General features: G+C 34.6%; 3 protein-coding genes across 3 annotated transcripts; all 3 read right to left on the reverse strand.

Annotated features, from left to right (window-relative positions):
* Positions 1 to 13,144: 13,144 nt before the first annotated feature.
* Positions 13,145 to 13,893, reverse strand: LOC150034479 (agamous-like MADS-box protein AGL62). Its single transcript, XM_090316154.1, has one exon. It carries the CDS (start codon positions 13,798 to 13,800, stop codon positions 13,234 to 13,236), a length of 567 nt encoding a protein of 188 aa, XP_090172280.1. The 5' UTR covers positions 13,801 to 13,893; the 3' UTR covers positions 13,145 to 13,233.
* Positions 13,894 to 15,597: 1,704 nt separating this feature from the next.
* On the reverse strand, positions 15,598 to 16,910 carry LOC120083857 (uncharacterized). Its single transcript, XM_039039757.2, has 3 exons — positions 16,684 to 16,910; positions 16,241 to 16,399; positions 15,598 to 16,154 (listed from the first exon to the last, which is right to left on the reverse strand). The coding sequence occupies exons 1-3, from the start codon at positions 16,693 to 16,695 to the stop codon at positions 15,891 to 15,893; spliced, it is 435 nt and encodes a 144-aa protein (XP_038895685.1). The 5' UTR covers positions 16,696 to 16,910; the 3' UTR covers positions 15,598 to 15,890.
* A 7,307-nt stretch (positions 16,911 to 24,217) lies between these two features.
* LOC120083245 (ER membrane protein complex subunit-like protein (Protein of unknown function DUF106, transmembrane)) lies at positions 24,218 to 32,874 on the reverse strand. Its single transcript, XM_039038918.2, has 9 exons — positions 32,535 to 32,874; positions 32,357 to 32,450; positions 31,457 to 31,576; positions 31,307 to 31,355; positions 30,901 to 31,000; positions 30,672 to 30,733; positions 30,478 to 30,536; positions 25,443 to 25,565; positions 24,218 to 24,653 (listed from the first exon to the last, which is right to left on the reverse strand). Exons 1-8 carry the CDS (start codon positions 32,684 to 32,686, stop codon positions 25,461 to 25,463), a joined length of 741 nt encoding a protein of 246 aa, XP_038894846.1. The 5' UTR covers positions 32,687 to 32,874; the 3' UTR covers positions 24,218 to 24,653; positions 25,443 to 25,460.
* Between the last annotated feature and the right edge of the window lie 39,215 nt (positions 32,875 to 72,089).

The following is a 72,089-nucleotide window of genomic DNA, read 5'->3' on the forward strand; positions in this document are numbered from 1 at the left end:
CTCTTTGCTCTATCGCTTACCAGCGCTCCCAGAGCTAAATGATCATTTAGCATTTACTATACGATCGTTTAGAAAAATCCAAACAATCGTTTAGCTATTACTATACGATCGTGTACCTTTACTAAGCGATGAAGCTTGAAGTACAGGATCGCTTAGCACACTCTACACAATGCCCGCCTTCCGCGATCGTCTAAACGACTATGATGCTGCGAAGCACCATCGCCTAAGCGATCGCTTAGCTAGCGTCTCTGTATCGCATACGCACGATCACATAGGTAGTAATTAAGCGATGAAGCTTGCTAAATACACGATCGTCTAGTGCGCGCCTTTTACTAAACAACGAGCATCACATGTTCCCACTACGATCATCTACCTCCAGCACCTACACGATCAGGCAACCAACACTACGCAATATGGTAAACGATTTACCCCATCGCTTAGAATTAGCTAAACGATCGTTTAGAAAATACCACACAATCGTCTAGAAAAATCTAAACAATCGCTTATTGAAATCCCAACGATCGTTTACCTGAGGCTACACGATCCGACCAACGTTTGGTCTTCTTCTTCGTTGAGAACCGCATCTTCATGCGGCGAAGCTTCATCATGTACAACTCGACGAAATCAAATTTTTTTAATTATAGACTCAATTACGATGTTAATTTCGCCCAAAACATAGGGGCCCTTACAATTAACACTTTGTAATACCAAAAGCTTTAACAAAAAAGCACTTTAAACCCGAAACATTCATCAATGCAACCACAGATATAGAAAACAGTTAACCACAAATGCACAAACCCACCACAACTAAAAAATGCATTCAATTCAGATCTGTAATTTGGAATATCAGAGAACCTGTCTCTGATACCAATTAAAGGAAGTCGGATTCGAGATTTCCATGAGCAGCAGAAAAAGATTATTCCAAATCACAATCATGAATGAACAATTACATTTACAATCGACTTCAAACAAGTGATTATACAATTCATACAGAAATTACGACATGAATAACTACAAATGTACAAAGGGAATACTCTACGAACATTTGAAGAAGCGTCTCCATGCTTCGTTGTGTATGACCGCTCGAACAACAGCAACCTCGAACACTCGATCTACACAACCACAACACACCACGAAGACTTCACGCTCATCCTCAATGATCGCCTCGGTCACAAACTCCTCAACAACAGCACGAACGACCTCCAGAAAACCTCAACGGTGTCGAGTTGAGTAAGACACCCCCAACAAGGCTACCTTAGTATTCTCGGTGTGAGAATCTAGAGGGTGGGCTCTATTCGGACTTGGATTGAAGCGAACGAAGGAGGAAACATCGATCGTGTACACGACTGGGCAAGTGGGAGATGGTGGAGACCTATCATATAGATCGATGCCCAATCGTTTAGATAAAGCTATGCGATAGTTTAGCTCATCGTTTAGCTCAGTTTGTCACCTACAGACACTACACGATCGTTTACTTAGGGCAAGCGATCGTCTAGCAAATCTATGTGATCATTTGGTAAATATTGTGTGATCGTTTAGCACGCCACTGCACGATCGTTTAGCTCACCCTAGCCATCGTTTAGTAAATCTGTATTTACTTGATGACTTCGTGAGATTTTTTTGCACAAGAGAGAAAACTCAAAAAACTTTTTACGAAAACTTTTCAGCATTTGTAAATCATAGTAAAATTAGGAAAACCATTTTTCTTTTAAACTCACAGTTACCATGAATCCAATAACCACCCACTCAATTGGTTATTACAGAAAAAGAATTAATTATCCAATAATCAATATTATTATAAATATAAATGATAACTAACTTATCATACTATATTTATAACTTATAGTTTTAATATTTCACCTCATGAAACATATAAACCATAGTTCTTTTTCTATTCCATGGTACTTAATGTAAATCTCATTTACATCAATCCTCCACTAAATGTATTTCATACATCAAACTGATTATATCATATATAATCAAAATACCTCTTGTCAGTTTGAACATTTCAAATCAATACCAAGAACTGATCCTCAACTGAATCCATTGAGCTATCAAGAGGACCTCATGGACCTTAGCTCGAAGCTCCAACGGTACGTGAATAACTGACTAAACTCTTTAGTCACGGGATCCACCATCCGTTAACTGTCAGACACTCCACTAAAGACCGACAGTTGAACTTTTCTTACCACAAATATATTATGTGTCCATCTTAACCAATCGACAGTGCGACAACCCTTCACAGATCGCTCGTAAGTACAGCTGAGCCAATAACCGCTATGCCCTTGTAGTTACATCTGCTTCTTAAATACCACTGATCCCTCTAATGAACATAAGTCATAGTTTTACTATGACTAAGTCTTCTCTTCCAAAGAGAAGTTGTGGCCACTATGTTCAAGCCTCGGAATCAGCCCTTATGGGAGAAATCTCTCTACTTATCCCTGCTTCGAGAAAGGAGTGAATTCCTTCTTGTGGATTGAGTTCCCAGCTCTCAAATCAGACAAGTCCCCAAAAAGGTAGGCATGTTGAGTTGACAATCTGGTCGCTCTCACCCATACTAATCAAAGGACCGCCCTCAAAGGTAAGAGTTCCCAAAACACTCAAGATTAAGGTCATGTCACCTATGGTCATTTAGGTGAGATGCAAGTCTCTAGTATCAACGGCGTTATATACATAGTCTAGTCATCTCGTGGTCTAGGTCTTATACAAACTCTTTGTATAGGACACCCCCGCTCGCACTCCATATGAATGGTCAGGATCTACCATCTATAGTAGTTTACAACACTTGCAAATCTCTACAAATCAGGTCGTATCCGTAGTGTCACCAGGATCAGGTATCCTACCTTAATCCTTATACTACAAACCTATTTGGATTATCAGTTAAGGCATGATCTACTTGTATATCACATATACATCTTAAGTTCACATAAGATAACCAAGAAGCTTTGTTTATTGGATATGAGTAAATGATAGAATTAAATAACACTTATTTTATTCATTAAACAATGTGTATCTTTACAAAACAATGAGACTCCGGGAGAATTAGGACATCAATCCCAACAAAACGATCGTGTACCTGTAGAAGCTAAACGATGCGTTCAATTTGTTATACGATAGCACTAAGCGATCGTTTAGCTTTTCCGTGGGAACTAAACGATATGTTGGATTTGCTAAACGATGGCACTACACGATCGTGTAGCTGCAGCACGCGCTAAGCGATGCGATGAAGTGCTACGCGATAGCATTGAACGGTCATTTAAATACGGAGCTAAGCGATCGTGTAGACGAAGTGCTCAACAACGCGGTGATATTCTATACGATAGAACTAAGTGATCGTTTAACTACGACGGATACTAAACGATGACATGAAGCGCTAGCTAGGGGTCGTGTAGTTCTATACGATAGAGCTAAGCGATAGCTAGGCGATGGTGTTAAGTGATCGTGTAGTTCTATATGATAGAGCTAAGTGATTGTTTAGCTACGGGTGACACTAAGCGATCGTGTACTTCTTCTCAACACTAGGCGATGGAGCTAGACGATTTCCTTCAACGCTACACGATCGACCTTAGCAAAACTTTGAGGTTAGACTGAGAGCAGTCGGTTCGACTGGTTTTCTCAAGGTCCAATCCAGTTCAGCCTCAAAGTGTTTTTGTCTGGTTCGATTCAGACTCATCCAGTCCGGTTCAAGATGCTTGGGTTCGGTTTTGAGCGGTTCGAGTAGTTCAAAGACGGTTTTGAAGTTGATTGTAATAGTTAGACTTTTGTTTGCTTGTTTATGCCAAAACTAAAACCATATCAATCTGTGTTTAATTATTTATAGATTTGATATATGTTAAAATTAAATAAATCTTGGATGTGCATACACTATGCCATTTAGATTTAAAATCCCACCAATGGAAGCATGTTACATGCATTGAAAATATGTTATAATCTATTATAAATATAGTATGCATGTTAGGGCTTTTTGTATTTAATATAAGTGTTATATTAAATATTGAATGCCTTTATATATGTTATGGATGTTTAGCACATCTAAAGTTTTATAAGTTGTATAAAATTGGGTTAGACATTTAAAATCCATAAACAACAGTTGTATGCTCATGTAGGTTGACCACCTGTTTTAATAGTTAAAACTTATAAAACTCGAGTTACAAACTCAACCGGTATATAATCCTGTCTAAGGTTGGGGGTACTAAGTTGACGGTTTACGGAACACCTCCTATCTGGGGATTATGGCCGAATTATTAAGCATTGGTAACCGGTTTTATGAGTATACGTGAGTGATGTGAAGTAATAAAATAGTTTATCACCTAGACATCGTAGGTTAAAATCCAATTATAATTATACTTGGATAAATCACATAGACTTAAGGTTGTTTTATTAGCCGAAAAGAACCTAAGTATAAATCTACCCAATAGAACACTTCAATAGTAGTTTAATAATTTCTATATGATAGAGTTATTAGAAAACTTCAGTGGGAGATTAATAACATATACGATACGTTATTTTTAGTTCTCACGTCTCTAAAAGTTCACAATCCAGATTTAAGCGGTACTTCATGTCACCCTGGGAGTGACCTCCCTACGAAAAGTATTTTTTAGCTTAAATCTAGATTTCAGTGAATAAGAGAAAGTTGTTCAAACATAAATCAATTATTCAATATATAGATTTCAACTACCACGTCTCCACATAGTTTACACCGTGAGATTCATATGACGCTTCGTATCACCCTAGAAGTGACCTCCCTACGGAAAGTGTTTTGTATGAGTCAATATCAAGGTAAACAGAGGAAGTAGTTCATAGTAAGTGGGTGAAGGATATGTGTCAATATATCCTATAGTCTCCTCCATTAGTTTGAACCGTGAGATTCCTATGTTGTGCCTGCTGATTAGCTTTAAGCGGCCCTTTGCTAGTCGTTTAGCGACAGCTATCCCTACGGAAGGTTGTAACATAGGATTTGGAACAATCCAAGGCTTCAGTAAAATGAATAGGATTTTATAGTTCCATCTTGGATATTTTCTTCTATTTCGAAGGCAAGTTCATACCGTTCTATTAGATCTAAAAATGGCGGGTCATAGTTACATGAATTACTAAGTTGTTAGTAAAGATCTTGACCAAAAACGATAACTAAACGACTCTAGGAATAAGAGTTATTCCAGAGACAATAGGAATAAGAGTTATTCCAGAGATAGTGTTTGGTCAAAATTGTTTGTTTTAGTGAAGGAGTATCTGACTGCCCCACGGTAGCACATATTCGGACTCACTAAAGTATTGTTGCAAATAAATAATAGTTATGGGTACATTATTACTTTTTGCTAAAACTTGATTTTGGATTTAGTTACAATTTCCTCATTAGAATTTGTTTTTATCAGCATGTCGAATTCTTCTAGAATACTCACTTCCGATTCAAATAATAGTAAAATCAAATCAACAAACAGATTACTAGCAGTTGATTACACCAAAAGAGTTTTAACAGAGGATGTCCTCTATCTCCCAACTCATCTGAAATTATGAATTATGTAGATGAGAGTGCAGAATTCGAACAACAAGATAAATATGATTTACTTGTTATTGAAGCATATTTAGTGGAAAAAGATAAAATCTGGATAATTGATTCAGGTGCTGCTAATCATGTTTGTACTATCTCACAGGAAATAAGTTCCTGGAGACAGTTGACAGAAAGTGAAACAATCTTTAAGGTAATGACCGGGGAAATTGTTTCAGCCAAAGCAATGAGAGATATGAAGTTATTTATAGGAGATAAGTACATTTATTTGAAAAATGAATATTATATTCCTTCTATGAAAAGGAATCTAATATCTGTTTCTTGTTTGCTAAAACAAAATTATAAAGTTTATTTCAAAAATGATGAAGTGTTCATCAATATAGGAAATAAACAGATTTCCTCTGCAAAATTAGAAAATAACTTATATATGTTAAAACCAACTGAGGTCAAAGCCGTATTGAACATAGAGATGTTTAAAACTGCTGGGACTTATAAGAAAAGGAAGATTTCTCCAAATGCCTATCTTTGGCACTTGAGATTGGGTTATATAAATCTCAAAAGGATTGAGAGATTGGTTAAGAATGGTCATCTAAATAAATTGAAAAACAGTTCATTACTACCATGTGAGTCTTGTCTCGAGGGTAAAATGACAAAAAGATCTTTTTTTAGAAAAGGTCTTAAAGCCAAAGAAACCCTAGAACTGATTCACTCAGACCTTTGTAGGCCTCTAAATGTTAAAGCAAGAGAAGGGTATGAATATTTCATCAGTTTTATAGATGATTATTCCAGGTATGGGCATGTTTACCTAATGCACCAAAAGTCTGAAACTTTTGAAAAGTTCAAAGAGTATAAGGTTGAGGTTAAAAACAAATTAGGTAAAAATATTAAAACGCTTCGGTCGGATCAAGGTGGTGAGTATATGAACTTGTAATTCCATAACTATTTGATAAAACATGGAATTCAGTCTCAACTCACAGCCCTTGGCACACCACAGCAAAACGGTGTGGCAGAAAGGAGAAACAGAACCTTGTTGGACATGGTTTGTTCCATGATGAGTTACGTTCAATTACCAAATTCTTTTTGGGGACACATAATTTAGACTACGATGTATATTTTGAACATAATTCCCTCGAAAAGTGTTTCTGAAATGCCTTACGAGCTCTGGATAGGATGCAAAGGAAATTTACGTCATTTCAGGATTTGGGGTTGTCCAGCACATGTGTTGGTGCAAAATCCTAAAGAGTTGGAACACCGTTCAAAAGTATGCCTATTTGTAGGCTACCCAAAAGAAACAAAATGTGGTTTCTTTTATGATCCTCAGGAAGATAAGATTTTGAAGAAACCTTCTCTCCAGTTATCATGATAAAGTCTATTAGAATACTCTTGTTCATAGCCACATTTTATGATTATGAAATATGGCAAATGGATGTCAAGATAGCTTTTCTGAATGGTTATCTTGAAAAGAGTATCTATATGTCTCAACCAGAAGGGTTTATACAGCAGGGTCAAGAGCAAAAGGTTTGCAAGCTTAATCGATCCATTTATGGATTAAAACAGGCTTCTAGATCCTAGAATATGAGATTTGACGCTGCGATCAAATCTTATGGCTTTGAACAAAATGTTGACGAACTCTATGTATACAAGAAAATCGTTAACAAAACAGTCGCTTTTCTGGTGTTGTATGTTGATGATATTCTACTCATTGGGAATGAGGTAGAATATCTAGCTGACGTTAAGAGATGGTTGGCTTCACAATTCCAAATGAAAGATTTGGGAGAAGCACAGTATGTTGCTTAGGTATAACAGAACATTAGCAAGAACAGAACATTAGCATTATCTCAGGCATCTTATATAGACAAGATATTGCTTAGGTATAAAATGCAAAATTCTAAGAAAGGATTTTTACATTTCAGACATGGAATTCACCTGTCTAAGGAACAGAGTCCTAAGACACCTCAAGAGGTTGAGGATAGGAATCGAATTCCATATGCATCAGCAGTAGGGAGTTTAATGTTTGCAATGTTGTGTACTCGTCCTGATATATGCTATGCCGTAGGAATTGTCAGCAGATTTCAATCCAATCCTGGACATGATCATTAGACTGCTGTTAAAAATATTCTCAAGTATCTTCGGAGAACGAGAGATTATATGCTCGTGTATGGTGCTAAGGATCTGATCCTTACTAGATACACTGATTCTGACTTTCAGACCAATATTGATTCGAGGAAATCAACTTCGGGGTCAGTATTCACTCTAAACGGAGGAGCAATTGTGTGGAGAAGCATCAAGCAGAGTTGTATTGCTCCACAATGGAAGCTGAGTATATAACTGCAAGTGAAGCAGAAAAAGAAGTATGGCTCAGAAAGTTCCTGACAGATCTGGAAGTAGTACCAAATATGCACCTGCCTGTCACTCTCCATTGTGACAACAGTGGAGCAGTTGCAAATTCAAAGAAACCACGAAGCCATAAAATAGGGAAACATATCGAATGGAAATACCATCTCATCAGGGAGATTGTACACCAAGGAGACTTTATCGTCACCCAGATTGCTTCGCAAGACAACTTAGCTGATCCATTTACAAAGGCCCTCTCGACTAAAGTGTTCGAAGGTCACCTAGTAGGACTAGGTCTACGAGTTTTGTATCACTAGGGCAAGTGGGAGAATTTATGGGTATTGTAATGCCCTAGTTTATTGTATTTGTACATTTTATTCTCTCCATGTAAACTCAACATTGTATATATTTGTATATATTGATCAACTGAAGTTTTTGTCCAAGTGGGAGTATTGTTGGGTTTTATGTCCTAAAGCTCGCAGTTTGTAAAATGATAAACATTTTCTATAATCAATATCCTTATTATTGACTTTATAAATTGTATGAAAGTCTAAATCCAATAAACTAAGACTCATAACTATTGTATGAGTACTTGAACTTCATATGGAGAAATAAGAGTGGATCAGGTTCAAGTAAATAATCAAAATGATCTATGGTACATGAATAAGGTTGGGTACCTTTTTCTAGTAACACCATTAAATACGGCCTACTCTGTAGTTGTTACAAAGAGTTGTAAAGTGCTACATACGATGTGATCCTAATTCGTACATGTTATGATATGAGGAATGGGGCGTCCTATGCAATGAGTTTGCATAAGATCGGACAAAGAAGTAAGTCACTCTTACTTTATAATGTTGTTTACTATATAAGACTGACTATTTTACCTAGATGACCTAGGTAACTCGATATTAATCCTGAGCTAACTACAAACTCCTATTTATTCAGGATTGCCCTTAGATTTGCATAGGTAAGGGTTGGCTCAACAATGTCGGTTCATTAAGACTCTCATTTCAGGGGTAAGGCCGAATAGATAGCTGAGGACATAGGGTGCAAAACAGAGTTCACACCTACCCATTTAAGGATAAGAGAAAGGTTGTTCTCTCAAGTATTTAATCCAGTTCTTAAACAAGGGCCCCACCTTCTCACTGGGCTGAGAGAGTTTGGTTTAGTGATTGGATCACAAACCAGTTGTTCATTAGAAGATCAGTAGGAACTTGAGGAATAAGATGTAATCTCGGGGGTAAAACAGATATTTGGCCCCACCGTTATTACGAACAACCTGTGAAGGGTCAACTTGCTGATTATCGTTAAATCATGTGGACATAATATATCTACAGTCAGGTGAGTGCAACTATGGGTTTTAGTGGAGTGATCCATTAGTTGACGAATGAGGATTAATCTGGTCTAATGAGTTTAGCCAATTAATCTCGAATCGTTGGAGCCAATGATCTGTAGGTCTGCGAAGTCCCCCTACTAGCTCTAGAATGGCGTGATAAGTTAATTTGAAACGTCCAAATTAGAATTAAGAGAATTAGTAATTATATGAGATATAATTACGTGTTTAATTTGAGATTTAAATGGAATAGGAGAATTTATATTTAAATATGATTTAAATATATAAAGATAGATGTGTGTAAAAATTAATTTAATATTTGATATTAAATTAGTTAAGTTTTATTTAAAAAATAATTTATGAAATTAATTTTATTTTTTTAATTTTTAAAATCAAAATGGATTTTGGAAATATCAAAGTTTTGATTTTGAATAAAATTGGAAAATTGAAAAAACGAAAACACAAATGAAAAATCATGTTTTCCATTATCCAGCTTTTTACTTGCTCACACAAAAGCCATCATCTTTGCCTTGTCTTACTCCAAGCATGAGTCGCAACTCATGCAACTCTCTCCCTTGCATGTTGATCTGCAATATATTGAAGAGTTTGGAGTGAAATTCAGGAATGCAATCAAGGGAGAATTTTAGAGAAAATTAAGGTTGAAGAAAAGGTTCTTCAACAAGATTGCTGTTGTGAGCTATTCTCCTTCATCCTTTGATTCAAGCTTGTTTTGAGTCCCACATCTCAATTTAGAGCACCAAGAGAATAGTAGGGAAGATCTTGAGGTGGTCTACTACAAGATTTGGGGAAGATTGCAGCTGGAGAACAAGCTTTGAAGAAGTTCTACAAGTGGTATGTCTTGAAACTCACTTGTTTTCTACAAGAGCATGCTTTATTTTTGCCAAAATTAGTGAATTGGAGTGCTTAAATGATCATTGTGCTTCCGCTGTTGCTGATACATTCCTACAATTTCATATATTGGTTTATATTATGACTTATGTCAAACATTGAATCAATCTTTAATTTATAAACTGTAATATATTTCATATATTGATTAGAATATTTTCAAATACCTAACAAAATGTTCTAAGGTATATTTAAAATAATCATGAATCCGTCAAAATGTTCTAAGGTATATTTAAAATAACCATTAATCCATAAAAAAAACCCAATAAATTGATATGTGAAAACCAAAGTAAATAGAAAATAAAATTTCATTAAATGCATTTTTTTCCAAATTGAAAAATAGAAAAAAAAATTAAAATAAATGCATTTTCTCTCTTTATAATAAATGTATTTTCTCCCTTCATCATTAAAGTAGCTTCAAAAATATAATATACAAATAAATATAAAAATGGTAAAACTATCCAAAAATAACACTAAAAGACCTTTTCAAAAAAAAAATCAAATTTAAAGACATTTATGAAAATATATAGCCAAAGATAGGCTTCTTATGTAAAAATCCCTTTAAAAATTGGTCATTTATTCAATTGAAAATTTTCTTTTGGTCATTTTATACAAATGTCAGCGTAAAGTTAGCTCCAAATAGGGGTGCACATGGGTTGGGTTTAGAAAAACTTTTTAGACCAACCTGAAAATTCGGGTTGGTCAGGTTGGTTACCTAAATGACCCGAATAGGGTCTTCACCCAACCTAACCCAGCTCTTCAAATTTGGGTTGAGCTAGGTGGGTTGTCGGGTTATTTATTTTTCTTTTCTTTTCTTTATTGCATTTTTATTAATTTAAAAATATTTAAATTTGTGTACAACACATACTAATAATTAAAAATTCATAAACTTAAATGTTAAATAAAAATCCAAGATATTTATTTCAAACTTCATACAAACATCATAAACATATATATGAGTTATAATATTTATAAGTTATAATGTATATATATATATATATATTAGAAATTTAGTTTGCATTGGGTCAACCCAAATTTTTAAAAGTGTAACCCAGACTCAACACAATCCGAAAAAAACATAAAAAAAAAAAAATCAAGTTGTTAGGGTTGTTGGGTCATTTGAACACTCCTAGCTCCAAACAACAATTTAGAGCTAAATTACTTAGTTTAAATACAAAAAGGAGTATTTTGAAATAGTGGCGGAGCCAGAAATTTTATATAGGGACACTCTATAATTAAAAAATTGTAAAGAAGATGTAAAAAGAAAATATTCATAACTTCATAAATTAATTAATTTAATATATATTACAAGTTTCCTTTTTCATGTTTTGAAATCGATCCAAATTTCTTGAGTTGAAAAATATGATTATGAGGCTGATAAGGACATTGTTGTGAATATGCTCTACAAACTTAATCTTAAATATTATCATTATATTTAGAAATTTTAGTTCTTTGACCAAAATTTGCAGGTAGTTCTCCTAAATTGATTTCTATATCAGATATATCAGGATCGGAGGTATGTTTTCTTTTTTAAGATGATGACTATGTGGTTTTTATTGTTATTTTTTTTTTAAAATTATCTCTTCATATTGATATAGACCCTACAAAAGTGTTATCAATAAAAGTATTATGATTTATTACATAGATTTAAAAGTATGAAAATTAAAAATATTGAAAAAAAATTGAAACTTATTTGTGAATGGTATAATACGTATATCCTGATGACAAACGAGAAAATTATCTTGTAGTTTGACCTGAAATTAATTATGACCCTAAAATTAATTCAAATAAATATATACTCAGTAATACAAATTAAAAATTAAGTAAAAAAAAGTTAACAACACATTGTCAATAGAATGTTGTCAATATTTTAGAGGGAAAATTTAGGTTGAAAAAAATATTTATGATTAAAAAAAATTGCTACTGATTTTTTTTCTTTTAAATTTTCGTTGAGACGATAACCGGAGAATTTAAGTTAAGGGTTGATTTTTTAGAAAACCTAAATTCCTTTTTCATTATTGTCCTTTTTTTTAGAAAAAAAAAACAAGTTTTTTTAATACTAAACTTCTTTTTTAGGCAAATGCGGTAACAACATTATCAAAATTTGATTTTAAAATAAATTATAAATAAAAATTACATAAAAATGATACAAACCCATACCTTGACCATATATGCTCCCTTACCACTATACCACACTCAATTTTCTAAAAAAAATGTTTTTTTAATATATATATATGATTAGATATTACTTAAATTTTATATTAAAAATGTAAAATACAATAAGTCAAGAGAGCACGTGCCTTCTGACCCCTACGTGGCTCCGCCTGTATTTTGAAATATCTATTTGAATGAGTTTTAGTATAATAATGATGATTTTTAGATTTTTTTAGTTAATGAGTTATCTCATTAAAAGTGTAATTAATTAATGCCAACTGTTTATTTTAAATACAAAGAGATTTAGTATAATATTTTTGATATAAGAATATTGAATTATTGGATTGAAATTTCTAAATATGGAAGAAGAAAAATAAATACTAGTATGATCCTAGCTTTCAAGCATTTTACTCATAATTTTGAGCATTTCAAGAATATTTTTTAGTTTTGAGTTTAATTTTTATTTGATTCCTAAGTTTAAAAATTTTATAATTTTACTATTGTGTTTTGAATTTTTTTTTCTTTAAGATTTTAATATTTGACACTTCTAATTCTAAATTTTTGCTATTTGTTAATGTTTGATCACTTTATCAACGATAATTTTCAATTAATTAATTTAAAGTAATTATGATTATGATGTGAAAATATTTAATTAAGATGGATAGTGATCGAAAAGTGAAAACTAATTTAATTATTACATATTAATTCTTTTACGTGAATTAATAAACATTAATAAACTGAACATGGATAAAAAAAAATCAAGAATAAAAAGGTAAATCTTGAATTTATGAATTAAAATAAAACAAAAGTAAAGGTAAGAAAAAAAACGTGACATTTTTTTAATCCTATAAAAAAATGAAGAAATATTAGCAAAATGGTTAAAAGTTGGAGTCAGATTCAAAGAATGAAGCTCTAAATGATTCACAATCACACTTCACATTTACTCTATTTATTTATATCAATTTTCCATAAGATATGAAAAAAAGAAATTAAAACGAAATTAGAAAAACCCTTGGTTGTTGCCGGCAGGCTGAGTCGACGACGAGGGCGACCATGGGAGGTTTCCGGCGAGGTCAATCGATGGAATTACCGAAGGATCTCCCATTCGCATCGCCCGAAAATTTTCCACTCTTTTGGCCACATTTGCTCTTAGTTGGAGCAATGAAGAACGAAATCTCTTCAACTCGTCGATTCTCATACATTCCAGCCGATCGTCCCACCAAAATCGGTCGCTATTTCTCAATCTCTCCGCCGCGCCCCTCTTCTCCATCTCAAATTCGGCTTCCGCTTCAGAGAAATCACGATTCGATCCGGGCAGAGGCTTGGGCGAAACAAAATTTCCGGTGAGAAACCGATCGAGGAGAGCGTCAACGTTGGGATGGGCGAATGTATAGATTTTGGAGTGGGGAGTGAAGATGAGGATTGCGATCTCAGCACCGCAGAGAATGGACAGCTCGGCGGCCTTGTTGAAAAGTCCGACGCGGCGTTTCGAGAAGGTAACTTGTTGGGTACTCTTCTTCTCAAGTTTTTTTATCTCAATCTTTCGACGCCCTAAAAATTTCTTCATTTTTCTCAAACGGAGTTTGTTTCAGTTTCAGAGAGAGAGAGAGAGTTGACCGTTGAATTTCAGAGAGGGAGCGTCGGACATACTTTCCGGCCAACGCTCCAGCGGTTTTTATAGGCGCCAGCGTGGCTACATTAATTGATTAATTAAAATTAAGGTTAAATTATTATTAATTAATATCTCTAAACTTTTAACTTTGTGTCCAAGCTAATTGAATCAAAGTTTAATTTTTAAAACTAAATGTTTAAAGGTCAATTTCATGCAAACCTTCGGGACCGAATATCAACCATTGACATAAGTTTGAAGATTCATTTTTATCATTAAATGTCTGGAAATCCAATGTCTACCCAATTATGTAATGTGGGTCTAATTTTAACATTTACATACATTTTAGGGTTCAATTTTTATAATTAAAGGGTTGGCGATGTCATCGTAACTACCATCATACTCCATGGTTAGTTTTTTCATTTTGTTCAAAAAAAAAAAAAAAAAAAAAAAAAAAAAAAAAAACACATAGTATTTTATATTCCAGGATGGATCACCTTCATCACTAGACTTACTTGACTTGGCACAAACAGGTCCAAGCTTAAGTTGTATCCATGGATATATTATAAATACATGCAAGTCAATCATTCATGAGTTATTATTATTCATAATTACATTTGGGTCAAAATTTTATTTTACCCATTTAATTAAATTTGATATCTCATGTACCACTAATTTTTCTAATGGACAATCGGCTTACAATGCTGATCCAATAATAAATAAATTCTCTCTCGAATCAATAAGAGGGTGGGCCTCATTATTCAAATCTTAAAATCAACATTTAAGAAAATTATTCATTTATTTATTCAATAGGGAAGGTATGAGTTTCATTTGATAGGATTATGTTTTCAACTTCGTATTTTAAAAAAAAAAAAAACTACACAATTGCAATCAAAGGTCCAAAATCCAAATACTATGCAAGGGATTGTTCTTTTAGTTAATACAATTTCGAGTATAACTCAATTAGTAAAAGATCAACCGTTCAAATCCTTCTACTCCCAATCTAAAATAAAAATAAATAAATAAAAATGGCTGAAATAAATTTTCAATCTTGCTTCAAATTTTGTTGAAATAAAAAGTTTGTGCAGCAATTGGAAGACCACTTTCTTATGTAATTTATTTTTAGTGCCTCAAATAAATATTCTTATTATCCACTAATTTATTAATTTTGACTAATACAAAGATCATATACGAAACAAGTGTAAATTAAATTCTCACCCCTTATGATTTTTGTAGAAGAAAGGAAAAAGAATCTTGCATCTTTCTGATTGCTCCCTAAAATTAACACAACTTCCAATTTCAAACGTGCACTCGTCGAAAAATGAAAAATTAAAGTAATAAATAATAAAAATTTAGTACTTTTTTGCGCAAATACAATTACCCGAACCTAAAACTTGTGTTCAAGAGATAATTGTTCGTGAATTGATACCTTCGATGATCACATCTCCAGGTCATGTGCCCATCTATTTTTTTATTCAATTGTATTCATATTCTCATAAATTTGGAAGACCCTTTCATATATTGTATTTTTGTTTCTCCCTCTCAACTTTCTTTTCTAAATCTTCCAACTTTAATACATGTTTTAGATTAATTATTCTGCTGTTAATTAAAACATTTGGGATTACTTCATTTTTCAATTTCCAATAAATCCTCACTTCTAATATATTTGAACTTTAGATATCCTAGTTATAAGTAGTACATAGAAAATAAATAATAAATACTTAAATCCCACTAAAAACTTGAGGAGAAACACTCTTCCACACCAATATTGATCAAATTCTAATAAAATATAACTCTTAGAGATTTGAGATCAAACATCTTCACTCCCATATAGCAGCCAAATCTTTCAAGTACTATACTCCATAATACATCATAACTTTCTTAATATAATTCCAATATTCCCCACTCAATAAAACCTCAATAAACCAATAGAAAATCAAATTTTCTTTTAAGAAATTAAAAAGAAAAAACAGCACATAATTAAAAATTAAACTAGTTGTCCCACAAAGCTGAGATCATGAACTAATACTGGCTCTTTCCATTGATCTCTATTCTTGGCCCTTCTCTTCTGCTACCTCAGCTGGTTTCTCTTCTTCAACTTGTTTCTCTTCCTCCGCCGCAGGTTCGGCCTCGGCCTCAGCCTCGGCTGCTGGAGGCTCCTCAGCCTTTGGTTCTTCAGCTTCAGGCACCTCTTCTTCTTTCGCTACCGATTCGGTTGGCACTACTGCTTCTTCTTTCTTTTCTTCCTCCTCAACTTTGGGTTCCTCCGTAGGGTTCTCGGGCTCCGCCGGGGCTTCCGCGGTTTGTTCTGCCTGTGGGGAGAACATGTATCAAGTTGGAACAAATTAATTTTTAGACAAACTTTTAGGTATTATCCCTTCTTTCTTTTTTACTCTACCTGATCGGACTCTTGAACTTCAGGTTTTGGCTTCTCTACGTTAGCTGACTCAGCCTCCGGTTTGGCCTCGGTCGCTGGCTGTTCTTCGGGAGTTTTCTCCTCGGCCTTCACCACCTCCGGTGACTCCACGGTCTCCGGCAAAGTTGCAGCTGATTCAACCTGCAAGACCCAGCGTTGCTGTGATATTAAATAAAATATATACCAAACAAAACTCAACTGATATAAAGTATGTACCTTGAAATCTCATTCTATAATATGACTTTAAAATATGTTTAAAGTTATGGTTTTGATATGAAAATTTTCAGACTGGATGAGGCTTTGGATCAATTAAGTTAAGGAAAATTAGAGGGAAATTAATGCATTATGATCTCATGAAAGGAAGTGGGGAGCTTCTTATACAAAACTTTTTTTAAAAAAAAAGAGAGAGAAAAAGAGTTAATTACCTCAGTGGCCATTGGAGAAGATGTAATAAAAGAAGGGAAGGGAAAGTTTTTAAGAGAAGAAATATGAAAATAATGGGGAAACTAATGAAAGAGATGAAGAAAATATGAATGTGAGAGAGGGTATTTATAGAATAGAGAGTGAAAAATAATGAGCAAAATAATAAAAGTTGAGAGAGAGAGAAAAAAAAAAAAAAAAAGAATCTTATGCAAAATAGAACACCTCATTTGAGTGTCACAAGTATAAGGACATCAGTTTTTGTCCAGTTGTAAATGTTTTCCCTTTATCAATTATTAATGCTTTAAATCATAAATTTTTATTTAAGTGTATTAATTTAATTACATTTTAGGTAAAACTTATAATTTGTCTCGATTAAACTTCTAAATTTTTATAAATAAATCGATTTAGACCATTATTTATAATTATATTTGAAAGCCATCCATACATAAACTTTCACATGTATTGGGAAGATTTTTTCAAATGTCAATTTTATAAAATTAATATTATTTATCGGTTTAGAATTTTAATTAGTATGGAAATTGATGTTTGTTCTAAAATAAAATAGAGAGGTCACATATCAGTATCATATCTTTTCTTTTGAGTTGATTTGAGCAGAATAACATGGGGGGATATAGCTTGCATGATTGACAATTAATTAACTTTATTCATGCACTATCCACCCACCCTCTTTTGGGTTATCTGTTTGTTATTTACTCCATATTTTTATTGATATTTTCATAATTTTATGGGGTTGATATCGATATAAGGAATGAATCCATATTTCCATTTACCTCATGGAAAAATTTTACAAAACATTAAAAAAAAAATCAAAATGACACTAATATAAAAATAATATAAATAATAGATATGTTTACTTATTTAAAAATAATACAATATTTTATTTATTAATTTAAATTTATTTTTAAAATTTTTTATTCTTATAATTCTTTTTTAGAAATATCCTTCAAAATCGATATTATATCAATATTTTCATCAAAATTTCTGTAAAATTAAGACTTTGATATTTACATCGATATTGATATTTTAAACCTTAATTTTACTATTTCACTTTTATGTTTTATACTTTTGACTTTTCTTTTTTTAAAATATAAATATCATCATTTTTTATATTTTTCAACAATAAAATATTTTTTATTTTAAATTTTTAAATATGAAGACTAAAATTGTAATTGCAATATTTTTCTGAATGACTCCGTCAATCAAATTTTATAGCAATCAGTGTAACCCTTTTTCTTTTTCTTTTTTTTTTAATTATTTTTTTTACTTAAGAAAAGTTCGATAATAAGAATATTTATTTTAAATCTAAAAAAAAGTACTGGGTATGATTTTAGTCTAATAATTTAATAAATTTTTCCACCTTGGTTAATATATAGTTATTAACCAAACAAATACCTTTTCCAGAAGAAAAAAATTAATAATAATTAACTTTTTAATTAAACTAAAAAAACAATAATTTCTGCATATTTCCTCATAGAACTTGATCACCATAAATTGTTCATAGGAAGTTTGTATACTTCAATTCCCGTATAATTTTTCCATAAATTTTACAGGAACAGAAAATTAAATAGAAGGCCTTCTCGATTTTCACCTTGTTCAGTGTACATTTCTAATTTGACAAATAATATTTATAGTCAAGATTCAAAATATAGACGTCGATGAAAATATCGAGATCCTGATTTTATGAAAATATTGATAGAAATATTGATATCAATGAAAAATTTGAAAAGATTTATGAAAATGATGGAAATTGTTATATTAGTTAATAAAACTTTTGGCTTAATTAGATTATAATTGACAATTTTTTAATCACAATTTCTATAGAGTAAGACAACATTTAGATGTTTATCGTATGAATGTGTAAATATTGATGCGAGAGCAAGATTTTTTTTAAAAAAATTACAAAATAATAAAAGTTTATGAATATTTTGAGATGAAATGATGTGAAAGTTATGAAAGTTTTGAATGGTAAACGAAAAAAACAACTCGCTTCAATTTAATTTTGAGGTAAAATAATGTAAAAAATTAATTAAAAAAATTTGAATGAGAATAAAAATAAATATAGGTTAATTTTTGTAGTTTTTCAAATTTAATTTCTTTAGAAATGACAGTTTTGACTCGAAAACAAAGCTAAAAATGGAGAAAAGTTAGAAATTAAAAAAAGTAGTATATAAAAAAGCTTAACCCTTTGTCTTAAACGAAGTGCTCTGTGTAATCAAGATCACAAAATTAAAAAACTTGAACTAGGTAATATACTTAATTTAAAAAATCATTTTTTTTTTTAAATGTCTAAATTTTTCGAAATTCTCTCGAAATATTCTCAAAATTTTGGTCAAAAATTGCCAACCGTTTAAATTTTCGAGATTTTCGTGTAAATTTTAGATCATGATTGTAGCAACTCAATGTGGATCCCACTTTGTGGTATTGTAGACCAGGCTGCTGACGTGGCTAGTAATTTCTTCTCTTTTTTTTTCCCGTTTCCCAAATTGGCGATTTTTTTAGTAGGGCAAGGAGGAAAAACGATTCTTTTTCCATTCCACTCCATTGGATGAGAAATCTAATGGCCCACATGTAGCTGTCGGCCAGATCGGATGCTCGTGATATGGGACCCACTCTGCCGCCCTTCTACTGTGCCACGTCAGACCTCAGTCATTGCTTTGCTCCGTGACCATGATCCCATTATAAATTTTAAATACAATAAAAATTAATAAAACAAAAAAGATCAATTTTTAATTATATTTATTTTTATAGATATTTTTTTCAAGTGGTGTGGTACTGGTACCAGGAATCTTTTATTATTTTTTTAATTTGCCGCTAAATTTTGGAATTAGAAAATAGAAATTATTCTGGAATTTAAAAAATATCGAGGAGGATTAAATTTTAGCTAAAATGGATTAAACCAACGTAATGATTTATGTAAATGAAAAATTGGTTGCTTAGCCAAAACTAAATAAATTTAATTATTTGCTTCGACTTTATAACTTGGTAAATGAAAAATGAAAACCTTAACGTGTCACTATCTATAACTTGATTGGAACACTTGTGACAATTAGGCTATTAGCTACCCAATATATATATAGATTGAATATAAATGATTATTAATTAATTTTTTAAAAATATATTAATAATTAATTAATGAACATACTTAGGTTAAATTTGTTATATAATAATAATATTTTTTTTTTTATCTTTTTTCAATATAATTCTATGAATTTAGATACACTTAAAATATAAAAATATAATTTTTAGAATTTGTAATATGTTAATTACAAAATCCAAAAATATAATTTGAATGGTACATATTCACTAAACTTAACAAATCTGAAAAATATACAATAGAATTCAAATTGTCTACCAAGAGTTAAGATTAAAATATTGATATCGATATTAATATCGATATTTCAATTTTATTGATATATTTATATCGACAACAATTTTTAGTAAAAAAAATAAATTATAAATATTAGTATCAATAATCATATTTATATCGATATATCTACAAATATTTTTAACTTTGACTGAGAAATAATTTGATATGGGTATAGAAATTATAATATTCATGATGGGCCCACTTTTGAGAGGAGAGGTGTAATAGTGGATGGATGGAAAGTAGGACGGTGAGGGTAGGGCCCACAAATGGACCCCATAGATCAAACCGTCCTTCAACCAATAGTGAACTGCCACGCGTCGGTACCTTTTAGAAAACGTGGGCCAGGACAGTGCATCATGGTTTAAAATATTACTGATGGACGGATCTCATAGGCCTGATTCGGCACCACGTCATTGATGTTCGTGACAGCATATTTTTTGGTACGTAAATTTAAGATTATTAACAATCCATTCTTATTAGGATAAATATTATTTTATATTTTTTAATTAGTTACTATCAATATTATTTCAAAACTCTCATTTACTCTAATTTTATTATTTTATATTTTATATATTTTTATTTTTTATTACCATATTTATTATTTCCTTTTAAAATTAAAACAGATATATCTCAAACATAAATTATTGTAACCTGACTATAATAATGTAGGATTATAATAATCAACTCATCGTTCCAAATACGTCTATATTTTGTTTCTTTTTCAATTTTCAAATTCAAAAAACTTCTTTCGAAAAGTTTTAAAGAGAAATAATAATAATAATTTAGAAATCAAATTTCACATGTATATAAGACTTATTTGGAGAAGAACTAATCATAACATTTTTCATTAATATCGATGGTTTCCATCTTCTCTTCTTCCAATTTATTTTTTAATTCATTTAGAAAAAATAATGCGATACTTGAAGTTTGAGAGAAGAATAAATTTATTTGAATGGAGTTTATTTTAAATGAAATGTTGTAAGGGCCGTTTGAGGCAAGAGTTATCATCAAAATATAATAACCACATAAAAACTATTTCAAAACCTTCAATTAGCTACGGTCAACATTATTTCAAAATCCCTATTTGCTACAATTTTTAATATTTACTACAGTTTTTACTATTTTACATTCATCATTTTTTTATTATTTGCTACCGTGTTTACTATTTCATTCTTAAACTAAAACAGTTTACACCTCAAACACATACTATTATAATATAAACTAAAATAATCTACACCCCAAATACAAACTATTATAATCTAACTATAATAACTAACTCATTGTCTTAAGCATCCCATAAATAATTAGAGGATCAACTTGATTCACTAATTAAAGTATACTGTTATAGTTTGAAGTATTAATCGAAAACCTCCAAAGCTTATTTTATAATTTTTTTTTTCTTAAAAAACTCACTTCAAAGTGTCAAGATTTGTCTATATTTTTCTTTTAATTTTTAAATCAATTGAAATGTCTATGCAAGTCTCAAATTTAAACGAATGAGTATTTTTGTCCTCATTATTAATGTAAACTATTTAAATCAATGGAAGATGTGATTTTTAATGAACATTAACATACTAACCTTAAGTATATGTCAATTTCAATGTAGCTCAACTATTCAAATACATATATTTGATCTCGAATCTCCTAACTTTACGAAAAAAAGTTCTGATATTAATTTTTGCTTTCAACTTTTATTGTGTTACCTCATCACGCGTTTAGAAATGAGTAGGACCTATTGATATTAATGTAGGGTCCACTAATATTTATGAACATAAATCTATAGTATGAACAAATGGATTATGATACTCCGTAGTACTATAGATTTTTTCAAATGGTCGAAAACACACACAAAACATACACATAAGTATATATTGAAGCTATTAGTTAGTTAAAATAGGTAATGAACGAAGGAGAAAAATAATAGCAATGATCATACTGTTCTATATTTTTCTGTTTTTTTTTTTTTTAATTGTTTGAGAACTAAAACACATTTTAAAAGTTTATGAATCGGTAGCTGTTTTTTAAGTTTCAAAATTAAGAATAGACATCTTAAAGAGAATAAAGAGCCAAATAAAGTTTAAGTGATTTTCACTAAATTTATAACATCAACATGAAAATATATTAAAAATTAAACATTTGATAAAGTTCAGTTGATGAAAATTTTCATATTCGTTTTAATCAACCTAAAATTTTTATATTGGAAAGTAATGATGTTTATACAAAATAATAATTTCAAGAAAGCTAGGGACATTTTAATAAACAGGATGTGATTTCAACAACTCTATTTTAAAGCTGCTTTTTTAGTTAAGGTTTCGTTTGATATTATCGTAGTTTTTAAAATAATTGTTGGAGACTACTTTTAGAGAAACCAATTGTAAAAAGAGATAGGTTAGAGTGTTTGGAAAATTTCAGCTTAAATTTGAAAATATAGGTTAGAGTGTTTAGTAAATAAATACAAAAATATCTTATTTTAAATATAATAACTATAATAGACTCATGATTTTATAATAACTATAAATACAAACTTGAAAATATAGGTTAGAGTATTTGATAAATAAATACAAAAAAATATCTTATTTTAAATATAATAACTATAATAGACTCATGATTTTTTTTTAGTATGATAAATTTTGTTTGTTATAGATTAATTTTTAAATATTAAAAAAAATAGCTTTATGTAGAAAAAATAAATACGGTATATCTTTTTTAAAAAATTGATGTATTTAATTCATGAAAAATAAAAAATAAATTTGATTAGGTGAGAAATAAATAAATATATAAAATAAATCTTCTTTTTATAATATAAGGATACTACTTTTAAAGTAGACTTGAAATTAACATATTTTTAAAAGTGATTTTAACATTAAATCTATTTTACCAAATGCAAAAATAGCTAAGATTTTTTCCAAATAACATTTTGACACAACTAAATATCCAAAGTATTGTCTACAAAATACCCATATTAGCTATTTAGTAATGGTTTGGAATATAATTCTTGTACAATTATACTTCAAAACAGTTTCCTTTTGTAATTTTAAAAAATACACAGCTTAAAACTTCACCAAATTGTCGATATTGGTCCCTATAATTGGTGCAAATAAAATTTAGAAATTATTTCTTGTTTATTAAGTTTAAAATTTTCAAATTGACCCCTGTATTGTAATCAAATTTCAATGTACGGACACTTTTTCCACATAGCAATGAGATGATAGGTTTTTTCAATAGAGTAACCAAATCAATTCAAACTACCAAAAACACCAAATTTGCGGTTTCAACCTCAAAATATGACCATAACGCGTTTAAAATTTCAACTCGAGCAATTATCCAAACTTATAAAATTGTTGTTACTGCCTGGTTGAAAATGTACTACCCTTGAATTATTGAAATAATTCGCAAACCTCTCGATTGATAAATTATTTATTTAGATAATCAAATTATTGACTTCAAAAATACATCAAAATATTTATGTTTGAAGTCACATTCTTCCTAATAAAGCTCCACAAACAACTCAATCAAGTCCCTTCTTAAAAACAGGGGCTGGATTCAGATTATTTTAAGAAAAGAAAAGAAAGCATGGGTTTTACTAAAGGTATATTCTAAATGGCTGAATCAACAGACAAATCTCCAACCACATTCTTTAAATCAATCTCAACTTTAGTGATCTCATCAATGCATTGTGGCATGAAATGGATATGTTGACAGATTAGGATCCAAACATGTTTGGTATAATAGACAACTGAAATTTAAAGCTCAAGAATAAGTGATGCATAATGATGGCCACACTGTGTACCTGTGTATAAACTATATAATATGTATCCACATGACAGACTGGCTGGCACCATGAAATCAAAACTTAAGCAAGATGCAGGCAAGTTGCTTTCATGATGCTTTGTCCAAGTTGTGTTTGATTTCCAATAAGAAATGACTCCTTTAGGAGTATCAACCTTTGGGATCATCAATCATGTTGCCTTTAATCACTTTAGAAGAAAAGTAAAAGCAATTGGAAGCTGATGATCTTGGGGGACACTAAAACATTATATGATGACCCCTCTCCTTTTGAATTCTGATAAATGAAAGGCAATAAATGAAGAAACATTGGTTGGTCCACTGGAAAGAGCCTGCTTTACTCAGGGAGAGTCATCGAGAAATACTTGAATCAAGGATCAATCAGTCAAGATTTACTAAAAGGTTTTAGCCACTGCTATCCATGGAAGTTTTATAGAACGAATCATCTTTTTCTTTCACTTTCTTTCACAATGAACAAAGCTCCCAACTAGGGATGTTCATGGTTCAATTCGGTTTGGTTTGGGCCTCAAACATAACCGAATCGCAAATTTTAAAATTTTTATTATATCAACCGAACCAAACCGCTTGTTCAGTTCAGTTTGGACCGAATTGAGCCGCAAATATGTGGTGCGATTCGGTTTGGTTTTGCAGTTTTTCTGTTCTCTTTTTTTTCCTATCCTTTGGACCATGACAAACGAAAAACACAAGACAATGGATGATTGCCAGCAACGGATGAGGCATATGCAGATGAGACCGAGAGAGTCAATGGGGGCCAGCTGCTGCCTAGCAAAAGTTAACCTTAAAAAACAAACAAATAAATAAATAAATAAATATATAAATATATATATATATATATATATTATATCTTTAAAATTTAAGCAGTTCAGTTTGGTTTTAATTCGGTTTTCAGTTTTAAACCGAACCGAACCGCTTAATTCAGTTTCTAGTCTAGTTTGGTTTACGCAACCGGTTTGATTTTTGCGGTTTGAATGCCACCCCTACTCCAACAATGTCGTGTGGAAGTCATTTCATAGACACTGTTAAACATTTTGATAGGAGAAATGGTGAAAAAGATTTTGTAGGTTCCAAGAAGGCATTGAGTTGAGATCTCCAATTTTAGTCGAAATCCAATCAGGGGTATAAACTGAACTAGAAATTCGTTAAGACCCTAAATCCTTCATCCTGAGGTACTTTCGTCTACCTACTTTTTTTTAATATCCGTGAGTGTCTAGACTAGTTTACGCACCTATTGACGAATTCTACAGGATAACTTGCCTGACTCTACAACATTTGAATAAAAAACAATTTTCATAGTATTTTGGTGTTCTTTCGCACTATATGACCGGAGAGACTTGTATGCCTTCTAAGAGATGTTCAACATCATCATTGCATTCCATCTTTAACGGTATCCTTTTGCTAGAATTGATTGTACATAACTTGGAAAGATTCAAATTGCTATTAGTTGACTAAAAATAATTTAATGTTACAAAATCCATGGCTGATAAAAACAGATTTCTATGTTTCACAACAATCCCCAAGAAAAGTACCTAATTCGTAATAATCATATAAAAGATACTAGTAGAGGACCTGTGAGGCAGAAACCGATCAGCTGACAATCTTTCTCAACACAGCTTCAGCACGGTGCTCAAACTTGGGCAAGACCCATTCATGTTGCACTATGTCTAAGTTGTCTTTCTCGGCACTCAAACCCTGCAAGAAAAATGCATACCATCAAGATCAGCAGGAGAGAATAGATATTTTGAATAACGATCAATTCAAGTATTCACAAAGGTGATATCAATCAATTATGTTTCTTAACAACTACTCAATTATATTAATTATTCGCAGAGAGATTTGTTATAGAAACAACACAAACATCGAGTTGTGTCTAGGTTTACTGTGAAAAAAAGGTCTAAATGACCACTGGTCAAAACCGTACAAATGATTGGCCCAATTTGGCAAAGGGAATAAAAAAAGGTTCAGATTTTAAGGAATAAAGTGTTCCCTGGATCCCAGAGAATTAGGAGTATAAAACCTGAAAAGTGAATTGATTAAAGTTAAAAATCAATTAGAACATTGTGGTCAATTCACACATCCCAATGATATAATCATTTTGGTTGAGGTAGCTGATCAGTTGATGAAACAAAAAGTATAACGAGGTTTCAGATGGAGCTTCATTATCACCAAGGATGCAAGGATGGTAGGTTGTATAGCGAGGTTTCACATGAAACTAGCTCAAATGGGCACAGGCAGCTAGGTGCGCATGAAACCAAAATACCCAAAAAGCCAGCTTAAACTGACTGAAGCCCCTGACGCTTTGGGTTCGTATCGGTTTGGTTTGTGATTTCGATTTTCATATTATAAAAACTAGTCATTTTCGGTTGTATTTGGGTTTGACAAGGTCGTACCAGTTATAACCCAAGCTGACCGACGATGATAGGTATGATAAAAAATGAATGTTTATTAATCAGTACATGCAGTCTAGTGGCATTATTCTCAGCTTCGCATACCCACTGACTTGGGTTTAAGCCCTAGGAGGCACGCAAATTTCCTCTTCTTTATGACACTATGAGGTTTATTTTTAAAATGCAAGCCCATACCCAATAAATTTCGTAGTTTCACCCCACCAGCCCGACCCAACTGTGAACTGCAAGACCAAGCCGATTTAACCATTGGATAATCAGTTCAAGCAGTTCATTTCTGCAGCCAGGCCTGTTCGGCTTTGGCAGTTTGAAGTCTGTTCAGCACTCAAATCGAACTGCTTATACCCCCTACAAGCAGCAGGTAACGTAGCAACAAACGAGCCTTAAATATAAGTAAAGTAAGAGGAGAAATTACGGGATTGGGCATCTGCATTTTGAAAACACTGCACCAACAAGATGTTTGCAAATAAATCATCAAACAAATTAAAATAATTTATAGAGGAGAAAAAACCATTTTGACAAGTTTTCAACTCCAGTGCTTTCCACGGATATCAATACCAGGTCAATGAGCAATAGGAAAAGCACCAAGTCGGGATAACTAAAAGCTTGTCCTGTCTACAGCCAGACAGATGTAGGGTCAATCACAAACAAAGGATCCAATAGGCAGGCAGGCCAAGGACCACCAACATCTCCAGTCAAATGAACTCTATAAAGTTTATTTACCCCCATTTCAAGAGAGGCAATTTACTATTTTAACCTCAATTACATTCCCCTCCTGTCCCAAAACTTGTCTTGATCCTCCACTTAACATCTCCTGCCATTCTGTCTCTGCCAGATTGCTCCATTAAGAAATACTCTACCTACCTGTAATTGCTAATAAGTATACGACTGAAAAATGAAAATACAATTGGTGGTCCCACGTTCTAGCATTCTAAATTCTAGTAGTAGTCTAGTAATTGGCCACACTGCCGAAATTTGAAAATATTCAAAATTTTAACATGAAGAAAACCAGGCTTTGCCATAACATACTACTTTGCCTAAAAGATTAAGTTCACATCAAACTAGAAAAGAAAACAATTGACCAAAAAAGAAATTGGTCATCTCATATTCCGGTATATTTTGTGAAGTATTCTAACCCTTAACTTAAGAAAACCAGGCTTCTCCAGAACATACTACTTTTCCAAACTGATCAAATCCAAAAACCCGTCCTCATTTCGGATTGTAGGTTGCAACTTGCCTACATGAAGCCAGAATCACTAGTAATCACCGGTCAGCCAAATAGCGATGAATTCGTTCCCGGGCCTTGTACACATTGCCCCTCACACGATGGGACCTGGCCATGCCTAAAGTCGTTACCTTAACAACAAGGAGGGGATGCCGAAGGCAGGGCTGGTGACTGAAGTGAAGTCGTAACAAGGTAGCCGTACTGGAAGGTGCAGCTGGATCACCACCTTTTCGGGGAGAGCTAATGCTTGTTGGGTATTTTGGTTTGACACTGCTCAACACCCAAAAAGAAGTGAGCTACGTCTGAGTTAGACTTGGAGATGGAAGTCTTCTTTAATTTCTCAACGGTGAAGTAAGACTAAGCTCATTAGCTTATTATCCTAGTCCCACGAAGTGAGCTTTAATTGAATTGGTAGCAAGCCATAGGTGGAACTAATGCTTGTCGCCAAGAAAAAGGAACAACTGCTAAGCTGAGTTGAAGAGAGGCTACTTATTTGGGCGATTTTTTTCCTTTTCTACTTGGATGCAATCTAGCTCTTGCTATGGGTAATTTTGATCTTTTGGCAAAGAGGTAAAGAAATGGATTCATCATTCAATTTGAATCACTTCAAGAACGAGAAAATGAACTACCACCCCACGTCAAACTAGGAAATAATTGATTTAAGATTGCCACAAAACCAAGCACAACAAGGGTTTAAAAGCTGATAGGATCAGTTCTTGCCAAGAGATTCATGTCACAAGGAGTTTAAGATTTCATAATGAAATTTTAAAAAGGCATGGGTCCTGTTGTCTATATAACTAAGATTTATATTCCTGATTAACAATTAGAAAATAGGAACGCTACAGGCTTCATGACTACTATGATGCCAAGACAACAAGAGTGTTAGGATACAAAAATACGTGAGAAAACACCAAAGATACCGGTATTGCAATATCAAAAAGAAATTATAAGATTAATAGCCTTTTGGGAGGGCTACATCTCTACCACAGGCCACAACCAATCCACTAAGGACGGACTTACCAAATTATTTCCTCCCCTACAAATACTCGCTTATTCTATTTATAACCAAATTACCTCTATCTAATTACTATTACTACTATTTCCAAAATACCCCTATTAGTATTCTGTTAGCAAGGATTAAAATATCAACATTTCAATTTTACGAATATATCGACGAATATATCGACAAAATATTCTGTAAATCACGAATTTTATAAAATTTATTTAGATAAACAATTAAGTTGTTTTTACTCCGAACTAAGTCATGGATATTATTATTAGTATTCATGTTCATATTGAACTACATAGATGACAATTTTTTATGTTTTACAACCATTGATACAAGATGTTGGAGACATTCGTGGATATTTAATATCAATATCAAATCCTTTGATTTACGGATTATCGACGAATATATTGACATATTATTAGATATTTTCATCCTTGTATGTTATGACATATCGTCGGATATTTCCATCCTTATCTATTGGATACTTAAGCACCTTGGAGAACCACACCCCCAAAACCAACTGTTGAGGTGAGAGAAGTCACTTAAGTACCACATTGATCATCCATTCTAACTGATGTGAGACAAAGGTAGCCCATACTACCTTAGTTTCTAACAATACCTGATCCCTGGAAAGCTGACATCCCAACAGCTAGACCAATGACACTTCACTCGAAAACACCTGGTTAGAGCCCTTCGCCTGTGCTCTTCTCCGAAATGTCAACAACCGGCTTTGATACCATTGTTAAGTACTTAAACACCTTGGAGAACCACACCCCAAAAGCTAGCTATTGAGGTGAAAGAGCCAAGCCACTTAAGTACCACATTGGTCATCCCATTCTAACTAATGTAGGACAAAGGAAGCCCATACTACCTTGGTTCCTAACAATACCTTATCCCCGAAAAGCCGATGTCCCAACGGCTAGACGACGATACTTCACTCGAAAACACCCGATCAGAACCCTCCACTGGTGCTCCTCTCCAAAATGTCAACGACTGTCTCTGATACCATTGTTAGGTACTTAAGCACCTTGGAGAACCACACCCCAAAAGCTAGCTATTGAGGTGAGAGCATACCACATTGGTCATACCATTCTAACCGATGTGGGACAAAGGTAGCTCATACTACCTTGGTTCCTAAGGTATGCTCACAAAGAGCTTTTGGGGTTTTTGTTCACAACCATAGGTACAAAAAATTGTTATCAGAGAAATAACTAAAAGCTTCATTTCTGATCTTCAAACTGAAGCTCATGCACATCACAAGGTGAGCAAGACCTGTTAACAGCACCAGGGAACCTCATGTATGACAACAATCTACTCCTAGTGAGCTAGTGCAAGATTGAGCAGACTCAAAAATGCTATTCAACCTGGGTTATCAGTTATTATACTGAACTTGCAGGTTCAACCAAAAGGGATATCCTCACAAAATTAAAGCAGACATTCAGGAACAGAGACTGCACAACCAGTACGAGGATCAGAGGTAAACAAACAGTCAATACTTATTTTGAATGATACAGCAGACAACCATCAACACTGATATACAGACTTAACAAAGTCTACCCTACTACAATAGGTACTATGAGCCAAAGTTTGAAACTTAACCAATAAAAAATGTGTGATTTCTTCACAAGCTTAGTTTATTTCTCTGGCAGAAGAATAAGAAACAAAATGCAATGCAGCCATCCACATTTCTTAAAAGAAATTAAACAAAAAATGATGTGTTGAATCCAATACATATATATATATATATATGTATATGCAGAAGATCAAAATTGTTCAACCATGAAAATTGAGTTGCATACTACTGATGCAAACTTCCATGCATGAATGTATGCATAAGTACATTTGAAGAGAGGGAGAGGGAGAGTTAAAAATAATGAATATAAAACTTTAGACATCCTTATTCGACAGCCTGCAAATTAAGAAAGAAGTTTGAAATACCGAGTAATAAAGACTAACAATAGTTACCTTTGTTGGGTCCATGCCAAAACCAGACATTTGCATCATTCTCTGTGTATCATCCATTGCTACACCAAGAATTGTTCTCTCATAAGTCACAGTATAAGAGCTGGAACTTTCAAAATGCTACTTATTGTTAAAAAGATTCCATATATACATAAATGGTTATAAAATAAATGCAATCGTTATACAGAACAACCAACCATTTTCTTCTCCCAGAATGAGACTGAATAAACCTCTTAATCCAAACAAATTTAGAAAGTACCTGACATAAGTAATCTAAAAGTATTAGTGATAATCATCCAACCAAATACTTAGGGAAAAACATTACCCCCAAAAAAAAAAAAATAATGATAAAATTAATTCAAAAAAAAACTTCAGAGGACATTAACACATGCACCAGAACATTTGAATAATGATCTTGCAAAATACCATGAACGGCTACTGACATAGCTGACATCCACAGTACTCAAATCGATTCCATTCTGTAACATCGACCGGAACCTCTGAGTCAGAGGAAAGGGTATTTTTGCTATGATAAGGAGAGAAGACACCATTAGATGTGAACAAAATGGAGGCTGAAAAGAAAAGCGATACTAAACAGGTAGAAAAACAGCTTTATATGCACAAGGTTAATAAACCTGAGGTTAACTTTTTCTACCAGTTATAACCAACAGGATTATCAGAATAGGAGAGAAAAAATGGCAGAGAAACAGCAAAGACATAGTAAATAACACCTAAAAAGTATAGAAATTATAAATCTAGAAAACTTGGAGATTCACTCAACCAAAAATGTTATTTTTAGCATTCAAAAGTATTAGTAGTATGAAAAACACACCTGCTACAAATCCGGAGAAGAAAAAGTTGACCCACGCAAAAGTAAGAGTCTAGAACAAAGAATAAAAGGATTAATAAAAATGTAAATAATTGAACTCCATGTGATATCAATGAAAAAATAAATAAACAACCAACGTGCAACTACAGTCACCTGAGGTATAATCATGGAGAGATTCTTCTTCATCATATCCATTGCCATATTTGGATCTGAAAACATCTGTGCTTGTGCATTTTGGGCCTGGCCTTTGGGAACATAGAGCAGCCCATTCTCCTGCCAATTGCATATGTGGACTATGAATATCTAGGTTATCAGATTGTCCCTTTATCCTCTTGTGCTACTTAGAACATCATAGTTACATCAAAATCATTGTACAATACAAGATATATAATCTCACAGCAACCATTCTCGGACATAGATTCCTAAAATTGGTCGCACAATACAAACATCCACATGCCACGATAATCAAGGATGAAATAAATCATACAAGATTCAACAGAAAACCTTATGAACAGTGCATAAATACTCTACATGACGAACCCAAAATTCTTCTCTAATAACTTTAAGTGCTTGTATCCCACCATAGAGTAAATAAGATTCCTATCTCAGAAACCGTAAGCTATTTAAGCTTACTCTGATACCATGAAATGAAACTTGAATTATTGAATCAAATCTCAGATATCAAATACAGAGGGCTTACAAGCTTTAAAGAGGAGAAGTATAAACTAATTATCAACAAATTAAATGAAAAATCCAAAAGACCAACAGATGAACAACTTGACTAAACTGATTTTAACAAACTAACAGAAATAATAAGAAGAGCTCTCATAAGAGAGCTGACTGCACTTGATAACTCAAGCTGAATCCCGACACGGAAACTAAACCATCTACACCTTACGCCCTTAATGAAGTACAATAGATACATGTAAAACGATTCCTCTAAAAAATTTTAATGAAGCAAATCTGGCAGGCTATAGCAGACACACATCACATACTACATTTCTTTTTTTATAAGTCCATCGCATACGACAATGGAAAAAAGGGGGGGAAAACCTCGTTGCCATAATAAACTCTGCGGGAACGAAACGACTTGTGGGGAATAAAATTAGCAGCAGAACGTAAATTCCGAGCCCTAAGTACGATTTGCCTGAAACCCAAAATTAAAAACTGAGTAAGGAACTAACAAGATGAAGGGTGAAGGAATGCTGAAAGATTAGGAATCGAAATTTACCCTTCTCGTACGACTTTAACATCGGGGACTGGAGACGAGCGCATAAGCTTCGAGACGAAGTAGCGGAGAACTCCAATGAGGACCATGACAACAGAGAGCGGAATCAGCACCCAATCTCTGATGGCCGTGTCGAGCACTAGATCTTCCGCCATGACTGGATCCGGTAGGCGAGCTCCTCAAAGTCGAACTATGAAGGCCAAGAGGGATCGAATGTTTGATGATCAGTCCGTCGCGGAAGAGGAGTTGAAACTCTTGCCGAACGAAAATACCAAGATTAAAATATCGCAAATCCGTATCAACATTGATTGAACAATAGAAATTCCAGCAAATCCAAAAGAAAAAAATATATAAATATTGTTATTAGTATTTTTAATTACATTAGACTAGATCATACTATTAAATTTTCTATTGATATTTCTATAAATTCGATATTGATGTACGTGGTGAATAGATATTTTTACTATATCGTAAAAAATAATATATAAAATACAAATACAAAAAAATTAGCAACAAATTATTATTAGTTATAAATATAATATAATAATAGATGTGTTAACTTGATTTTTTTAAAAAATTATTTATTAATTCAAATTTATTTTTGAAATTTTTTGTTTTTATAATTTTTTTAGAAATACCCATCGAAATAAATATTTTCTATATTTTCATTGAAATTTTCATAAAATTAAGACTTCGATATTTTCACACGTATTAAACCTAATGGCTATTTTAATTTTTAGATATTACAATTATTTCCCTCTTACTATTGTTGTTTACTTATTAATTATATGAAGTTACTGTGAAGTAGTTGTTTTATTATGCGATTAAAATGTAGGATTATTTACGAGTTTAAAATCTTATCATGCATGCTTGTTTGAATTTTCAAAAATCTTTTGGTGATATTGTTTGAATTTTCAAAAATCTTTTGGTGATACCTTTTTTGTTTCTAATTTTAATCAAAATTTATATGGATTTTTTTTTTGGACAATGTGCGTTAGAGGAGGAGGAATCGAACCTCTAATCTTGAGAGGTCGAAAATGTTGGGGTTAATGCCCTAAATCTCGTAGGGTCCTGTAGTTTGTAAACACATGTATGAACAAACATTTTGTGATGTAATAATATGAGATATTTTATTCACTACTGTCTATGAAATATGAGATATTTTAGTTGCATTAACCACAAATCAACAAACTAAGATCACTGGTTATTGTTGTAACTTAGTTGTAACTTAAGCATGTATGTGATGACATACAAGTGAACCGTGCTTTAAGTGATAACCTAAATGGTCTGTAATATATGGATAAAAGAGGGAAACCTTATCTTGATGACGCTACGAGTGTGGCTCACTTTGTAGATGTTACAAGTGTTGTAAAGTGCTACAAATGGTCTGATCGGATGCTTTATATAAAAAAATTTGTATAAGACCGGACCATGAAATGTTTAGTCTTGTTATATAACGCCGTTCATGACAAAGACTTTCATTTCACTAGGATAACTATAGGTAACATGACTTTAATCTTGAGTGAGTTGGGAACTCTTGCCTATGAGGGCGATCATTTGATTTGCATAGGGGCGAGTGGCCAGATCGCCGACTCAAACCTACCATTTTGGGGATCCGTCTGATTGGGGAGCTGGGAACTCAACTACATAAGACATAATTCACTCCTTCCCCAATTTAGGGGTAAGTAGATAAATTGCTCTCTTAAAGGCTGATTCTGGGGCTTGAACAATATGGCGCCACACTTTCTCTTGGCCCGAGAAGGATTTACTCATAGTAGGACTATGAAGTATTGTTCATTAGAGGAATTAGTAGTACTTAAGGAGTTAGATGTAATTACAGGGGCAAAACGGTAAATTGGTCTGGCCGTACTTACGAGCGATTTGTGAAGGGTCACCATATTGTTGATTGGTTATATCCAATGGACACAGAAATATATTTGTAGCACGAAGAGTGGAGCTATCAGTCTTTAGTGGAGTTTCCGACAGTTAACAGATGGTGGATATCGTGATTAAAGAGTTTAGTTAGTTATTCACGTACCGTTGAAACTTCAAGCTACAAGTCCATAAGATCCTCTTAGTAGCTCAATGGATTCATGTTGAGAATCAGTTTTTGGGTTAGTTTGAAGTGTTCAAATTAATAAGAGGAAATTTGATTATATATGATATAATTAAATTGCTTCAATTATATGTGATATAATTGATTTGATGTATTAGATACATTCATTGGAGGAATTATTATTAAATGCCATAAATAAAAAAAAAGAACTATGATTTATATATTGCATGAGATGTGATATTAAAACTATAGGTTATAAATATATTATTTATTTGTAATTAAATCAATTATGGGTTAATTGGTTTCAGTTTTTTCTCCTAATATCCAACTTAGTGGGAAGTTGTGATTAGTTATGGTAACGGATAGATAGAAGGAAAATCGTTTTCATTTTTTGAAAATGCGATCAATAAGCGATTGATAATTGAACGTACAAAAGAATATAGCTATACGATAGCTTAAGAGCATAAACAATTGTGCATCGAATTTACACTCGTTTGCTAAAGATCAAGTACTCAGTCTATACGATAGACTCCAGATTTCTCCCACTTACTCGATCGTCTATACGATCATTCAATTCCTCCTTCCCTCTACCAAATCCATACAGAGCCCACAACTCCAAAATCTCATACCGAGAATACCAAGGTAGCCTAGTGGTGGTGTCTGCTTGCTATTCGAGGGTCGAGTGTTATTTGTTCCTGTTCAAGGAGATTGTTGAGGCGTGACGTTCGTGCTGTTAGATCGAGGGGGACGAGAAGAAAAGTTCTTTAAGGGTAAGTTCACTTGATCCTTAGTGTTATTTTTATGAAGCATGCTGTAATTTAGAGTTTATGCATAATTGGTGTTGTTTGATTGTAAATGTGTGTGTTCTGTCACAATGGAGTTTGAAACGATCTTGCTTCCGCTCACTGGTTCTCTTTGTATAGAGTTCCTTCATATAATATAAGCTTGTGTTAATTGAACTATGCTCCAATTGACAAATTTTATATGGATTGTATTAGGAAGGTAGAATAGTTTGAATTTAAAATTTACATTTTTTTAAGGGAAACTTAAATAGATAGCTAAAAAGAATAGCCAAAATGAAAAATGACGACAACAAAAACAAAAAAAAAATGTATTCGATATTGTAGCTATTGGATTTAAAGGAAATAATAGTGTTCGCACAAGATATTAAAGAAGAAATTTAATGTTTGGGAATGACTTTGAGTATTTGGTCCATAGCAAATGGAAAAAGGAGAAAGGTATTAACATTGTCCTATATTGAAAGGCCACTGTCATCCGGTCGAACGGTCGGATTCGTGTAACTGCACTATCTTGGGGAGCAACTAGCTTTGGCGGTTTAGCATCAAGGTCACGCCGATTTTGCTTTCAAGCAATGGACTCATCTACAGCTCGACGATACTCATTTGGTACTAACAATTTGAAAGCAAAATTCGCTCATTCTTCACTCCAAATGTTGATCAAGAATGGTAAGATGCATTTCTTTTCTGCATGTTTCATTTTTAATGGGGTCCCTCACAAAATACTAGATAAGACACCGATCGCTCGATTGTGTATGAGTGATGCATACATCATCGATTGAAGTAATAAATCTTGGAGTATTCCAAGAGTCGAATCCCTTGAGACTAGTTTGCTTTTAATTTTATTAAGACAATGAATCAATGAAACCAAAGGTAACCAAGTATAAGAATTGTTGTGAATAGACAAATTGTTGACTACAAATAGTAAAGAAGAATAGTTGAATGGGGAACAACAATGTTTCAACCTATCGAGCAAGGTGCCTTGGGCAATACTGTTGCATCATACCTGGAGAGTGACTCAGTCATGGATAGAAAACTCCTCCTACTTGGTCTTGTGTCAAGTTTCTCTAGGAGCTTTAAGCAGCTAATGCCTATATTTTTATGGTTAGTTGGATCTTAGATTAATTCACATGCAGTTTCTTTATCCTATGGTGTCCCTTATTTCTAAAGCCACGTGACAATTCTATTTCTAGATTCTTAGTCTCATATCCCTTTGTGACATCAGTTTATATCCTAACCTTATCAGTATTAAGACTCCACTATATTGCTAAATTAGGTGGCTAATTCAACCTAACAATTTTTATCTTTAAATTCAACAAAGTCAATGCAAGGCAAGTGATATGAAGCATAGACATTGCTCAAGCCATAAAATCCTAAGGTACCCACATTGTCGAGCCCCTTAGAGAATTTAGCTCATGATTATGCACAAATAATTAGATTTCATCAAATCAATAACCATGATTACAAGACAAATGTTTAATAGAAAAAGTAATAGAAGAAAAATAAAAAAGTGCACAAACGCCCTAAAGAATGGAGTCTTGTAACAATCTCTCGCTCTTCCAATCTTTTCCTAGGACGATTCTCCTTTTTCAAGGATAAATCCCATCTCTCCACACGTTTTCACAGGGTAGAGATGACCTAAAGCGCTCAACCTCAAGGGAACTCTCGTTTTTTAAGCTTACTGATTGAGAGGATGAGATTTCAACCCAAGGACGACTGACTTTTTATGGATACAACGTGGATTATCGAGAGGAAAGGCTTCCCATCCTTTTATAGGCTCAATTTGATTGTAGAAGAGCCAAAATAGGTGCACCAGAGGTTTACCAAGTGATTCCTACATTGAAGAACAAGTATGGACCATGAAAATAGCAACTGCAGACGACTTGGCAAAAATTTCGGATTTTAGAGTTTTTATACGGGTGCATTAACACAGTTTCTTAAAAACAATATAAAAGTCCCTACAAAATTTTGCAAAATCAACCAAAATAAGTGAAAATCAACTTTTGAGATCAAAAGGACCATTGTACGATCATTTTATTCATTTAAGACCACTTACGGGGTAAACCCACATGACCATTTTTACTCAGTAAAACACACATGTCCGTTGTGAAGGGCTTATAGAATGTTTCTAAAAAAAAAATTGTGGACTTGTCCATTGTGGACCATTTATATGTTTCGATACATGCTACTTAAAAGGGTCATGTCAAGGTCAACTAATGTCTATTGTAGGCATGGGTGGGACTCCATTTATCTAATTTTGTGGCCGGTTGTGGATGCTAACGAACGATAGTTGGACTTGGTTCATTTAGTTGTTGTAGAAAGACATTGTACTGTTTGAGTTGAAAGGAATCACTTTCATGTTTGAATAACAAAAGTACTACATCATTTGAATAAGGGTGAATACTAAAATCAAACCAATTCAATAGAATGGAACCAAACTGAAAATTATGTTTTTACGGAAGTGTTGATTTAGTTCAAAACCTTAAGGAAACCAGATTTTTTGGTTCCATTCGATTTTGGATTTGAAAATTGAACCAAACTGCTTGTGTGTTTGTGTGACCGGAATCGAATATTTGTGGTTAGGTTTGGTCCAATTCGAACTAAACGGTTCAATTCCAAATCGAACTAAATTAGTTTTCAAAACATATGTGCTACTTTTTTTTTTCTATTGTTTGATTGGTTTAGTTTAGACTTTTCTTAACTTCTTTCCAAATGTTAATCATAGATTTCGTGTTTGACATTTGTATAGTAACTTTTAGAAGATGTTTAAAAATTACAACTTAGGAATTGTTCTTGTAGTACTTTAAAAATACCACAAGCTTTGAGTTTAAGAAGTTGACGAAGAAGATGTCAAAGGTGGATGTTAATTCTTAACAAGATATGAATAACATTCATTCAAAATATTGGTCTAAACATACATTTGAAACAGAGCCTAAATGTGATTTAGCATTGAACAACATGTCTGAATGTTTCAACTCCTTCCTTTTAGAGACTAGAGATAGACCTATCATTCAAATACATGAAATGTAATCTTGTAATGAATTTGTTATTTAACAATTATTTATTTAATTATTTTATATACGATATTAAATTATCCATTATAGTAAAAATCCAAGGTCATTAAATGTAAATTATCCATTAATAAAAATCCAAGGTCATTAAATGTAATCTTGAACAATATGTGGTTGACATATTAGTGAATCATGTAGTCTAAATAGTCTATAGTATATGATAAGGTAGATGTCTTATCCTTGTGATAGTGTGGATACAACTCACTTTGTAATTGTTACAAATGATTTGATCCAAATCATTCATTTGGAGACATGTGAGTGACTATATCCTATACAAAGAGTTTGTATAAGTTTGGACCACATAATATTTAACTAAAGATAGTATATTTCATAGGATGATCATATGCGACTCAATCTTAATCCTGGGTGAGTTATGACTCCCATCTGTTGCCTTTTTGGCCCTTGTTCTCAAGTTAATTAATTAATTCATCTTTTGATGAAATTAATTTACTAAAAATTATAGTGTTTTGAAGAATTCATCGTGTAGAACTTAGAATAATGATTCCGACGCAATTTGAATCACTCAAATTGAAGAAGATATAGTCGAAACAAGTTCAAAGGAAAAATACAAGAATGATGTGGTGAAACTGACGAATAGTGCATGAGGACATGGCAAAAATCTAGTGGTTGTTGAGTGGATTGATCCTCTCCAAATATGAGACTTGGTGGTTTATTGATTTAAATAAAAAGAAAAAAGAAAAGTCATAAAACATTTAATATTTTAGAAAAAATATCTTTTTGGTCTCTGAGTTTTCAAGAATGTGTGTATTTGGTTCCTAAGGTTAGACATATTTAAATAATAATATGTTTAATTAAAGTATGAGCTATGTGGATTAATAATTTATCACATTGGATTATTTTATTAGATTGGCCCTATTATATGATCTAATTAATTAAGACCCTAGATTCCTAATTGAGTATGAACTTAATGGGTAGAAGCATAAGCCCTTAATTAGGGTTTAATGGGAACCCTAATTGAACTAGTATATAAAGAGACCTTAGGGCTATGGTCCCCAATATACTAAAACAATATAAATACTCAATCTTTCTTGAATCCCATCTAGAGAGATCCCACTAAGGGCATTCGGAGTTTTGGTTGAGGAAGACCATAGTCATCCATCATCATCTTGAAGCTATCATCAATTTTGCAATAGAATCCGGTATGTTATTCTTGACAATTTGACATGATCCTAGGGTTTATCTATTCAATATAGATATAAAAAATTTATGCTAACAAGTGGTATCAAAGCATGAATTTCATGTTGGATTGTTAGTTTATGCATTTTCTATTGGCATTGCTGATTAAATTTTGGTTTCGGTAAAGAATTTAAAGAATTAAAAAAAAATGGTCGGCTTACTATATTAGCGTTGTAAACTCATCGACGATAGGATGGAAATCTCGGCGGTCATTTTTTTCTTTGGTAATATGTGTTCTTGCAACCCGTATTCTTGTCTGTGGTATTTGGCATATCCATTACCGATTATGACTGATGTGCTAGTGGTGGATTAAAGTGTTTTTTTTTTTTGTTGATTATTTTGATTGAACGTGGTTTCCTAAAGTTTTTTTTTTAAGAAAAAGAAAAAACCTTAGTTCTATTATTGTCAAAATTAAGGATGTTCAGTTCAACATTCTTGACAAAAGTCCACCAATGTGATTAAATCCACTGGAAAAAAAGTTAAAGACCGATCGAAGGAGTTAGGTCTTTAGTTGCTACAAGTTTTACCCATCAAGACTTTCGGTTAATGACTGACTGGAGTTGCCGTTGAGTGAAGATATCGATCAATTACCGATTAAAGTCTTGCCAGTTGTTCTTGGTTTTAATTATCAATTTTTTTTCTTTAATTCTTAATGAATGACTTTATGAGTTCAGTTTTAAATTTGATTAGTAATGGAAAAGTTAATGTTGTCGCTGTTTTTTTTTCTTTTTTTTTTTAACTGAAAAATTATGTTAATACTTAATTGATGAATATGAGTTTCAAAAAAAAATGATTGAATTTAGTGAATCTAAGTTTTATTGATTAATAACTTGGTGAAATTTTTGAAAAGGGTTCTTAGTTCTTGATTGATAAGTTTGTGAATTAAAATCTACAATTTGATTGTTTTTTGTGATATTCACTTGTTTATGTTACTTATTGATTAATAACTTGGTGAAATTCTTGAAAAGGGTTCTTAGTTCTTGATTGATAAGTTTGTGAATTAAAATCTATAATATTATTGTTTTTTGTGATATTCACATGTTTATGTTACTTTAATTGTATTATATGTATGCAATTATTAAGTGAATTTTGTAAAAGACTATTTGGTGTTCTTCCTCCTTTATTTTTTGTACAATAATATTATTATATTATTGTATCTTATATTTTAGATTGAATTGGTCAAAAATAATATGTTACCAAAGTAGCCTCTATTATCTAGATCGTTTTAATTATGAAATATAAGATGTGCATATTCATGAATTTATGCGGATAATTATCGGCCCAAAGGAAGATAATTATTTGGCCAAATTGTGGGTATGCATGTGGTAATGAGTATGTGGCAATTATAAGGATTGCTCATGTGAAAAGTAGTCGGTCCAAAGAAAGGCTATTTTTTTTTTTTTTTTACAGAGTTAATTGTCAGTACTTTGATTACTACGTTGAGAGTACCATTTACAATTGGTGTTTTTTGCCCAAAGGTTGGACATCAATGTTGTGCTAGGTATCTTGTTAAAGGGGCCCACCACATATGTGAAATTATTTTGTTATGTTTTAATTGTGAGCATATGTTTTGTTGTTTATTGTTTCAGTTGGTCTTACTCAAATATCTGGAAATCTAAGTTCAATCCCTAAGTTGAATGGATCGAACTTCAAGATTTGGAAAGAAAGCCTAGAGATACTTCTTGGGTGTATGGATTTGGACCTTGCATTAAGGACCGATAAACCTACTTCTACTGAGGAACAAGCCAAATACGGCTAATATAGAGAAGTGGGAACGGTCAAATCGCATGTGTCTGATGATCATTAGGCACTCCATTCCGGAGTCTTTTCGGGGCTCTATCACGGAAAGTGAAAATGCCAATAAGTTCCTTGCTCAAATTGAGAAATATTTTGCTAAAAATGAGAAAGGGGAAGCAAGTAGTCTTTTGACTTCTTTAACTTCTATGAGGTATAAGGGCAATGGAAACATAAGGGAGTACATTATGGAAATGTCCAATCTCGCAGGTAAATTAAAGGCACTTGATATCGAGATAAATGAAAATTTACTCGTGCATCTGGTACTTATCTCTCTTCCTGCACAATTCACTCAGTTTAAGATAAGCTATAATACTCAGAAGGATAAATGGAGTATTAATGAGCTTATCTCACAATGTGTGCAAGAAGAAGATAGGATTAAGAGAGAAAGGACAGAAAGTGCTCATTTGGCAATAGGCTCTCGTGATAAGAAGAAAAGGAGAATTGTGGATGCTGCAGAAGGGACATCTCAGCAGAATAAAAACAAGAAACAAGCTACTGAAAATCCTTGTTTTTTCTGCAAAAAGAAAGGTCACTTCAAGAAAGATTGTCCCAAGTACGCCAAGTGGCGTGTAAAGAAGGGTAAACTTCTTACTTTGGTTTGTTCTGAAGTTAATTTAGCTTCTGTACCTACAGATACTTGGTGGGTAGATTCTGGTGCTACTACTCACATAAGTATATCAATGCAGGGTTGCCTGTGGAGCCGGCCGCCAAGTGATGCTGAAAGATTCATCTATGTGGGTGATGGATCTTGCTTCATTTAACAAGATCCTGTTATCTAATTCATGTGTACAAAGCGTAAATTAAATGAGAATTCTGCTATGTTATGGCACAAGCGTTTAGGTCACATCTCTAAACAGAGAATTCAGAGACTTGTGTCAGATGGAATTCTTGATTCCCTTGATTTAAGTAACTTCAACGTTTGTGTGGAATGTATTAAGGGAAAACAGACAAACATAAGAAAATTAGGTGCCAACAGATGCTTAGACGTCTTAGAACTAATACATACAGACATTTGTGGTCCATTCCCTACGGCCTCTTGGAATGGACAACAATATTTTATTACGTTCATAGACGACTATTCAAGATATGGGTACCTATATTTAATTCATGAGAAGTCTCAATCCTTGGACGTTTTCAAGTCTTTCAAAGCTGAAGTTGAACTTCAACTTGGAAAGAAAATTAAGGCTGTCAAATCTGATCGTGGTGGTGAATATTACGGTAGATATGATGGATCAGGTGAACAACGTCTAGGGCCCTTTGCCAAATACCTAGAGAAATGTGGAATCGTCCTGCAATACACTATGCCGGGCAAACCCAGCATGAATGGTGTAGCGGAAAGGCGAAATAGAACACTTAAGGATATGGTAAGAAGTATGATTAGTCATTCTTCTCTACCAGAATCCCTTTGGGGTGAGGCACTAAAGACTGCAACATATATCCTTAATAGGGTACCTAGTAAAGCAATAGCCAAAACCCCTTATGAGTTGTGGACAGGAAAGAAGCCTAATATTAGGCATCTTCACATATGAGGTTGTCCAGCTGAAGGCTAGGCCTTATAGGCTTAATGAAAGAAAATTGGACTCAAGAACTATTAGCTACTATTTTGTTGGGTATTCTGAGCACTCTCGGGGTTTCAAGTTTTATGATCCCACTTCTAGATCATTGTTTGAGACAGGAAATGCTAGATTCCTTGAGGATGTTGAGTTTGGGGGGAAGATAACATAAGGAAAGTTGTCTTTGAAGAGGAATTGGTTTCTTTTCCTCATGTGATTATAAATGATGTTCAGGCTCCAATTCCTGACTTCATTATTGAACCAATTATAGAACAAGACAACATTGAAGTCCCCGTTGTTGAACCTGAAGTTCAAACTCAACAACCTCAAGAAGTGCCACTAAGAAGATCTACTAGAGAGAGAAGAAGTGCAATTCCAGATGATTATATTGTGTTTCTTCAAGAACATCAAGGATGATGTGGGCATAATGGAAGATGATCCAATCAACTTCCAACAAGCTTTACAAAGTTCTAACTCTCAAAAGTGGATAAGTGCTATGGAAGAGGAAATAAAATCCATGAAAGACAATGACATTTGGGAACTTGTCGAACTGCCATCAGGAGTGAAACCCATAGGTTGTAAATGGATATTTAAAACCAAAAGGGATTCACATGGCTATATCGAAAGATATAAGGCTCGTCTTGTTGCAAAGGGTTTTACTCAAAAGGAAAGGCATTATTACAAAGAGACTTTCTCTCCGGTTTCATCGAAAGACTCTTTTAGGGTAACATGGCACTGGTAGCTCACTTTGATTTAGAGCTACACCAGATGGATGTAAAAACTGCATTTCTCAATGGGAACATTGATGAGACGATTTATATGGTGCAACTAGAAAACTTCAAGAATTTATGCTAACATCTAAAATTTCAAATTGATTATTTGAGTCCTTAGAACTTCAAGAATAGGTTTGAAAGGTCCATCTACTAATAGAACTATCAAATGTGACTAGATGGATTATGTGGCCAGATGAGTTGGAAAGTATTTTTTTAAAATTTTTTTTCTCCTCTCTCTCCCTCTCATCTTCTCTTTCTTGTTATCCCCTCCCATCCTTTTATCTTTCCCTAAATAAAGATAAACACTATTTGAGCCGCTTTACAAATCACGATCACATTTGAATGATCTCTTTGGTTAACGAACATAGCTGATGAGAAAGAGATCCGCGATCACAGTGAAATTGCCACATTTGAAATAAAGAGAAAGATGTAATTTTTGTATCAGAAACCTTAAGGGAGAGTTCGCCAACAGGCTTCCTCCCATGGGGGCAAATGTAGTCGACCAGGCGTAAATCTTCATCTATTGTCCAGACACTTTTGCTGGTGTGGAATTTTTCATAAAATGACATGGAAAGAGAGGGAGGATGGCAAAGGAGGAGAGAGAACAAGAAAGAGGAGAGGAAGGAGAAAGAAAGAGAGAGAGAAGGGAGAGAAAACATGAAAGAGAAGATGTGAAAGGGAGAAAGGCCGAGAGAGAGAAAATCAGAAAAATTAAAAATGTTATTTTTCCGACTCATCTCAACACATCATCCATCAAAATAATTTTATATTTAAATTTAATGGTTCTATTAGTTAGAGGGACCTTTTAAACTTATTATTAAAAAGTTAAGGATTAAATGCACACATTCTAAAAAATATAGGACCAAAAGGATACTTTTCCCTTCCCCCCCCCTTTAATCGTTGGAGAGTTTTAATATATGACACATGGTAGTGCTATCTCCCTTTCCCACTTTTTGATCGACTGCACTCATTTTTTTATTTAGAAGTTAAATAGTCTTTTTTTGGAGCCCACCGAGATATGACACATGGCACCAATGATTCTATTTGAAGCCCAAAAATGGAAGAAAAACTTTGGAAAAAAATTGAAAAAAAGATACAGTAATATTTTTGGATCATTTTGGCACTATTGAATGAGAAATTTTGGACCAATCACAAACTACCACATCATTCATTAAATTAATGACGAAATTCTAAATCATCAAATTTGGGACCAACTAGGAGGTAACATGTGTCCCAAATTGAAGTTGAAGATAATTCCGATGATGTCACGTGGTTTTATCATGACCATTGAATCAGATGAGATTAATTTGACCCAATTTGATATTATTATTTGAGTTAAAGGTGCAATTGAACCCAAAAATATTCTTAATTTGACCTAAATGTCAAATAAGGCCAAAATCTAATTAGTTGGGCCCAGGGGCCAAGTCCATGGACCAAACAAGCCTAAGCCCATGAAGCCCACCCGAGAACTCTATAAATAGAGAGGCTTTCCTCATTTGTGGAGGTCAACAATTCTAAACTCCAGAGAGCTTAGAGAAATGTTTCACAATCAGAAGACTCCTTAACTCCTGAAGCTGACCATGCTTGAAGACTAAAGTCCTTTGGAGATACAAGCATTCTGAAGACCGAAGTCCTTTGACGATACAAGCATTCTGACCACACTTGAAGACTGAAGTCATTTGAAGATACAAGCATTCTTCCAAGACTCCAAGCTCAGGAACATCCGCACGCTCCGCTTCTATACATCAAGCGTACGCATTCACCCGAGAGAGAATCAAAGGATCAAGTACTAGAGATTGAACCACATCACATCACATCAACATCAACACTAACTCAAGTTCAACTCCACGAAACAAGTTTCTCTAGAAGCCTCGTGCGAACACTGATCCTCTAAGAAGATCGTTAAGCCCAAAGGCCGATCATCCAAGAAGATCAACAAGCCCAAAGGTCGATCATTCAAGAAGATCAACAAGCCCAAAGGCCGATCAACCAAGAAGATCAATAAGCCCAAAGGCCGATCGTCCAAGAAGATCATCAAGCCCAAAAGCCAATCATCCAAGAAGATAAACAAGTCCAAAGGCCGATCATTCAAGAAGATCGACCAATTTAAAGATTATAATTTATTGAGATTGTACTCACTTTTCACATAATTAATACAAATACAAAGTTCAAGTTCCACGAAATAAATTTATCTTAAAATCTCGTGCGAATAAATTGGCATGCCCAGTGGGACATCTCTACCTCTCATCTTCCTCTTGTCATCCAAACCAACAAATCTACATATGGAACGAAAGAAAGTTTTCATCCAAAGCTACCATCGTAAGAAACATTTACATAAGCTCTGTCATCACGGAGAAAATCTGGGAACAGTTAATGGAATCTCCTAAAGGCGAGATTGTCATCAGAGAAAATCCTTTGTTCAACAACTATGCTTCTACTACTGATCCATCAGATAAAGAATCACATTTTGATGTAGTGTCTATCATGGTGACTGACGTAACGGTTGAGTTAGCCATGGCAGAGATGGAGAGAAAGATGAATTTCCTAATGAAAGCTATAGAAGAATGAGATTATGAAATTACTGCTTTAAGAGATCAAATATAGGCTTGAGAAACTGCTGAATCGAGTCAATCTCCAGCTACAAAAGCCAATGACAAAGGAAAAATAATCTTGTAGGAAGACCAACTGAAACAATCTACCTCTATCGTCGTCCTGTCAGTTCAACAGCTGCAGGTTATGATTACGAAATCCACAAGGGCTCAGTATGGAGGACCATCGCAATCTTTCTTTATGCACTCCAAGTCGTACACTAAGAGAATCGACAACCTAAGAATACCAGCTAGGTATTAACCTCCAAAGTTCCAATAGTTCAATGGAAAGGGCAATCCGAAACAACATGTTGCTCACTTCATTGAAACCTACAAAAATGTAGGAACCAAAGGAGATCAGCTAGTAAAGCAATTCATCCATACCTTGAAAGGAAATGCTTTCGATTGGTATACTGATCTAGAGCCAGAAGTGATTGACAGGTGGGAACAATTGGAAAGAGAGTTCCTCAACTGCTTCTACAGCACAAGGTGCACCATTAGCATGATGGAGCTGACGAACACCAAACAGTGGAAGGGAGAGCTAGTCATCAACTACATCAACCAATGGAGAGTTTTGAGTTTAGATTGCAAAGTTAGAATCACTGAATTATCCGTAGTAGAGATGTACACCCAACGCATGCACTGGGAACTTCTCTACATTCTGCAAGGAATAAAGCCACGTACATTTGAGGAGTGGGCAACACGCGCTCATGATATGGAGTTGAGCATTGCCAATAGGGGAACTAAAGATTTCCTAGTCCCTAAAGAGAGAAAGGATAAAGAAGAAATCAAGGGCACTGAAGAGATCGTGAGTAGTGCCACATGAGAATCTATGGTCATTCATGTGACCCTGTTGAAATTTTCATCCAAAGGAAAACAAACAAAATTTGAAAAAAGGCACAACGAAGGCGAGAAGCGTCGTCCAACTCTTAAAGAAAGACAGGAGAAGGTTTATCCATTCCCTGACTCTGATGTAGCTGCTAGAGCAACTGCCAGAGAAGCAACTTATTCAGTTGCCAGAATGGAAGCGACCAGAACAAATAGGAAAAGTAGATGATCCTAAATACTGAAAGTACCATCGGGTCATTAGTTACCCAGTTGAAAGGTGTTTCGTGCTGAAGGAGCTGATTCTAAAGTTAGCTCGTGAAAAGAAGATTGAGCTAGATTTGAATGAAGTAGCTCAAACAAATCACACCACAATAGTGACGATGTCAAGTGTTCCAACATCGTCTGCGTCTTAGATAAAAAAGAAAGCATGATTCAGTTTCGAACCTTCGAGCCTATAGTTGTTCGATTCCAACAAGAGATTCAAATGACAAACTCCCAGAAGAAAGATGGGCTTGTTGAAGATAACGACAAAGGGTGGATCCTTGTGACTTATCGAAAGAGAAGACAACCAAATTCCACCCAAAAATAGTTATGCTCCTATCAAAGATATAAAAGAAGGAACAAGACTCATAAAAAGAAAGGCAAGAAAATGGCAAGGAAGCCTAAGCCTGCTAAAGAAGAAGACAAGGACTTCCCTCAACTTCGACGGTCGATAACTTTGGCAGAATTTATCCCAAGAAGCTTCCTCGATAATCATCAAGAGGAAGTATTAGAAGTTATTGCATGTCATGCTGTCAGCATAGTAGAAGCCGACAACAATCATATAACTACTAAAGAAGTTGACAACTCCAAAGAAATGGAGCAAAGAGTTTATGTCTTCAATCGTATCAAGCCTTCAACTACTCGATCTTCAGTCTTCCATGTTGGGATTGATGCCCTAAATCTCGTAGGGTCCTATAGTTTGTAAACATTGTATGAACAAACTCTTTATGTATTTAATAAAATATTTGATATTTTATTCATTGTCTATAAAATATATGATATTTTAGTTGCATTAACCATAAACCAATAAACTAACATCCAATGTTATCTTTGTAACTTAAACATGTATGTGGAAACATACGGGTGGATCACGTTTAAATGATAACCTAAATGATCTGTAGTAGATGGATAAAGCTGGGTATCTTATCCTGGTGACACTACGAGTATGGCCCGCTTTGTAGGTGTTACAATTGTTGTAAAGTGCTACAAATGATCTGATCCTGATCATTCATGTATTAGACATATGAATGGAAATATTTTATACAAAGAAGTTTGTATAAGATCAGACCACGAAATGTTTAGTCTCATTATATAACGCCGTTCATAATAGAGACTTACATTTCACCAAGATGACCATAGGTAACATGATCTGAATCCTGAGTGAGTTGTGAACTAACCTATGAGGGTAGTCTTTTTATTTATATGGGTGAGAGTGGCCAGATCGTTAACTCAACAAGTCTACCATTTTGGGGATTCGTCTGATTGGGGAGTTGGGAACACAACTACACAAGATGGAATTCACTTCTTCTCTAAGGCAGGGGTAAGTAGATAAATTGCTCCCTTAAGGACTGATTCCAAGTCTTGAATAATGTGGTGTCACACCCTCTCTTGGCTCGAGAGAGGTTTAGTCATAGTAGGACTATGATCTATTGTTCATTAGAGGGATCAGTGGTACTTAAGAAGTTAGATGTAACTATAGGGGAAAAAGGGTAATTTGGCCCAGTTGTACTTACGAACAATTTATGAAGGGTCATCGTACTGTTGATTGGTTATATCCAATGAACATAGAAATATATTTGTAGTGTGAAGAGTGCAGCTGTCGGTCTTTATTGGAGTGCCAGACAGTTAACAGATGATGAATGATGTAATTAAAGAGTTTAATTAATTATTCATGTACCGTTGGAGCTTCAAGCTACAGGTCCATGAGGTCCCTTTGGTAGCTCAATAGGATTTAGTTGAGAATCAATTTTTGGATTAATTTGAATTGTTCAAATTAATAGAGGGATTTAATTATATATGATACAATTAAGTTGTTTTAATTATATGTGATATGATTGTCATAATGTGTTAATACATTATAGCTTAATGGGAGGAAATAAATATTTGAATGAGAGTTAAATTCATTTTCTATGAATGAGATTCATAGTTGTTAAATTTAATATAAATGAGATTTATATTAAATGTCATATAATAGAGAAAAGAAACTGTAGTTTATATTGTATGTGATACAATATTAAAACTATAGGTTATATGTTATATTTGATATAACATATAATTTAATATAAATATGATATGATAAGTTAGTTATCATATTTATTTATATTATATTATTATTATTATTTGAATAACATGGAAGGGAGTTACAACTCCCTTCCCTATCTTTTCTCTCCACCTACTTTAGTGGGGTGGTTATGTTTTTATGGCACGTAGAATAAAAGAAAAATAGTTCTCTTCTTCTTCTACGAATGTCATTGTTGAATGATTGATTGAGAGAAAACAGAAGTGTTCTGTCTTTTGAGTTTAGTGTGAGAAAGCTCTCAATCTTCTTCTTCCTCCACCTTAGAGTTTCCCTTCTAACCAAAATAGTCGGAGTCCACCATTCCTGGGTTCTCACCCTGAGAATACCAAGGTTTCTATTGTGGTAGTGTCCAGATTTTTGGTTCGAGGTTATTTTGAAAAAGGTTTTCAAGAAGTTGGTGATTCCATTCGAGGGAGGTTCGTGAAGAAAAAGGTCTTCAAAGGTGAATTTCTTGAAACCCTTTTTCTTGTATAACATGCTATAATTTAGTATTAAATGTATAACTATTTGTATGTTTACTATAAACTTTGTGTTCAATAATTAATGGAATTTGGTCGATCCGCTTCTGCTCAAGGTTTTCATCATACGAGTTCCTTCAATTGGTATCAGAGTAAGGTTGTAGGTTTTTTATTCCAAATTCCATTCTTGTATTGAATTTTTTTTACAGTAAAGGTGGGCTTTATAATATGCATTCTATTTATGTAATGAATGGTTGTGGATGTTTTGTTGATGGATGTTTACGGGATAAAACTCTCTGTTTAAGGCTTTCTATTTTTTTTTTTTTTACAAATTTCGATTTGTAAGGGCCTTTACGTTTTTGCGCATTATTATTGCAATCGAGTTTGCAATTTATAAAGTTTGAGTCGCTCGTGAGGCTTCAAAGAAGGGTTGCAGTTCGTAGTTTCAATGGAGAAGATGAAATAGAGATTCCAAATCATGTAGTTAAAGCTAAACGATCGGGTAGCTTTTGCTATGTGATCGTGTAGAATTTGCTATATGATCGTGTAACATTTGCTAAACGATCACATAGCTAATGCTATGCAATCGTGTAGAGTTTGCTACACGATCGTGTGGCGTTTGCTACAAGATCGCATAGGCGCTCGCTTACTGAACGATCATGCAGTATATTGATACTCGACGCATACTTGATTTCTACATGATCACATAGACTATCATGCTCATCGCATAGTCATTAGCTACACGATCACATAATCTTTTATACTCGACGCATAGCTGCTTGAGACATGGTGCATTTGCTACATGATCAGCTGTAAGGAGTTTTTTTAAAGAGTGGTTCGATTCGGGCGATTCAAGACCTGGTTCAGTTGTTCCAAACTGGTTGACTCAAATTTTGTAATAGTTAGCCTTTTGTTTTTTTTAGAGAGGTTCTATCCCGGTCCATCAACTTTTAGAATAAATATACATATGATGTATGTTTTATATTATATGTCATAATGTATATCATATAGTTTTAAAATTCACCATAGGTTATGCATTTATTTTCATGCATCATTTTATATTATAAGTGTTATAATATATGAATATGCATGATTTAAATTACACAAAGCATGCTCATGTATCATATAGTATAAGTGTTATAGCATATGTATGCATACATTATAGCATATTCATGCATCATTTATATTATAAGTGTTATAATATATGGTTGAATAGTTGTATGGAATGTATGTTATAAAATGACTTATTACTTAGCTATATAAATGTTATATATTAGTAATGAGTGAACATTGCATGAAGCATGACATTACCTTAGGTTAATTTATAAATGTTATAATTAACTAAAGTATGTCTAGCATGCAATGGTTGATTTTTAATTGTTTAATTTAATTATAATTGTTATAATTAAATGAAATTAAAATCAAAATCAATAACAAAGAGCTGCATGCAAACCTTAGGCTATAATCATTTTTTTAAATTTGTTTTAAAATATGATTGAGATAGACCTAAAATCACATTTCTAATGAGATTAGAAATCTAAGTTTAATCTTTTAATCGGTTTATAGGATTAAATTGATTCTCAATAAAAGATTAAATATGTAACAAATTTATCTATAAGGGACCTTTTGTCTAAGGCGGGTTCTGGATAGGTTGGGGTACTTAAGTCGATGGAAACATCGCACCTTACCTGGGAACCTACCTAAAAAGGTGAATTAGATAGATTTGTTACATGCATGCAAATTTAATTAAAGTCTATTAAAGAATTTAATGAGACTTAAATCAAAACTGTTTAATCATCAAAGACAAGAGTTGTTTTTTAGCAAATTAAAACATTTAGATAAAATTAGTTGCCAAATTTTCCTAAGTTAATTAACCCTAGGTAGAACACTCAATGGGAGAAAAATGAGGTATATGATACTTCAATTTTTGCCTCTACACGTTTATCCCTAAAAGTTTACACCGTGAGATCTACTTTCAGCCTCGAGACACCATGGGTGTCCCCCTACAGGTGGCATTGGGTAGGTCAATACCAAGGTAAATGGAGTTATAGTAAGTGGGAGCGGGACGTGTGACAACACATCCCTCAATCTCTCCCATTATGTTGAATAAAGTTTCATGCATTTCCTTGAGGCCTCGTGGGTGTCCCCCTTAAAGGATGGCTATATTGCATGATGCTTTATTTGATCTCCAGAAATGGATAAGGTTGCTTTAGTCTCATATTCCAATCGGCTTTTCCCTACGGTTGGCTCATTGGGGCGAGACTCTAGAACCTAAAATGAGGGGTTACACTGGCGGGACTCTAGAACCTAAAATGAGGGGTTACACTTACACAGAATTGTTAAGGATGTTAACAAATACTAGACTGAATAATGGTGACTATTAGTTACAGTGACAAAGAGTTGTTTCTGTCTAATGGTTGAGAATGTCTCATTTTAGTAAAGGGGCACTTGATCATCCTATGGTGACTTTTGTCCTACCTCACTGATGCATCATTTCAAAATAGATGTCACTTAGGGTACACTAGACTATTTTGCTAAAAATTGATTGGTTTTCTAAAAGTGGTTTAATGCAAGTAGACTAAAATAAGTTTGTTCTTTTTCAACAAATTTAAAATGGCTACCGCTACTCTTAGTTTACTAGTCGCCGATAAATTAACGGGAGAAAACTACGCTAGCTGGAAAAACACAATCAATACTATTTTAATCATCGATGACCTTTGGTTTGTTCTGATGGAGGAATGTCCTCCCATTCCATCTCATAATGCTCCTCGAAATGTTCGGGAAGTATATGAGCGCTGAATAAGGGCAAATGAAAAGGCCCGAGCGTATATCTTGGAAAGCCTTAATGAAGTCTTGGCCAAGAAGCATGAGCCTATGCTCACAGCCTGTGAGATCATGGAGTCCCTGAGAGGAATGTTCGGACAACCGTCTGCATAGCTCAGGCATGACACTCTGAAGTACATCTTCAATGCCCATATGCAAGAGGGGGCATCTGTTTGAGAACACATTCACAACATGATGTCCACTTCAACGTTACGGAGATGAATGGGTCAAACATTAATGAGGTCAGCCAGGTTAGCATTATACTAGAATCTTTACCTGAAAGTTCCCTGCACTTCCGTAGGAATACTGTTATGAACATGATTGACTACAACTAAACTACCTTGCTCAATGAGCTATAGACCTTCCAATCCTTGTTGAAAAGCAAGGAGAAGAAGGGTAAAGTAAATGTTGCTTCATCTTCCAAAAAGTTTCACAAAGGTTCAACCTCTGAAACTAAGTCTGTACCTTCTTCCTCCGATACCAAAAAGTGGAAGAAGAAGAAGGGTGGAAAGGGGAAGGCCGCTAACCCAATAGTTATTGCACCAAGGGGTAAACAAAGGAAAATGTTTCCATTGCGACCAAGATGGGCACTGAAAGAGGAGATACCCCAGATATTTGGCAGAAAAGAAGAATGCCAAACAAGGTAAATATAATTTATTTGTGTTGGAAACTTGTTTAGTGGAGAATGATGATTCTGCTTGGATTGTTGACTTTGGGGCCACTAACCATGTTTATTCTTCATTTCAGGGAATTAGTTCCTGGCGGCAACTGGATGATGGTGAGATGAAGATGCGAATTGGAACTGGGCACGTCATCTCAGCTGTGGCAGTGGGAGGCCTCTGATTGACTTTACAGAACAAGTTTCTAGTTTTGAATGATGTATTTGTAGTTTTTGATTTAAAAAGGAGCTTAGTTTCTATAAAATGCTTGTTAGAACAATGTTATCATATAAACTTTTCTTTTAATAAAGTGTTTATTACAAAAAATGATGTTGATATATGTTCTGTAAAACTGGAAAATAATTTGTATGTGCAAAGGCCGTTAGCAACAAATGCCCTCCATAACATAGAGATGTTTAAATAACTCAACATAAAAGATCTAGAATTTCTCCTAAGGAAATTGCCCAACTTTGGCACCTAAAGCTAGGACACATCAATCTCAATAAGATTGAGAAGTTGGTGAAGAATGGACTTCTAAGCGAGTTAGAAGAAAATTCTTTACCTGTGTGTGAGTCATACCTTGAAGGCAAGATGACTAAAAGACCTTTTACTAGAAAAGGTCATAGGGCCAAAGAACCTCTAGAGCTAGTACATTCAGATCTCTGTGGTCCAATGAATGTAAAAGCTAGGGGAGGTTATGAATATTTCATCACTTTTACTGATGATTATTCAACATATGGGTATGTTTATTTAATGCAACATAAGTCTGAATCTTTTGAAAAGTTTAAAGAATTCAAGGCTGAAGTTGAAAATGCATTAAATAGAACGATTAGAATATTTGGATCTGATCGAGGTGGAGAGTTTTTGGATTTAACATTCCAGAACTATATGATAGAACATGGAATAGTATTCTAACTCTCAGTACCTGGTACACCTCAGCAAAACAGTGTATCAGAAAGGAGAAGTCGATCCCTGTTGGACATGGTTTGGTCTATGATGAGTTACACTTCCTTACCTGACTCGTTTTGGGGTTATAGAATGGAGACTGCAGTGTATATCCTGAACTGCGTACCCATTAAAAGTGTTGCCAGAACACCTTTGGAGTTATGGAATGGTCATAAAGCTAGTTTACATCATTTCAAAATATGGGGTTGCTCAACACATGTGCTTGAGGCTAATCCTAAGAAATTGGAACCACTTTCAAGATTGTGCCTATTTGTAGGCTACCCCAAGGGAACGAGAGGTGGTTATTTCTTTGATCGTAAAGAAAACAAAGTATTTGTATCGACAAATGCTACTTTTCTTGAGGAAGACCACATAAGAGAGCACAAACCCAGAAGTAAGATTGTGTTGAATGAGATTTCCAAAGAAATTACTGAATCTTCAACAAAAGTTGTTGAAAAACCTAGTGCCTCAACAAAAGTTGTTGAAGTAGGTTCATCTAGTAGGTCAAATCAACCTCAAGTGTTGAGGGAACCTCGACGTAATGGGAGGGTTGTGAACCCACCTATTCGCTATATAGGTTTAACTAAAATCCTAGCTATGGTAGCTAATGACGAAGTTGAGCATCCATTGTCTTACAAAAAGGCAATGGAGGATATTAACAGAGATGAATGGATCAAAGCTATGGATCTCAAAATGGAGCTAGGTACTTTAATTCCGTATGGGATCTTGTAGATCAACCTGATGGGTTTAAACCTATAGGTTGTAAATGAATCTACAAGAGGAAACGGGGTGCTGATGGGAAGGTGCAAACCTTCAAGGCTAGATTTGTGGCAAAGGGTTATACCCAGGTAGAGGGAGTCGACTATGAGGAGACTTTCTCGCCTGTTGCCATGCTAAAGTCTATCCAGATCCTCCTATCCATTGCCTCATATTATGAGATTTGGCAAATGAATGTCAATACTGCTTTTCTGAATGACAATCTTTAGGAGACCATTTACATGGTGCAGCCTGAGGGATTCATAACCCAAGGTCAAAAGCAAAAGGTTTGCAAGCTTAATCGATCTATTTATGGACTGAAACAAGCATCTCGATGTTGGAACATAAGATTTGATACTGCAATCAAATCTTATTGCTTTGATCAAAATGTTGATGAGCCTTGTGTATACAAGAAGATTATTAACAGTTCAATAGTTTTTCTAGTGTTGTATGTAGATGATATCCTACTCATTGGGAATGATGTAGGTTTACTGGCTATAGTTAAGAATTGGCTAGCGACCCAATTCCAAATGAAATATTTGGGAGAGGCCCAGTTTGTTCTAGGTATTTAGATATTTCGAGATTGAAAGAACAAAATGCTAGCATTGTCTCAGGCATCGTATATTAACAAGATGCTTGTCAAATATTCGATGCAGAACTCCAAAAGGGGCTTATTGCCTTTCAGGCACGGAGTTACATTGTTTAAGGAATAGTGTCCTAAGACACCTCAAAAGGTTAAGGTGATGAGACAAATCCCCAATGTATCTACTGTGGGCAGCTTGATGTATGTGATGTTATGTACTAGACCTGACATCTGCCATGCAGTGAGGATAGTCAGTAGATATCAATCTAATCCAGGATTAGATCACTGGACAACCATTAAAAACATCTTCAAGCTACGGAGAACGAGGGATTACATGCTTATGTATGGTTTTAAGGATTTGATCCTTATGGGATACACGGACTCTGATTTTCAGATTGGTAAGGATTTTGAGAAATCCACATTAGGATCAGTGTTCACTCTTAATGGAGGAGTAGTAGTATGACGAACCACCAAGCAAGATTGCATCGCAGACTTCACCATGGAGGCTGAGTATGTAGTGGCTTGTGAAGCTGCTAAGGAAGTCGTTTGGCTCAAGAAATTCTTGACTGATCTGGAAGTTGTTCCAGACATGTCAAAGCCCATCACACTTTATTGTAATAATAGTGGTGCTTTGGCTAATTCTCGAGAGCCCAGGAGTCATAAGCGTGGCAAGCATATAGAGCGAAAATATCATCTCATCCAAAAGATTGTGCATCGAGGGGACGTGATTGTCACGCAGATAGCTTCGGAGCACAACGTTGCTGATCCGTTTGCAAAGGCCCTCACGGCTACAATGTTTAAAGGTCACCTACAGAGTATGGGTTTATAGAACAAGCCACGTATGGACTAGGGCTAGTGGGAGGTATTGTACTGGGCGTGTTATGCCCTAGTTTATTATTTGTGTACTTTGTATTTTGATTATATTGTACACCTCACTAGCTTTAGGTCAAGTGGGAGATTGTTGGGGTTGATGCCCTAAATCTCGTAGGGTCCTATAGTTTGTAAACATTGTATGAACAAACTCTTTATGTATTTAATAAAATATTTGATATTTTATTCATTGTTTATAAAATATATGATACTTTAGTTGCATTAATCACAAACCAATAAACTAACATCCAAGGTTATCTTCGTAACTTAAACATGTATGTGGAGATATAAGAGTGGATCATGTTTATGTAATAACCTAAATGGTCTGTAATAGATGGATAAGGCTGCGTACCTTATCCTAGTGACACTACGAGTATGGCTCACTTTGTAGGTGTTATAATTGTTGTAAAGTGCTACAAATGATCTGATCCTGATTATTCATGTATTAGACATGCGAGCAGGGATATTCTATACAAAGGAGTTTGTATAATACCAGACCATGAAATGTTTAGTCTCATTATATAATGTCGTTCTTAATAGAGACTTACATTTCACCAAGATGACCATTAACATGACCTGAATCCTGAGTGAGTTGTGAATTCCTGCCTATGAAGGCGGTCATTTGATTTGTGTAAACCCCAAATTCTACATTTTCTATATAAATGTGTTTAGCTATGAGAATCTTATGTTAATTAAATGATAAGTGAGATTATGGTTTAATACAGGAATTACGAAGAAAAGAAGAGAGAGGAAAAAAAAGACTAAAAGATTAATTAATTAATTCTGGCCAAAATGTACTTAATCATTACTGGGTGAGGTGGCGGTTTGATATTCATACATGGGAGGCAGCCGAAAGTATAAAAAGAAAGATGAACTTCAGAAGTTCGATTTTGACAATTGACTCTAGCGAATTAAGTAAGATTAGTGCCATTTGAAAGTTGGGAGAGTCTAGTTTTTGTGGATGGTTGCTAGAGAAAGATCTCATAGGAAAAAGATCGAAAAGTGAAGAAATTTGTAGAAAGGCTAGGTTCTCGGATTAATTAGAGCTAGTGGTAAATATTGGAAGCTCTAGGCCAAATCACAAGAAATTTAGAGCTGAAATTTTAAGATAAGAAAGTTAATCAATTCTAAACAAATTTGTATAAGAAAGTTTCTTGAAAAGAGTTTTGGATTTTGAGTTATAAATTTTTTAATTTGAAATAGGAATTCGGTGCGTAAACAGGCAGTTACTTGGGAAGATCAAGCTAGTAGCTCACTGAGGGAGCGAGAGCGAGACAAGGATTGTGGAAATCTCGCTCAGGATGATAATCTTGCTAGTTTTGTGCTGAATCTTGCTCATGAGAAGAATCTCGCTGAATTTTTGGACTGAATCTCGTTGGTGTTAATGTAAGTCTCGCTAGTGTGATGCTTGATCTCGCTCGTGAGGAAGGTCTCGCTCATAATGTCAATGTCATTAGTATTGATGATCTTGTTGATAAAGGTTTCACTAGTAAACAAACTATTTGAAGCATCTTGATAAGAATTCTAAGGAATTTTACAAGGAATTATGTCGTTTCAAGCCAAGAGGAGCTAGAAGAAGCTTACAAACCATTAAGAGCCCCGACGAGTAGTGAGTGACTAAAATAACCTCAATGTAAGGTCTCGCTCATGATGTTTTCAATGTTTATGCATAAAAGACCATGTGATCTCAATAATGTTTGATGATAAGATTATATGTTTTCGAGCAACCAACTTTTTATGAATTGCATAACATTTCTTCTCCAGCCTGTATATGTTTTATTGCATGCCAAGGTTATATGTTAATTCATTACAAAAGCTAAGTTACTATGATGAAGCATGCATTTTTTGAATAAAGGTTATGATTGAATGATCCCTAATGTAAATGTTTTACTTTTAAAGCTTGATTTGATTCTAGAGAAGAGCCCGGTACTGAAGGACTTGGAGAAGGCACCTGGGTAATAGTATCTAAGGTGTTGACGATACTTAGTAAACTCCATGTGCACATAAGTAGTTCTGAATGAGAGGCCAAAGTATGGGACTCCTAGGCCATATACCAGCAAAGAGAGGCTGAAGTATGGGTCTCTTGGCCGGATATAGACGTTGGGAGCTAGAGCGATGTATGCTCGTTCTTAACTAAGGTTTACTGATGTTTCATGATGTTTATTGATGTTTAATGAGGTTTCTTCTCAGAAGCTTGAGGTTAAGACCATGTTTATGTTTTAAAGGAAGTTTCTTAAAATGTTTCCCAGTATGTTTACATGTTTTATAATAATGTGAAGCATGGCATAATATGATTTCTATAGTCACTCACTAGGCAACTAGCTCATAGTTTCCTATGTTTTACTTTTCCAGGTAGCGGTCAGATTCCTCAAGGTTGATCCTGCTGCTGCTTGCCACTAAAAGGCTCGACTAGTTTAAAGAATTTAGGTTAATGTTCTATATCAATGTACACATGTTTTAAGGGGAATCAGGGTTTGTTAGTAAAGTTTGGGCCCAACTGTAAATATTTTGTCTGTATATATTGTGCCATGGTTGTTAAGCATGTGATCATATAAGATTATGTAGAGCTTTCTAGATGTGAGTTAATTGCATAAGTTAATAATGTTTATCAGGTTGGCACTTCAGGAGTGAAGGAAAAAGGTAAAGGTGGTAAGTGCTGGCGATAGGGCTAGTAACTGTTGCCGTCACATCTTCTTTCAGGTTAAGAGGGTAATCTGGGAGGGGGTGTGATAATTTGTATGGGTGAGAGTGGCCAGATTGTCAACTCAACAAGCCTACAATTTTGGGGATTCATCTGATTGGGGAGCTGGGAACACAACTACACAAGATGTAATTCACTCCTTCCCTGAGGCAGGGGTAAGTAGATAAATTGCTCCCTTAAGGGCTGATTCTGAGTTTTGAACAATGTGGCGCCACATCCTATCCTAGCCCGAGAGGGGTTTAGTCATAGTAGGACTATGATCTATTATTCATTAGAGGGATCAATGGTACTTAAGAAATTAGATGTAATTACAGGGGAAAAACATTAATTTGGCCTAGCTGTACTTACGAGCAATTTGTAAAGGGTCATCATATTGTTGATTGGTTATATCCAATGGACACAGACATATATCTGTAGTGCAAAGAGTGCAACTGTCGGTCTTTAGTTAAGTGCCCGAGAGTTAAAAAATGGTGAATAATGTAATTAAAGAGTTTAATTAATTATTCATGTACCGTTGGAGCTTCAAGCTACAGGTCCATGAGATACCCCATGTAGCTCAATAGGATTTAGTTGAGAATCAATTTTTGGATTAATTTAAATTGTTCAAATTAATAGAGTGATTTAATTATATATGATATAATTCATAGTTGTTAAATTTAATATAAATGAGATTTATATGAAATGCCATATAATAGAGAAAAGAAACTATAGTTTATATTGTATGTGATACAATATTAAAACTATAGGTTATATGTTATGTTTGATATAACATATAATTTAATATGAATATAATATGATAAGTTAGTTATCATATTTATTTATATTATATTATTATTATTATTTGAATAATATGGAAGGGAGTTACAACTCCCTTCCCTATCTTTTCTCTCCACCTACTTTAGTGGGGTGATTATGTTTTTATGGCACGTAGAATAAAAGAAAAATAGTTCTCTTCTTCTTCTACGAATGTCATTGTTGAATGAATGATTGAGAGAAAACAGAAGTGTTCTGTCTTTTGAGTTTAGTGTGAGAAAGTTCTCAATCTTCTTCTTCCTCCACCTTAGAGTTTCCCTCCTAACCAAAATAGTCGGAGTCCACCATTCCTGGGTTCTCACCCTGAGAATACCAAGGTTTCTATTGTGGTAGTGTCCGGATTTTTGGTTCGAGGTTATTTTGAAAAAGGTTTTCAAGAAGTTGGTGATTCCATTCGAGGGAGGTTCGTGAAGAAAAAGGTCTTCAAAGGTGAATTTCTTGAAACCCTTTTTCTTGTATAGCATGCTATAATTTAGTATTAAATGTATAACTATTTGTATGTTTACTATAAACTTTGTATTCAATAAGTAATGGAATTTGGTCGATTTGCTTCCGCTCAAGGTTCTTCTCATACGAGTTCCTTCATTCCAAAGACTGAGTATGGCCATGATAGAAGAAGAAAACCAATGTCCAACATCTACTTCCACTCGAACGTTAGCCTTCAAAAGGCTAAGTATCTCTACATCAAGGAAAGATAGACCTTCAACATCTGATCTTGTTCGTCTCAAGAAAACAAGCAATCAATATAAAAGAAGGATGAGAATCTTGAGGGCAACATCATTTCATGGAGAAAACAATGATGAGAAGATTCATAGTCGTGTTCTTTCACGCATGAAGATGAAGTTTTTTGTTGATATAAATACAGAAGGTTCCTTGATGGTGAAGTCAAAGCTCATCGTATTGATGAATCCTACAAATGAAGAGGATGATCAAAGCCATGATGAAATAAGAGCTTCTGAAATTTAAATGTAGAAGCTCCTTATCACAAGAGCCCAAACTGCATGGTGCTCCTGGGTCGCATGAGCTTGAAAGGTGAACAGCAAAAAAAGAAAAAAAAAAATTAAACTATGTTATGACTTGATCCCTGTCATTGTAAAGGGTATGTAGGCAGCTTGAAAGAAACTTTAAGTTCAATCCAGCCAAAAAAAAAAAAAAAACATTGAACTAGGTTCTGACTTGATCCCTTTCTTCAAGGGTATGTAGGCAACTTAAAGAAATTTAAGTTTGCTCCATAAAAAAAAAGGTACCACAATCACCCTACGTATGACGCTACACGACAGATTGAAGATGTTCATACCTATTGAGGGCAACACAACAAATTGAAGATGTTCATCCCTTTAAGGAGCTAACACAGTAAATTAAAAGCACACACTTGGAATGGCGCTTCGCTTCCTCTTCGAAGTCAAGTTCGGAGGCTTCACCACTTCCTCTTTGAAGTCAAATTTGGATGTTTCTTTTCTTCCTCTTTGAATTCAAGTTTGGTCTTGCTTGCCCTAAAAAATATTATTCCATATAACTTCGCTTCTTTTCTAAAAGTTGTTGTAGTTCTACCTTCTTTACAAAGATGTTGGCACTACTGTTTCTTCATCTCCAAGTTCGAGGATCAGACTACTGCTTTGATGGTTGCACCACTGTTTCTCCATCTCCAAATTTGATGGTTGCACTACTGCTTTCCCATCTCCAAGTTTGAGGATTGCACTACTGCTTCTACAACTCTAACTTCGATGCATTGATGCCTCTCTATCTTCAAATTTGATGGTTGCACTGTTGCTTCTCCATCTCCAAGTTCAAGGGTTGGATTGTATTCCTCCATCTTCAAGTTCAGAGGCTTCGTCGATGTTCCTCCATCTTCAATTTTAGAAGCTTCGTTGATTTCCCCCCATCTTCAAGTTCAGAGGCTCTATTGATGCTTCTCCATTTTCAAGTTCAGAGGTTTCATCGATGCTTCATCTTCATGCTCAAGTTTGGAGGCTTTGCAATGACATCTTCATGCTCAAAGTCACAAAGTCAAGCCTACTGCCAAAGATTCATTAGTGCTTCATCAAACTCAAATGCGGAGCATTCACCGATGCTTCAACGAACTTAATTGCAAAGGATTCGCCGATACTTCAAGCTCAAGTGTAGAGGATTCGTCGATGATTCGTCAAGCTCAAATAGAAGAATTCGCCGATATTTCAAACTTAAATGCGAAGGATTCACCGATACTTCAAGTTCAAGTGTAGAAGATTGTTCGATGCTTTGTCAAGCTTAGATGCCGATGATTTATCAATGCTTCATTGAACTCAAATGTAGAGCATTCGCTGATGTTTTGTCAAACTCAAATGTGGAGAATTTTCTGATGCTTTATCAAACTCAAACGTGAAGATCTCGTTGATGCTTCTCCATCTTCAAGTTTAAGATCGGCGTATATGGCCTGTTTCCATCTTCAAGTTAAAGATTGGCGTGCATGGCTCCACTTCTATCTTTAAGTTCAAGATCGGTGTGTATGGCTTTGCTTCCATCTTCAAGTTCAAGGTCAATGTGTCTGGCTCTGCTCCATCTTCAAGTTCATGGTAGGTGTGCATGGCTCGGCTCCATCTTCAATGTCTCTGTCTACGAAGTCATAATGCAGCTTCGCTTCATCTTCAAACTGATCCGGCTTCGCTTCATCTCCAAAGTCTAGCGTGGTCGCTTCATCTCCAAAGTTTGGCGGGGCTCGCTTCATCTCCCAAGGCTGGCATGGCTCGCTTAATCTCCCAAGTCTAGCGTGGCTCCGCTTCATCTTAATAATTCATATCGGTGCAGCTTTGCTCATTCTCCGAAAGGTCGGTACAACTTCACCCCCCACTCCAAAATTTTGGTGTAGCTTTGCTTTCTCTCCAAAAATGTTGGTGTGGTTCCACCTCATATGCAAGATCAAGTTTGGTCTGCCTAGCTCCACTTATATGCGAGGATAACTCTGGCCCGTTCGACTCTGCCTCATATGCGAGATTGACTCCGGTCAACTTGACTCCACTCAAAAGCTTAATGACATATTCTTCCCATCTTCAAAGCTTGATGGCATATTCGCTTCATCTCCAAAGTCGTGGCATGGCTTCGCTTCATCTCCAAACTAATGGGGTGGCTTCACTTCATCTCCAAAGGCTGGCGTGGTTTGCTTCATCTCCAAAGGCTAGCATGGCTCGCTTCATTTCTAAGGTCTGGTGTGGCTCGCTTCATCTCCAAAGTCTGGTGGGCCTCAATTCATCTCAAAGGCTGGCACGGCTTGCTTAATCTCCCAAGTCTAGCATGGCTTGCTTCTGAAGGAACTCTCATATCAGAGTACCTATGAGCAGAAGCGGATCTTTCCAATTCATTGTGACAAAATTTCCACATATACATTCACACATACAGATATGCATTGATAACGCTAAATTACTGGCATGCTTAAAGGATAAATAAACAAGAGATCAAGAGAGCATACCAGTTGAAGACTTTTTTCACTTAAAATCTCGTTCTCTCCACGAACAACCTCTTGTTCTCGCTAAACCAACAAGTAATCTTCCAGCAATACCCCAATCATCTACACAAATAGCTTCACTCCAACAATAGGAAACGGGGACGACACCACCACTCGGAGCCCTTAGTAGTCTCGGAGTGAGAATTCAAAGGGTGGTCTTTGATGGAATTGGTAAAGGTGAGGAGGAAAAGCTATCGTGTACCTAGATCAAACAAATGGGAGAATGGAAAGACTATCGTATAGTTAGGTGCTTGATCGTTTAGTGTGCAGTACATGATCTCGTAGTAAAACTAAGCGATCATCTATACAATCGTTTAGTTATGCTCAGATGCTAAACGATCATCTATGAAATGGTACGCGATTGTTTAGGAAAATGCGAGCGAGGGTATGCAATCGTTTAGTAAGCTAGCGTTATCATATAAATACTACAAACACTAAGCGATGGAATACTTATCACACTGTGAGCAATTATGTGTGTGGCTTGCAAAATGAAAACCATTTTCATTTTATTCTTCAGTTACTAAAACTGAATTGAACTACCCACTAACGCATGAATTCGGAGAAAACGGTTGGCAATTATCTCATAACCATCCAATTAATAAATTAATAAATATAATCATATTATATTCATAACCTATAGTTTGATATCATATATTAGCCATAGTGTTATCTCCTCTACTTGATATAAATCATATTTATATCCAATTTCCTCCAAATTAATGTATCTCATACATTTAGTCAATCATATCATATATAATTGACCAGTTCAATTATATCATATATAATCGAATTCCCTCTTGTCAATTTGAACGTTTCAAACTGATCCAAAAACTAATTCTCAACTTGTATCCAAGCTACCAAGGGGACCTTATGGACCTATGGCTTGAAGCTCCAACGGTACATGAATAATTGACTAAACTCTTTAGCCACAAGATCCAACTGCAGACATTCCACTAAAGACCGACATCTGAACTCTTCTTACCACAGATATATTTCTATGTCCATCGGAAATAACCAATCATGAGTACAATAACCCTTCACAGACGCTCGTAAGTATAGCTGGACTAATTCACCATTTTGCCCCTGTAGTTACTTCTCACTCCTTAAGTACCACTGATCTCTCTAATGAACAATACAACATAGTCCTACTACGTGTGAACACCTCTCGGACCATGAAAAGATGTGTGGCGTCACATCGATCTACTTACCCCTACTTCAAGGAAGAAGTGAACTCTATCTTGTGTAGCTGAGTTCCCAGCTCCCAAATCAGATGAATCCTCAAAGTGGTAGGTTTGAGTCGGCGCTCTGGCCACTCGTACCCAAACAAATCAAATCACCACCCTCAATGGCATTAGTTCCCAACTCACTCAAGATTGAGGTCATGTTACCTATGGTCATCCTAGTGAAGTGAAGTCTTTGTCATGAACGGGGTTATATGATGAGGCGTTAACACTTCGTGGTCAGGTCTTATACAAACTCTTTGTATATGACACCCCCGCTCGCATGTCCCCTACACGAATGATCAGGATCAGACCATCTGTGACAAGTCACAACACTTGTAACTATTCCACAAAATGGGTCGTATCCGTAGTGTTACCACGATAAGGTTTCCCTCCTATATCCGTATACTACAGACCATTTTGGTTATCACTTAAGACATGATCCACTTGTATGTTACCACATACATGTTTAAGTTACATACAGACAACCAGGGATTTTAAGTTTATTGATTTGTGGTAAAGCAAATATAACATCCAAATGTGCAAAGTCAAGAAGTGAAGTAAATATCATATATTATATATCACAAGCCATCGTACAAACTGCTTACAAACTACAAGACACGAGACTTTAAGGCATCAACCTCAACAACTTTATCTCCCAAGTCTGGCATGGCTCCGCTTCATCTTCACAACTTATATCGGTGTAGCTTTGCTCTTTCTCCAAAAGGTTGGTACAACTTCGCCCCTCCTCCCCTCCTCCTCCTTCCATGTTGATCGAGATATACTAAGGGTAGACCTTTCTAGGCTCAACCTTAGGTTGATCAAATGGGGGAGTTGTAAGCCTTTCCAGGGCCCCTCATATTGATTGAGAAATAAATAGGTAGACTTTTCCGGGGTCGTCCCTAGGTTGATCGAATGAGGGAGTTGTAAGCCTTTCCGGGGGCCCTCCCATGATGACTAGGAAGCATGAGCACGAGCGGCGATACTATATGTAGACCTTTCTGGGTCGTCCCTAGGTTGATCGTGTTGGGGATGATGTCCTAAACTCTCGTGTCCTGTAGTTTGTAAACGCAGTTTTGAACAAACGCTTGTGATGTATAATATATGATATTTTCTTCACTTATTATCTATGAACATTGGATGTTTTATTTGCTTTACCACAAACCAATAAACTAAAATCCCTGGTTGTTGTTTGTAACTTAAGCATGTATGTGGAGACATACTAGTGGATCATGTCTTAAGTGATAACCAAAATGGTCTGTAATATATGGATATAAAAGGGAAACCTTATCCTGGTAACGTTACGGATGCGACCCGCTTTGTAGAATAGTTACAAGTGTTGTGACTTGCTATAGATGATCTGATCCTGATAATTCATGTGAGGACATATGAGCGGGGGCGTCCTATACAAAGAGTTTGTATAAGACCTGACCCCGAAGTGTTATAGTCTTGTTATATAATGCCATTCATACTTTACTTCACTAGGATGACTATAGGTAACATGACCACAATCCTGAGTGAGTTGGGAAATCTTGCCTTTGAGAACGGTTCTTTGATTTGCATGGGTGCGAGTGGCCAGATCGCAGACTCAAACCTACCACTTTGAGGATTCATCTAATTTGGGAGCTAGGAACTCAGCTACACAAGATGAAATTCACTCCTTCCCTGAAGAAGGGGTAAGTAGATAGATTGCTCCCTTAAGGGTTGATTCTGGGGCTTGAACGATGTGGCGCCACTCACCTTCTCATGGCTCAAGAGGTGTCCACACATTGTAGGACTATGTTGTATTGTTCATTAGAGGAATCGGTGGTACTTAAGGAGTTAAATGCAACTACAGGGGTAAAACGATAAATTGGCCTAGCTGTACTTACGAGCATCTGTAAAGGGTTATCGTAGTGTTGATTGGTTATATCCGATGGACACAAAAATATATATGTGGTGAGAAGAGTGCAGCTGTCAGTCTTTAGTGGAATGCATGGTAGTTAACAGATGGTGGATCTCGTGGCTAAAGAGTTTAGTCAGCTATTCACGTACCATTGGAGCTTCGAGCCATAGGTCCATAAGGTCCCCTTGGTAGCTCAATGGATTCAAGTTGAGAATCATTTTTTGGGTCAGTTTGAAGTGTATAAATTAACAAGAGGGAGTTCGATTGTATATGATATGATTGAACTGGTTAATTATATATGATATGATTGACATTATGTATGGGATACATTATTTGGAGAAAAATGGATATAAATATGATTTATATCTAGTGGAGGAGAAAACACTATGGTTTATATATGATATTAAACCATAGGTTAATGAATATAATATGATTATATTTATTATTTTTAATTAGACAATTATAGGATAATTGTGCCGGCGTTTTCTCCGTAACCATGATAGTGGGAGGTTTCATTCAGTTTTTGTAACTAAAGAATAAAATGAAAATCGTTTTCATTTTTCAAAGAGATCGGTCATTTGCTCACGTTTGGTGTATACAACCTATCGCATAGCAAACTGAGAAACTACACGATAACTCAAAGTTTCTAAACGATCGTATACATACACGCTTCTTTCTAAATGATCGCATAGGAATTGCTAAACGATCGTCTAGCTCTTTCCTAAACAATCGCGTGCCCGAGCGTTTACTAAACGATCGTCTATACGATCACAACCTATTTACTAACCGATCATGTACCGCTTCCTAAACGATCAAACATTGTCTATATGATAGACCCGATATTCTCCCACTTGATTGGTTGTGGTATACGAACTTCACTTCTTCCTTTCCTCTGCCAAATCCAACAGAACCCACACCTCTTAGATTCTCACATCAAGAATACCGAGGGTTCTAAGTGGTGGTGTCATCCTCATTGCTGTGTTCGTGTGGAGGCCGTTCGTGGGTAGACGACCGGTGATTTGGTGAACGATTGGAGTGGAATTTCCCAGCGAGAGCGAGAGAAGCATTCCTTTGCAGAGAACGAGATTTTCTGTGAAGTCGTGTTCTTCAACTGGTACATATTTCTTGTGCTCTTTATTAGTTAATTGTTAATAGCATGCCAGTAATTAGTTGTTAAATGCATATATGTTCTGTTAGATTGTAAATGCGGTAATTTTTTCACAATGAGTTTGGAACGATCCGCTTCTACTCAGAGGTACTCTTATATCAGAGTTCCTTCAGATCAAATGGGGGAGTTCACAGCCTTTCCGGGCCTCTCCCCCCATGATGATCAGGAAGCACGAGCACGAGCGACGATGCAATAGGTAGATCTTTCTGGGGTCGTTCATAAGTTGATAGAATGGGGGAGTTATAAGCCTTTCCGGGGCCCTCCCATGACGACCAGGAAACACGAGCATGAGCGGCGATACAATAGGTAGACCTTTTCGGGGTCGTCTCTAGGTTGATCGAATGGGGGAGTTGTAAGCCTTTCCGGACCCCCCCCCCCCCATGACGATCAGGAAGCACGAGCACGAACGACAATATAGTAGGTAAACTTTTTCGGGCTCGTCTCTAGGTTGATCGAATGGGGGAGTTGTAAGCCTTTCCGAACCTTCCCCACCCCCCCCCCCCCCCCCCCCCCGATGACGACCAGGAAGCATGAGCACGAGTGGCGATATAATAGGTAGACCTTTCCGGGGTCATCCTATGTATACCAAGGAATCAGTCACGTGGTAGGGTATTTCTGCAAAAAAAAAAAAAAAAAGGAAAGGTCTGCCTACTGTATAGTCGCTTCATCTCTCTCATCCTATAGTTGTAATTCAATTAATTTAATTAAATGAATGTTAATTTAATTAAATAATTAATTAATTTTAAAATTAATTAATCATTAAATTAAATATCACATATTTAATTTGACCTTATAATTAAATCACATTCAATTATTTTTCTTTCATACTACCTATAATTTCAATTTGCATCTAATGCACATTAGTTTTAACCTATAGTTTATATGAATTCTATTTATATTAAATTTAATATTTGAACTCCTTCAAATATTTAATTCTCTCATTAAATTAATTTTTGAATCAAATCCAAAATAAATTTATATTATAAATTTTAATTAAAATATAAACTATATTATAATGTATCACCATATATTATATTCTTTCCTTTAGTAAATTTGAACATTTCAAATTACTTTAATTACCTCAATACTGTTTTTGAGTTACCAGTAGGACCTATTGGACCTACAGATCAGAAGCTCCAACGATATGAGATTAATTGGCTAAACTCATTAACATATCAATATTCGTTAACCATGAGTCACTCCACTATAGACCCACAGTTGCACTCTTCTCACTGTAGTTGTATTTTTGTGTCCACGGATATTGTCTAATAACAGCAAGTTAGTCCTTCATAAGTGTTCGTAACATAAGTTGAATCAAATTATTATTTTACCCCTAGGTTACCTCTGTATCCTTAAGTACCAATGCTTTTCTAACGAACAACCTGTTTAAGATCCAACCCATGAAACAGAAATCCCTCTTGGGCCAGTGAGAGGTAGGGCCCTTTGTTCATATCCCAAAAGACACCATTTAAGGGAACACTCATCTACTTACTCTAAAGTCGAAAAGGAGTATGTTCCATTTCATGAAACCATGTTCCAAACTCCCCACTTAGTCTTGTCCCAAAAATGGTAGGTTTATTGAGTCAGCGAATTGGCCACATTCACTCGTACAAATCAAAGGATAATCCTTCGTGAACAGGAGTCCATAATCCACTCAGGATTGAAGCTAAGTTGCCTAGGTCATCCTAGTGAAATAGAAACCTAACTAGTCAACGAAGTTATATCTAGAGGTTACTATTTCGTGGTCTAGTCTTATGTAAACTCATTGCATAGGATACCTCAACTCCCATGTTCCCTACTCGAATGCGTTGGATTATCGCATTTGTATCAAATATAAAGTGAATCGTATCCATATTGTCACTAGGATAAGGCACCCAACCTTATCCATATACTATAGACCCTTTAGGCTGTATCTTGAACACTGATCCTCATATGTCTCCACATACATTTCAAGACTCATACATCAGTCTAGGATGTTAGTTTATTGGATTAGGGTCATTTAGGCAAGATAAATACAAGATAAGCAATAACTATTTATTATAATAAACATTAATAACACTTTATTAATGATCGAACAAATATTACATTTACTATCTATGAGTTTTAGAGCATAAAACCCAACAAACTCCTACTTGAACTAAAACTCTAGTAAGTGGGATGCATATACAATAAATAATCTGAAGCTGGAAATGTCAGATATATAATGTACATTACATGAAAAGTAAATATACAAATACAATAAACTAGGGCATCCTTATACCCGTTATACATCTCCCACTTGCTTTAGTGTAATAGCCCAAAATTTTGTTCGTAATATAATTTCAGTATTTTGTACTATTCAAGATCATTTTTGAATTTTGAAAATTTAATTAGGTTAGTAAAATTCAATTGTTGAGAAATGAATGTTTCAATTTAATTGTTTATTCAAATGAAAATTATAGGAATTGGACTTTATGTCACATAAATTTAATTTGAAATTAATGTCAAGAATTAATTTCATTTTGGAAGGCATTGTGTCACACAAATTTAACTTGAAATTAATGTCAAGAATTAATTTCACGTTGGAAAGAAGTTATGTCACACAAATTTAATATGAAATTAATGTCATATTGAAAGTGGGTTATATCACACAAATTTAATTTGAAATTAATGTCAAGAATTAATTTCATTTTGGAAGGGGGTTATGTCACACAAATTTAATTTGAAATTAATGTCAAGAATTAATTTCATCGTGGAAAGGGTTTAGTTAAATTCTTTGTGAATTGAAAATTTTAAGGGAGAAAGGGAATAAAAGTTGGAAGCAGGGTCTGACTGAAGGAAGATTTTGGAGATTGGAATCTCGAGGGTGGTTGTTGCTCAGGCTTCATTGGGGAATTGAATTCAGAGATTGATCATTGAAGACTGCCATTTGAATCGATATCTGAATCTAATATCGAGGTAAGTAATCTTACTGCTAGAACTATCCACGTGCCAGACAATGTAGTTATGATTTACTGAGGATTTGATGATGGTTTAATGTTTATGTATGCCTTGCTGATATGAGGATTTAAAATACTAGATGTGTATAAAGATATTCGAATGCTAGCATGATTTGAGTATATTATTATTCTATGAGTTTCTATTTAATCTGAGGATGATGAGACATGATGATGAGATGTATATGTATGTTATAGAACCATGTTATGATACTTTTGATGTTGAGATTATGATAGTGTCCTCACTGATTAGTTAGATGTCCAATAGAGGTTGTGTCCTTCGGGATTCACTAGAGGGGTGCTCTCCTTCGGGATTCACTAGAGGTCGTGTTTCCTTCGGAACTCACCAAAGGTTGTGTTTCCTTCGGGATTCACTAGAGGTGGTGTCTTCTTCGGGAGTCACTCCACTACAGTAGGATGAAATTCATATATTCATGTATATATGTGTCCCATGGGGAATAGGGGTTTGCTTACGTCCCACCAGAGATAGGCATCTAGAGGACATAGATGCCTAGTCTGACCCTCATAGTGGTTACTTATTGAATAATTTATACTCACCCTTTCTCATGTTTATGTTTCAGGTAAGGGTAAGGACGCGTCGGCGAATGACAAGAGGAATTCATGAACGAGCCACTGGGGACCAGTTTTAATGCTTCCGTTCATGTTTTAAGAGTTCTTTTATGTTTTTAACTTTCGGTCTTGACATTTGAAACTTATCGTTTGAGATTTGTTTTCAGACTTACTTATTTCCATTTATGACTTATGGGTACCCTATTATTTGATTTTAATATTTGAATTTAATGAAGATCTTTTAAGTTAACTTATTTATTTAACATTTATTTCACTATAAAAAGGATATCAAAACTTCCATGCATGCATGCGTTTAGTAACGGCCTAGCTTAAGTACTAGGAAGTTGGGTAGTTACAGTTGGTATCAGAGCCCATGTTTTGGGTTCTGTAGGCTGACATACTATGTAAGTCCAGATTGTCTCTATGACCCATGAACGGATTCCTTGTCATCGCTAGGTATGTCGTATCAATTAAAAGTTTTATGGTAGTTGTGCATTAAAATATTTGTTTAGTTAAAATGCACTAGTTATATTCTAATGCTAAGTCAATGACTCGTTAGAAGTTATTATAAGCGGATTATTCAGGTACAACGCCACAAAAGGAGAGAAAAAATGAGGTCACTTGGCACTAGTTTATCTCATGGAAATTCTATC

The sequence above is a fragment of the Benincasa hispida genome, chromosome 8 (assembly GCF_027475165.1).
Source record: "Benincasa hispida cultivar pf3 chromosome 8, pf3_genome.v1.1, whole genome shotgun sequence".
NCBI lineage: Eukaryota > Viridiplantae > Streptophyta > Magnoliopsida > Cucurbitales > Cucurbitaceae > Benincasa > Benincasa hispida.

Excerpts from the sequence above, each read along its gene's own strand:
- LOC150034479 (XM_090316154.1), bottom strand. The coding sequence starts at position 13,800 with ATGAAGAAATTTTTAGGGCGTCGAAAGATTGAGATAAAAAAACTTGAG.
- LOC120083245 (XM_039038918.2), bottom strand. The coding sequence starts at position 32,686 with ATGGCGGAAGATCTAGTGCTCGACACGGCCATCAGAGATTGGGTGCTG. Across the intron at positions 32,451-32,534 it reads GTTAAAGTCGTACGAGAAGG|GCAAATCGTACTTAGGGCTC; the intron begins GTAAATTTCGAT and ends TTTGGGTTTCAG. Across the intron at positions 25,566-30,477 it reads TTGGCATGGACCCAACAAAG|GGTTTGAGTGCCGAGAAAGA; the intron begins GTAACTATTGTT and ends TTTTTCTTGCAG.
- LOC120083857 (XM_039039757.2), bottom strand. Across the intron at positions 16,155-16,240 it reads AAGTTCAAGAGTCCGATCAG|GCAGAACAAACCGCGGAAGC; the intron begins GTAGAGTAAAAA and ends TTCTCCCCACAG.